Consider the following 61,198-nt stretch of genomic DNA (forward strand, 5'->3'; position numbering starts at 1 on the left):
ATAAATGGTAAAATAATCAAAACTGTAGGAATCAACAACTATATACACTTGCACACACACATAGACATAGTCATGCAAATATACAGAGATATAGTTTCACACATGGGGCTGGAAAAATAACTCAGTGATGCAATGTTTGCACCACTGGTGAGGTGGCTGGTGAGGCCCTGAGTTCAATCCCATGACAGACAGAGGGGGGATTTTAATGGTATTCACACACGCACACATACACACACACACACACACACACACACTGCCAACTCCAGGAAAAAGAATACTCTGGTGTACTGAGGAATACCAGAGTTTCAATAGCTCTTCGGAGTCCATTTACAGGGACAAAGTTACTTCCCTGGCAACTGGGTCCAAGATTGATTATATCAAGGAACAAGTTGATTATATATCCCTGCCTACTTTTTTTTTTTTTTTTGGATTTTTCTCCGGTACCAGGAACCGAACTCACGACCTTGCGCTTGCCAAGCAGGCGCTTTTGCCGCTGAGCTAAATCCCCAGCCCCTCCCTGCCTACTTTTGATTATATAACACCACCCCCAAAGAGCACTCTACCATGCTATTGTACCTACACTATATGGTGATTATGAGAATCAAGCAGCTTGAAGCTAACAGCATAGTTAGCACATAGTAAGGCCAAAATTAACTCAGATATTACTCTTTGGCTCACACTGAAGTAAGCACTCTTAAGCCTCCCACTTTCAAGAACTTCTTGAGTTAGTAAGAATGATCATGCCCATTGCACAGAAAAGAAATTGTAAGTGGTATAATACCTGTATCTCCAAGTATGCACAGCTTGTAATGGTAGAAGCCAAGTTATGAACCTAAGACTATCTTAAACCCTGCTTAAACTGTGTTTAACTAAATTACTACCAACAGAAGTAGAACTTCCAGGTTCAGTTAGAATGAGGATGATATGAGGACTTGACTGAAATTTTCTTCATACAAGCACATACATATTAAGCAAGTACAAACCTACTTAGCCTATCACAAAACCTCAGCAAAGCTTTATGCAGTGATGGTGACCCTCTGGCACAGACATCAAAGAGGCACAGCTAAAGTATTCCAGTTTAATTTTAAAGTTTCTTTTCCATACTTTTTTGACCCCTCCAAATTTTCTTAGTTGGCTGGAAGCAACACAACTCTCAGAATCACATATCTCTTTCACTCATCTTGAACACACTTGTTAGTGCAAATTAGAACTTGTTAAAGATTAATTCTTAAAGAATCCTCAAGCTTTCTTTTCCAACAAAGGAAACATCAATTATAGGCTCACACATAAACTTTGCCCCTCTCTTGAATACTTGCTGCCCTTTATAAATCTTAGATTTCTTCCCCTTGAGTATTCGTTCAAAGGAGAGATTTTATTGCCTCCAGGGGTTGTTAAACTGATTGCAATACTGCCTATTTAGAGCAGTTCAGTGGGAATTAAACTGGTTCAATGCTGTCAGACCTAGAATATAGCTGTCAAATAGCATTACAAGTAAAACACCCTTGATAAGAAATAATGACCAAATGTCAATCTGTTTTTCACTGCCCTTACTACAGACTTCTCCTGCCACAAAAAAAGCAATGTTTTACACTTTATAGTAACAGGACATTTCTGATACTTCTGTCAAAATTCTAGCAGTGTTTTCAATGATAAAAAATATATATAGTTCTACATGCAGACTGGGCTCAAAAACTGATGGAAGCAATTCTTGCTCTTTTATGAAGTAAGGCAGTAAGTTCAGGGTTGTCTTTAAAACAGTGTTAAATTTACCATTCATTCATTCAACTGACATTTGTTGAGCCTTCTGACTTTACTATTGTGCTAAATATTAGGGTACAAACATGGCTTCTCGTGAGCCATTCTAAAGTCAGGATTTAATCCTCTAAACAATCAGGAGTAAATGAAAGATTTAAGCATGATGAGGTGTGATCTTTAGAAAGATGCATTTGGCTATAATGTGGTCTTCTTATCCCTGTTATTATTTCTCATACCTCTCTATTTTTTGTCTTCATAGCAGCAATTACATTTCATAATCATGTATAGGTTTATACTCACCTTTCTAATTCAGTTATAAACCCATTAAATCAGGGATCCTTTCTACTTTATTCTTTATTGTATACCCAGAACCCAGTACAGTGCCTGGTATGGAGCTATTTGGTAATTATTTGCATGATTAAATTAACGAACAAATGAACACCAAAGGAGGTTTAGACTGTAGTTTTAAAAATCATTTAGAAGATTGTTCCAATTTAGAGACAGCTTGTATTGACCTAAAACAAATAAGTTTATATTGTGGCCAAACAGGACATGGTTATATATTTATTGTTGATAGTGTAGAAAAGTAAAGTGTTTAGAATAACCCAGAAGTTTCTAATTTAACTAAGTGCTGATACCCTCAAGTAGAAAAATAACTAATTACTGATGAAACATTGCTTCTAAATTATAGGCAAAACAATATAATATAAAATCCTTTTAAAGGTATTTTACATCATTTAAAAAGAATTTTTAAAGCATAAATTAGTGATTTAATTAGTATTTAATCAATTTATTTATATCCAATATCATAGTGATTATCACCAATTAATCATTATCACTTCCATTTTCTATCTATCAAGGGACAGTATTCTTAACCTAAAAGAACAGACTATTAGTTTGCTAATAAAGCACATCAGATCATTTTCTTTTCCTGAAAAGTTAGCATTTCTATGCCTTAGAAGGAAATTCATGTCTAAGAGCTCAAAAGGATATTAAATTTGGTTTCCCAAACATTAGTCACTTCCCCATGTCCAATTTTACTATATATGCCCATCCATTTTTCCATACTCTTTCTGAATTTCCCACAACATTTAAAAATACATTCAAAGATCTCAGTTTTGCAGTCCACACCTCTGTAATTTGAATTATACTTGCCTTTCTAATTTGCCTCACATACATAACCGGGGGTTAAACTTCATTGTGCCAACTTGATTGGCTTGGGAGCTGGTTAGGGAAGTGGTAGGAACGCTTCTGGGTGTGTCTTGGAGGGTCAAGGAAGCATGACCTTGGATACTATATCTGTTCCCCAGCCACTTCCTCTATGACCTGTTCCCCCCTCTACTTCCCAGCCACCAAGAGCTAAACAGCTTTGCTCAGCTCTGCACTTCCACCATCATGGTCTTCCCTTGGAGCAAGTTGACCATAGCCTGAATCCTCTCAAAGCATGAGCCAAATTTAAACCAGACCTCTTTTAAATTGTGAGTGCTGGTATTGTGTGTCGGTGACAGAAAAGCTGACTACAACCAACGTCACCCTCCAAGCCAATTTGGTGTTTTCTCAGCAGAGAAAACTTCTCTCATTATACTGTCATTAGGTTTCTTGTCTTTAGCCAAAAACGTCTTAGCTACTGTTCAACCAGACCTTTTTATGAGTAACTTTTAATATTTCTAAAAATCAAATTCATCCCACCTCCAAAAGTAAAAATTTTCCATTACCAAAACCATTGCCTACAACAACAAAAAAAGTGTAAGAGGATCTAGAGGCAATTCTAAACAATGTAAAGACAACATTATTAGAACAGATGTCGGTCTTTCCAAGGTGACCATTTGAAGGTGACTCCTAGGAAGTGAAGGATCTTTTAAGGCTGCTAAAACATTGTTCCCATCTCTTTAGAGTCTCCAGTTATATTGTAAAAAGTCTTCATTCTCTTTTGGACAAAAGTTTATGTTAATCAGATAAACAAATACAGGCATGTAAGATTGATCAAACAATTAAACCTTAACTGTTCCTTTCAATAAAGCAATAGAAATCAGTAGTACAACTATCTTAGCCATCCTGTGTATACATGTATACATATTTTTCCCTTCTTTCTTTTGTCTTTTCTCTCATTCCAGTTGTTCTTTCCTTTTGAGCAATTTCTTTCCCTCTCGCAATATCTATTGTGTCTTTTAGATTTTATTTACTCTTCCAGGTTCTTACACTAGTGAGACAATGTGGTGTTTACACATGCAGAATGTAATAAAACAACCATTGTTAACTTCTTATCACCCTGTCTGAAATTCTGTATTGCTTTGATTGCTTTTGTGTTGATTTGTTGTTTGTGTGTTTGTGAATATGTTTTCATTCTTTTATCTTTAAAGAAAAAGCTTATGTTAAAGAGATGGGTGGTTTTGATTTGAAGTATTCATTTTTCATTTTGATTAATTTTTAGACTATTTTGGGTACATCTTTATAATAAGTAATACCATCCACTAGCATGTTTCCTCATCGATTTATTCTGATCTTTTTGTTTTTTTTTTTTTTTTTTGTTTTTTTCGGTACCGGGAACCGAACTCACGACCTTGCGCTTGCCAGGCAGGCGCTTTTGCCGCTGAGCTAAATCCCCAGCCCCTATTCTGATCTTTTTGTATCCCTTAAAAGAATTTAAAATACTTCTCTTTAGAGGTCCTATGTATTCTTTAAAAATTAAAATAAAAAATAAAGGTTCTATGTATTCTACATTAGTTAATTCCTACATATATCAGAGTTTTTGTTGCTATTGTAAATAATACCTTCATTTCAATCATTTATAGTTGGTTACTGCTCATTTTTGCAAGCTGATCTTTTATCCACATTGTTGAACCCTCATGTCAGCTATAAATGACCGCTAAAACCCTCTGGATTTTCTTTGTTGATAATTATACCATCTATAAATGTTGTCCATGCATCTCCCCTTTCAACTTTTATACTTCATTTCTTTCTCTTATCTCATTACATAGGTTAGAACTCCAGGAAATTCACTATTAAAAGGCTTATATGGGGCCAGGGATATAGTTCAGGGGTATAAGCATTTGCCTGGCAAAAGCAAGGTCCTGAGTTTGATTCCCAGTACCAAAAAAAGAAAAGGCTTATATGATGAATCCTTGTATATTTCTCAATTTTAAAAGGAATAGTATATTTGTTGAAGATTTTTTTTTTGTCTTTTTTGAGACAAGGTCTTGCTATGTAGTTGAGCCTGTCTTTGAACTCACTCTGTAACTCTGGCTGGTCTCGAACTCACAGCAATCCTCCTGCCTCAGCCTCCCAAGTGCTGGGATTACAGGCATATACCACCATGCCCTGTTGAAGGTTAGCAAAGTATCATCTTTACTATGTCATATCTTTTCTATTGCCAATATTTTGGGATGTTTTATATACATGTTAAATTGCACCAAAAATTTTCTGCATGGAAATTATTGTGTTTCTTTTTTTTTTAGTCTCTTAATGTAATGTTATTCTGATAGTTTTTCACATACTGAACAATCTTTGCATTCCATAGATAAATCTTACTTGATTGAAATGTACCATTTCATAATATAATGTCGAGTTTTTGTTAACATATTTCATTTAGGATTTTCTTTATAGTTTTAAATCATATTATAAGTAAAATGGATCTGTACTTTTATTTTTCTTCTCCTATACTATCGTTATCCAGCTTTATCCAGCTTTGAAATTAATAGTAGCTGGCACACACTTGTAATCCCAGAAATTGGAAGGCTGAGGCAGGAAAATTGCCAGGAGTTTGTGGCCAGCCTGGGCCTCACATAGTGGGACCCTGTCTCAAAAAATAAAAAAAGAAAAAGAAATCAATGGTGTTTCTTTTTGGTTTGTTTTGGTTCGGTTTGCAGTACTAGTAGGGATTAAACTCAGGGTCATCACATTGAGCTATACCCCCAGATAGGGTCTCACTTAGTTGCCCAGGCTGATCTCAAACTTGCAATGCTCATGACTCAACCTCCCAGAATGATGGGATTACAGGAGTGTATGACCATGCCCAGCTACTTTTGAAATCAATGGTAATTTAATCTTTTTTTTTATTTTAAAGAGTAAAAGGAGGTTAACATAGTAATAGGGGGGCTTACCAAATTACAAAGTGATAGGAAATTATCAGTGGTTGTTGTTTTACATATTGTTATCTACAAGATAGTTTCTCAGGAAAACAAATAGACAAATAATAGTGAGCTACAGACAAAAGTGGTAGGTTATTATCAATGGTTGTACTATACTTTGGTTATCTTCAAAGTGGTTTCTAAAGAAAATAAATAGAGCTATACATGAGTGACAAACTGAATATTCATTGACTATTCTCAATGATTGTTGTAGGAAACACATAGTAATAAACATTCATCCCTTTACGAAATAGCATAGGAACAATATAAACATTACAGAGTTACGGACAGATTAGTAGGAAAATATCAATGGCTGCTATAATACATGGTGGTATCTTCAAAGTGGTTTCTCAGGAAGACAGAGATACACAAGAAAGATCTAACAAGTAGTTACAGCCTAATGGTTGTGAAAAATAGCATATTACCTCCTCACCAGTGACTCCTTTCATTGAGGTGGGATGGCTGGAAGGAAGGCCAGGATTGAAAAGAAGGACAAGAGACTTGCACCTGTATCTAGCAACAGGCTGTTTTCTTTTTCTTCTATAGTCATGATTACCCAGGGCTCCTCCATGGAGATAAGTCTGGCCAGAGGAAGAAGGCAGAGTATGCCCTGGGCCCCCTCATTCCTGTTAGACTAACTGGTAGGATGGGTCTGAGCTCTGGGGCCTCTGCTTCAGAGGGCAGACCAATCTCCAGTGACCACCTTTGCATTCAGGGCATGACCCAGGAACCATCTTAGGGCAGTTCCTCTTGAGGTGGCCTGGCTTCTAACAGCAGATGAATGTAGTTGTCAAGTTCTTTTTGGGGCCCTGAGAATCAGACTTAGGGTCTGTTTCCCTTAGTACTGCAGCAAAAGCAGCTGCTTTTTCTCGGTCTGTTTTCTTTCCTTGGCCTCTGCCTCATCACAGTTATAGAATACTAAGGAGACAATTCTTACTAACATCTCAAGTCAGCCATCTGGGGCAAAAGCCATTTTTTTGTAGCTTTTTCTCTCCAGCCTTCCAGCGCATTGGGACCCCACAACCACTTAGTGTCCTCTCCCCAACCATCAGCACAGGCAGCAGGAATCTCAGTGCAGACCTCTCCAGAGCTCCAAGTGCTCCTCCACCGCAGCCTGTACTGTCAGGGGAAGAATGGCTTCCAGGGCATCTCCTCAGGTATTGCATAAGGTCCTCCTGATTTCCAGCTTCCGGATGGCTCTCATGACCCCAGTCAACTAGACCTCTGAGTCTTCCGATATAGCCCATATTCTTGTGTTTTCTGAGTCCTGTTCAGCAGCTGCTCCTCCACTGACTCTGGACCTTTCTGGTTCCCAACGGCAGGGGCAAGAGTGACCCACTGTGTAGCATGTATTCCCAGAGGTTTCTCCATGTCAGGATGATTTACGCACATCCCCAGGCAGGTATCCATGGCTGGCGCATGGCAGGCTGATTGTGTCAGTGCTTCTCTGTGCCATGATAGCTCTCGACCATGTGGCAATGGCTGGCCTGAGGCAGGTGCGCACCAGCACGTGTCGCTGCGCGACTTCCCAGGCACCAACTGCCCACCTCCCGGATGCCTGCATAGCTAGGGGCCGGCCCAAAGGCCGGCGCTCCCCACCACGTGGCTTTGGTAATTTAATCTTAAATAATTTGGCAATTTAAAATGGTTAATTCTGTGTTATGTAAATTTCACCTCAATTTTTAAAAGTGATGAGGCAACTATCAGTCCTTTATCATTTTCTTCTTTAAAAACTTGATATATGTCATCTGTGAAATCACCCCACTTGGTGGGCTTTTTGTCTGTGGGTGCTATCTTTATAACCAGATTTTTTTTATTGGTCTTTGGGTTAGTCAAGTTTTCCATTTCTTCTTGAGACAAGTTAGATATTTTATATTATTCAAGAAATTTATTATTTTTTCATGTTATTCAACATTTTGATGACTATTTGTATATAGTGTTTTTTAAAATTTCTTTTCATTATTTCTTTCTGCAACTGTTTCTTCTATAGTCAGTAATCTGAAAAATTAGCCTCCTGTTTTATTTCCTCCTTTACACAATGGAGATAATACTACCTCATACGGTTACTGTGAGATTAAAATGCATTAATAGATATAAAGAATTTAGCACAATATATAATAATATGTAATTATAATATATAATTATGTAAGTACAATATGAAAAGTACTATATGAGTTATTATTATTGACTTTATTAATATTTTCACCAAATAAACTTTCTGATTTGCTAATTTGGAGGGATCTATAGTTTATTAATTTTGACCCTCGTTTTTAAATTTTCTTTCACCAGGCATGGTGGCACATGCCTGTAATCCCAGCACTCTGGAGGCAGAGGCAGGATGATCATTGTGAGTTTGAGATCAGCCTGGGCTACAAAGTGAGCTCAAGGCCAGCCTGAACTGCATAGAGAGAGTCTGTCTCAAAAAGACAACAAATAAATAAATAAAAAATAAATTTCCTGCCTTCTGGTTATTTTTATTAGTGTATCCAATTTATCTTTTTCCAAATTTGAGTCTAACTATTAGTTTATTTGGTTTTATTCTCTTACCTTCTATTGAGCTACAAATTTCTAAGTTCTATTTTGGCTATGTGAAAATACTTCACACTAATGTATTTTATAATTTCTGTCATGATTACCTCTTTCTCAGTAATCTTTTTGTTTAAAATGTGACTTCATAATTTATTATGCCATGGTCAGGGAACACAATCTGAAGGGTGTTATTTGACCTTCATTAAAATTTGTGCTGGTACATAGTAAAACCCAAGCCTTGAGCATATCAGGCAAGTGCTCTAACACTAAGCTGTACACCTAGTCCCTAACAAGATTTTTTGGTTTTGCCTTTGTTTTGAGAAAAGACCTTGCTATATTGCTAAGGAGGGCCTTGAACTAATGATATTCCTACTTCAGCCTCCCCTGTAGCTGGGATTACAGTCATGTGCCACCACCGCAACAGCTAGTAAAGTTTTTTAATATTCCAGATTTTCTAAAAAATAATTTGGACTCTCTACTGAGAATAAAGTTACCACCAACTAGGCATTAACTCTTCTACACATAAGTTTCTGGAAGACATTCCAGATCCAAACCATAAAAACCTTAGTTTTCACTAAGGTTTTTAATATGCCAGCTTAGTGTCTCCTCTCTCCTAGGGGGATGCTGACTGATACACTGATACAGAAATTTCTATGCCAATCTTCCATCTTTCTTAATATTTAATGTATGCTTTCTTTCTCTTTACCCTTTTTAATGCCTCTAAAAGAGTTCATTGCCCTAATCTTAAAATTCACTGTTTTATTCTTTGGATGTATTCATTCTGCTATTCAGCTTATTAAATTTTATTTTTCACAATTATAATTTTATACCCAGTACTTGTACCCTGTTCTCAACTACTTGTTACTGACTTCACATATACTCCCATACTCCCATCTATTGAAGGACATTTATTATGCATATTTTAAATTCATATTGTGGTTTTATTATTCCGCTTTTTTTAGTATAGATGGTTCAGTTTACTTTCTTTCTCTCACAGTGTAATCTTTTCCCTTCTCTGATATTTTCTGCTAGTATTTTATGGTCCCCTAAGGAACCGGCCACTGTAGGAGACTGATCAGTATTGTGCACTGGAAAAGAGGAGATAATCTTCCTCCCTAACTTACTCTCCTTCTTATGAGTTTAGGAAGTGTAAGCGGGGAAAGGTACCTTCTAGTGGAGTGTCTGGCATTAAGATCTAGGACTGACTCCGTCCCACTGGCCCCAGATACCATGCCTCACAGAGAACCCTACCCTAAGCTTATTATTTAGCCTTAGTAGTAGGTGTGGGGCAGTGTGCAGCCATGTAGCTTAGATCTGCTCCCACCTCCCTGGCCTGAATGAAGTCCAACCTGGATGTTACTCCCTACTCCCACTATTTGCTGGCCTGGTGTATAGTTTTTCTTTGATGACCATGTAGTTGTGACTAACTCAAGGCTCTGTAGGGAAAAAAATGGCACAACTAAAAAAGTTTTCCTCTGCCTATTCCTTATACTTGGTACACAGCCCTCTTCTACTCCAGGCCACCACCACCTTCCCAGATAGGGGCTCATCACCCTTCTGTGTCCCCAGGACTTTGTCACAATTTCTTCTCTTTCTCACAGATTGAATATCCTTCCTCCTCCACCCCTAGGGTACTGGGGCTCGAGCCTGCACAGGCTAATCAGGCAGTTCTGCTACTGAGCCCGGCCCTCAGTCATCTTCATGCTTCTGGGTCTAGAGAGCCACAGCTCATGCTACCTCGCCACTACTTTTCCTTCACTGTAAAGTGTATCTTAGCTGAAAAAAGGGGAACATCTACATAAAAGTGGCAGTCATCTGGATAACCTTAGCTGGCATGCTCAGAGGCAACCTGGGGTGAGAGTACAGCTGAACACCAGCCCAAGGAAACTTCTACTCAAGGCATTTCATGAGAAGTACCATGGCCAGGATGATCATTCTCTGATGTTCAAGGGAACTATTGGATCGATCTCAAATACCCAACAAATGTAGGCTGGAAAAATTAAGAACCATGTATCCATAGCACTTTCTGCCAAAATTTCTAGTTTCAAAATGTAACTCTATCATTTCATCATGCATAATTTACTAGATATCTTTAGGCTATGGGGTCTGCTTTTGTAAAATAAGATATAATAGTATCCACTTGTAGGGCCATGGGTGGGGAGGTATTTATTTTTTGAGACAGGGATCTCATTAAGTTATCCAGATTGCTCCTGAACTCCTGGGCTCAAGCAATCTTGCCGCAGCCTCCCAAGTAGCTGAAACCACACTATGCCTGGAAAACTCTTTTGCTTTGTTTTAGTTTGCTTTTGGTTTTGATTTTGGTGATAGTGGAGAGCAAACTCAGAGCTTTGTGCATGCTAGGTGAGTGGTCCGCCACTGAGCTGCATCCCATGTCCTGCTGCAAAGTTAGTACAAGAATAAAATGAATTAATAAATGTGAAGGTATTAATAACATCTGGAATAGAATGAGCACTCAGTAATGCTGGCTATTATTAATATATGCTCAAAAATAGCTAGAACAGCAAAAGAACACCAGGTTAAGGGTCAGAAGACAGGAGTTCTAAATCAAGCTCCTGAATTAACTCACTGTATGAGCTTGGAAAATCACTTCACCTGTCATGTATAAAGAGGGTTGGACCACAAATTCTCCAAGTTCCTTGCAACTGTGATTCCAGTTACATTATATTCATAACTCTGAAGTTAAAACAGACATATGTTAAGCAGGAATCAAGTCTTTGTTCCATCAGCATTTACCAAAACACTGTATAAAGACAAATTAAAAAAACATTTCACTACAGCATAACTCATGACACAGTAGTTAAGCATCTATAGTAAGTATGTCTGTTCATGGAGGTTGGTCACAAAAGAATAAAAGTTTGGAACATGTTCTGTGGGTTGGATTATTCCATAGGTTCTGTTTCCAAATATAACTGCAATGTATATGTTGAAATAAGATAAACTCAACAAAGTAAGATAAACTTAGACAATCTGCATATATTTTTTGTGAATAGAGATATAAATGACCATAAGTTTAAGGAGAATGGCACAATCAAAGAGCCAAAGGTAGCATGATACAGTCCGAATAGAGAGCAATCTTAAAGTGCAGGCAGGGTTGCAGTGCAGCTCAGTGGAAGAGCACTTGCCTAGCAGGTGTAAGGCCCTGGGTTTGTTTCCAGCACAGTCACAAAAGAAAAAAGGAAAAAGAAAGATGTGCATGCAGTCCCTGCCTCAGGCCTCTTCCCAACTCAACAATTTGCACCGGAGCACCCACTTATCTGCACACAGCTCCCATGACTTTCAGGAACCTGTGTGACACCTAGAAAGGAAAACTACAAGTAAGAGAATTAAAAGAAAAAAAAATTCTAAGCTTTATTTATAATTCCATTAGATACTGAGATAAAAGCTTTGATGCTTATTCAAAAACAAAAAAGATTACCAAACACCTATTGCACAGTAGGCACACAAATACGATAATAGAGAAGGCAGATACAGCCCTTGTCCGCCTAACAAAGCAAAACAGAAAAGGGAGAAGCAAACCTCTCCTCCTTGCCTGGGGGCCAGCAAACCCTAGGCACGATGAAGGGTGATGGTAGGACTCAAGGTTTAGGGCTCAGCAGCGACATCACCTGGTGCAAAACGACATAGCCACGCATTGCAAAGAATGCCACTTGCTCAACAAGCAGTCAAGACTGAGAGGGAAAATAGACAGCCCTGAAAGAACTAGAAGTCATATAATATTGAGTTCGATAAAAAGGAAACAAGAAAGAAATCTAGTAGTTGTGAACGTGGCTTCTTTTCCCACCCTTATCGCAGGTCAAACTGATTGGATGAAACTCAGCAGCAACAAGCAGCAACAAGGACTGTGGGCTGTATTCACCACCATTATAACTATAATATGTATCAAATGTATCTTAAAAGTGCTACTGGGATGGATCTAATTTTTTGTGTGTTCTGGGGATCAAAATGAGGCCTTGAATTCTACCACAGAACTACATGCCTTGCTCCGTAACGCTTGTGCCTAAAAAGATAGCAATGTGCCTAAAAAGATAGCAATTTGTAAAAGAGATTATTTTCTCTTAAAAATGGATATCCTTTCATTAACAAAAAGATACAGGGGATCTTTAAAGTTCCAGCCTGACTTCCTTTGAAAAGTGGAACTCTGCTGCCACCTGCTTTCCACTGTAAAAACTGCACTGGACAGAAAAAATTACTGCACTGTTGCCTCTTACACACACAGACACACACACACACACACACACACACACACACATCCCAAGCAAAAGCTACTGATGGTATTCTAGGGGCTCCCAAAACATCCTCTCCCATCTGAACTCCATGATTAGCTAACACAGTTACCTCATCAGTGCTAAGCATGGCTTCAGGCACCAGCGAGCACACCGTGGATCCGGCTCCAGAATGGGCCTCTACCTGTGAGCTCCTTACTGCCCCATCACTTCCCTGCTGACCCTCATCACCCAGGCTTTTCCTAACCCTGGATATCCAGCAAAGCCTTCCAACTCAACATGACCAAAATCAAACACAGCATTCTCCTTCACCAACCAGCCAAATCAACTGCCTTCAGCAAGTTTAATTTCCCTTAATGGTACTACTATTCTCCAGTCACTTCAGTTCAAAAATTTTATATCTTTGTTTTTTTTCCCTCACCTTGGCCTCCTACATCAAATGAATCATAGGTCTTGTCTTATAATATTAACATATTTTGTGCCTATTGTTTCCTCTACTGTTACTCAAGTCTGGGCCTTCTCTGGACCCTCGTCTTTTCTGTCTGCAATATACACCAGCCTTGTAACTGCAATCTTGTCTTCACTCCAATACATCTTAAACTTGCCGGCAGACTCACTCTCCTGAAGAATAGCTCTGTTTATGGCAATCTCTCTCTCTTGCTCAATGCAAAATCTAAACTCCTTAGTTTTTGGGGTTTTTTGTTGTTGTTACTGTTACCAAGAATCAAACTCAGGACCTTGCACTTTCCAGGCAGGCGCTTTTGCCGCTGAGCTATATCCCTGCCCTAAACTCCTTAGTTTGGTATCCAGGATCCTCAATGATTTGTCACCATACTACTGCATTCAAGTGCCCGTGGTGTACCACAGGAAAGACGTGCTGCTCCCTGTCCATGGTTTTCCTCTGTGCCTTGTTCTGCTACTTCCTCCTTGAATGTTTTCCAACACTATCCTTACTGTCCTCAGTTCTTTACGTTCAAATCACAGACATTTTTCAAGTCTTTGGATAAACATCATTCCTTCTAAGTCTTCTCAAACTCCTTCAATTGAAATAAATCTTTTATTAGTATTTAATCCCATTCTGCTTTTGCTTTCCTTAATTCAAATGAGCCACTACATACTGAAATTTAGCTGTATACAGTATGCTAGGTCTGAACATACTGAGACAAAGAAAAGCAGACGTGATCCCTATCTTTTTATGTCTGACACTCTTAATATTCATCAGTTTTCACCTTTAAGGCCAGGCCTCACTATCCTTGGGTTCTATAGCCACAGAGTAAACCTACCGGGGATCAAAACTTTTGGAGAATGACTGCATCTGTTTTAAACATGCAGACTTGTCTTCCTTCTAATTATGCCCTAAATAATATAGTATGATGACTATTTATATTGCATTAGGTATAATAAGTAATCCAGAGATTAGGAACTAAAGTGTATGGGAGGATGTGCATAGGTTGTGAGTACCATTTTATGACCATCCTGTGATTTGAGTGTCTCCTGGGAGTCCTGGAAACAGCCCCCACAGATACTAGGAGAAGACTATGGTCTTTTTCTGTGCAAACCACACTTTCCCTTTGAGACTAAAAATTTCATTTTAAATGTACTATAGAATTTTGCATTTGAGCATATTTTGCGTATTTTATATCTCCTCATGCATACGATCTATCCCAATGTATTGCGTGTGTTGTAAAAAGCATTTGAGTAAATTGATGAAAGTACTAAATGTTAATAGCTAGCTGAACTATAGGCTCATTACTCACTCCTCAAGCTCAAGTAACTGATAAGATCTTGAGAGTCTAACAAATTCCATGGATCACCTAATTTTAAAAATTCTTTATCAAACTGTACTCATCACAGTCATGGATGAAAGCTTTGGCACCAGACGGAACTATGCATGGATTCTAGCACTATAGCTCATCTATGGTATCACCTGGAGTATCAGATGTCTGGTTACCGAACCTCTTGGAGTCATTTCCTTATTTGAGACTGGGTGAGCACTAAATAGCACGATAAATGCAAGGCAACTCACACAATCTCTGGCATTTAGTGTTCAACAAACTGGGGTGATTATTATAGTTACTGACTTACACTGTTATTTTCCTTTCAATCATAGCACTTCTGTTCTCCCAGAACATGTTACTATTTCAGTGGTATGCTTGCTTCCCTAGATTCTGTGACAGATGCTGTTGGAAAACCAATTTAACACTCATTCCCAGCCCTCTGCTCCACTTGCATCTCCCACCTTAAGCAGTTAAAGAGCTGGCCATGCGACCCGGTTAGAAACATGGTGAGTACAGGTCTGCTGGCCAAGTGCCGGGAACATACAGGCTTTCCCACTGACAGAGACAGGTATGCCTGGGGACTGCCTTCCCCACTATCTCTTCTTCCTGCCTTCGATGTACATACATTACTTTGAGCTACAACAGGCCCCAAGAACTGAGTGCTCAGACAACCCTGTGTAGCTGAACTGATGGCATCTAACTCCAAGACTCTTCAATGAAAATAAAATATTTTATCAAAACTCTGTATAGAAGGGGGCCCTAGAACTCCAAGAGAAATTCAAACTCATCTAAGAACTATCCTAAAACAAACTAATCCTGGCCAAAGCTAAACTACACTAAAAACTTCTGTACTTATGCTGAACACCATTCTAGGTGTTTAGGAATCAGTGCTAATTTTAAAAAATTCCTCTTTTAATAAGGCTCGTTTCAGTGGAGACATGATAAATTAAGAGTGCTAAGTGGTAACAGTAATGGGACAGGGAATGACTACGTAAGTCGTCTCTGAGGGAGCTGAAGATTGATGAGAATTGCTGAATGATGAAAGAGAAGCAGTCACGCAAAGGTTAGGGAGAAGAGCATTCTCGGCAGAGAGAACATTAAGCACAATGGCTGAGACAGAGGAGCAGAAAGGCCAATGTAACCGTGGCATAACAGGTAGGAGAGCACGGCAGGCGATGTGATCAGAGAGGCAGTGGCAGGGTCACACCTGGTACTGCTGCCATGATACCAAATCTAGACTCACGGAAGTTTTTCAAGATGTCATGCCAGGGAGACCTCGGTGTCTGTCAGTGACTGCACTCAGTATGAGCAAATACTTAGGAGCAGATGCAGGGCAGTTCCTGTGTCTGTGGAAAGCAGGGAATGAGGAGGTGGGACTTCCCCCAGAACTGGAGAGTAACTCCATGAGCACTCAGAGGTGAGAATGAAAATCTGACCTATTTTTATTGCTGTACTCACACAGTACTCACAAACAGGCTGATCCTAATAAAACAGAGATACATTTTTACCTGGAAGAGAAAGAAAATATGTACTTCCTTTTTCTCACTCAAGATCTGCTTTCCTGAAATACTGCTTCCCTGGATTCCTGGAGGCCCTTTTCAGGAAGAGACCAGTTGGAGAATAGAGTACTGCCTCCACCATACTTCCTAATGATTCTACTAGCATCACTAACTCCGGATTTCTCTGCGATTTTTTGAGCAGGCAAATAGCTGGAAGTAGTAACTGCGGACCTCTGAAGCAGAAGGGAATCCATGAAGTCTACAGGGCATGTTTTCCATGTGCTGTGCATCCAGAGGCAGTTTCTGGTTTAGAAACAGTACCGTCAAACACTGGGTACTAGGTAAGCTATTCCTAGATCCAAATCGCTGCTTAATCATATTTAAGATTCTAAAGGACAAGGACTATATGCTTTGTTCATAACTGTATGCTTGATTTCTAGCATTAGCCTTTGGTACACAGTGACCAACATAAATTAGGTGAATAAATAATGCTTCCAGAAACAAATTCTCATAGGCTTATAAAAATTAAAGACAGCAAAGGCAAAATACAAACACTACACATATTTATTTATTAAAGACTCTATTTATATATACACACCTAAGAGAAAATTAACTGTAAAATTCACTAATCCAACATTCATTTTTGGAGCATCTACCATGTGGCATGTATTGTGCTAGAAACTGTAGACCAGCAAAAAAAAAAAAAAAAAAAAAGAGGCCTCTCTGGGGAGTGGAGGCCTACAGTGTAGAAAAGAAACTTCTATAGCATCTCTGTGCATGTTCTGGTAAAGTAACCAATGAAAGGAAGGGCTCAGGTAGCTATTAGTGAGTAGAGGGAAAGAAAACCAAGGAAACCCAAGAACGTTTTCAGGAATAGGTGAATTCCTAAAATTTTTATGAGCAACTAGAGTTCAAATTCCATGTCTAACTTCTTTTGGTATATCTAAACCAGCTATTCTCAACTAGGAGTGATTGTGCTTCTGAGGGAGTATTTGGCAGTGTCTGAAAACATTTCTGATTATCACAACTAGCTACATGGTACTGGACTCTGTAAGATACAGATCAGAGATGTTGCCAGAAACCCCACAAGGCACAGAACAGCCTCCCAAAACAAAGAACTATCCAGTGTCATAGTGGCAAGACTAAGGGTCCCTGATCCAGAATGAGACAATAAGCCTCACAAAATAAAAACACCCTTATATTGTTTAGCCAACACTTTTCTAATGCCATTAATGTGCTCATAGTAATAACTGAGTTAGCTACCTCAACTATAAGTCAATAAAGTATAAACAAAATTTTGTGATGACTATGCACAAAGTGCTTGTTTCATGATATATATAATGTAAATATATTAATCAGCCATATTCCTAATTTTATATATTAAGCCCAGTCTCAGGAAAACATTAGAATTCCAAAGTTAAGAATATATTTAAACAGAAATTAGTGAGTTTATGGCTTTCAGCTTGTAGCATGGAAAAGGCTTAGCCCATTCTTCTGAGTGTAAAATTACATTACACAGTCATATGTTCAGCATCCTTAGTTGGATATGCTTGTTCCCTATAGGAAGTTTATAATTTGTAAAAGGAGTTTTATGCAGAATACAAATTGGGCATATTACAGGACTACCTCTTGAGGACACTGAGTTGTGCAAATAACATCGCTTTATATGACGTACTGGTTATCAATTGGTCTGTCTGTTCACCCTAGGGCTGTCTGGAATTATAGATCAGGGACAACACTGTCGTATCCCAGCTGCTGCAGCAAGCTACTGGAAGAAAAGGAGATTTATGAGTATTTTGGTTACACTGAACCAAGGATACAGGAGCTATACAACAGGGAGCCTGGTGGATCTAAATTGTAGGCATTATGCAAAAAGAAAATGCAGAGTTGGGTGTCAAGGGAGTCTTCTAGAAGCAATAGGACATCTTTGGAAAATCTCTGAAGAGTAAATTTAACAGTTATTAAAGAACACCACCCTGTTGTTGCAGACACTGAACTTTATATCACCAGAAGAGATGCCAGGGATTTTCAGAAAAACATCTGTCATTTAACAGTGACAGTGACCTCAGCACTGACAAGCAATTCAAATCCCAGTTGAGGAAGGTGATTTAACCCTTTGGAGGTGGCTGAATTTAGAGTGCTAACACTGCTAACACTACAGGTTATTAATATTCTTGGCAGCTGAGGAATTCTGATGCCAAAGGAAAAAATCATTATAAACTGATTAATTCTATTTTGAAACATTCATGAATTACTACTTCTCAATTGTATAAAATCATCAAGTCTTGATTATGTTAATTTGGGCCAAATGCCTATGCAAATATTAAAGAGAAACGAGAAGATATAATCCAATCTTCAAAATCAGTTACGAAATATCAAAACTAAGCAAAATTAATTTTTAAAAACCTAAATGTATTAACTTTATATAAGGATTTACCAAGCTGATACTTTCTTTTAAATCTAATTAAAAATAAATAAGCTCTGATTTTTAGGCCACAATACAAAAACTAAATCTAATATATTGAAAGCCAGCTAATACTCCACACAGTGCTACATGTTTTCTTACTTCCTTCAAATCTTTGAAAAGTCTCAAGGCAAAAACCATTACCTTTCTTTTATAGATGAGAAAACTGGGCCTTTTCTTTATTTAAATGTTTTTCCTGGAAAGAACAGAAGTAGAAACAGTAATGCTGAAGAACTGCAGGAAAGAAAGATGTATTGAATCCCAAAGTTAATAAACTGCTACACTATGCTGCCATGAGAAATTACATTTTTATTTGTTAGATACATGAATATTAAAATTTAGCATTTGAAAGAGAAAGCATTGATACTGTAAGTTGATCATGGGCTTCCCTAACCACTATACCCATTAACATTCAATTGTTTACTTGATGACACCATTCCACAGTCCCACAGGCAATGCCAACTTCACATGCCCAAAATTGACTTATCATTGTCCCCACCCACCCTTGTTTTTCTTCCTGTTTCTCTCAAGGAACATTTATCTCATTGCAAAGAATAAAGAAGTATACAAAGTATGACAAGGACATATACAAAAACTCTTAATAGTGCTGCTATCTGGGTGGTTGAAGTTTAGGATTTTATTCTTTATACTTCTCTGTATTTTCAAGACTTTAAAAAACATTAACACTATAACATATGATTATATTATTTTTAAAATAAAACAGAAATATGTACAGTTGAAAAAAAAAAACAATTTTCCCAATGCAATTTCCCTCCTCATAAGTAAACACTATTTGTGGGTTGTACATTTTTTCTATATATTATCTTTATGCGTTGCTGTGCAAATGGCTTGGAATTTTATATTTACATATATATCATTTTTCCTGAATGGAATTCTAACATAAGCATTATATTGTAACTTGATTTTTCCTCCTAATGACATATCTTAGATATTATTCCAAGTCAAAACATAACAAGTGTTTCATTCTTTCTAGTGGTACAGAATGTTCAACTGTGATGCCTGTACCATAACTTAATCACTTCCCTTCCCAATAAGTGTTTAGGTTATTCTCAATTATTCATTACTACAATGATGCAAAGACAATTCTTAAAGATACACATCAGCAATGCTTATACAAAAACAAGTAAAAAACAAATCGCCCTCCTTCACATTTTATCATTTCTGATGCTTGAAGGGATCTTACCACTGATGGTGTATCACCATCATTGTTACCCAGGTGGTTATCTGTAGTCTTTAAAAAAAAAAATCTTCCTATAAAAACAAAAACATTAACCTCAATACATCTTAAAGTTATCCTTCATTCATACGTACTTCAACCATGATTTGAGACAAATGCAAAGCTATTTATAGATAGAGCTGCTGGGTTAAAGGGTATGTGCATTTTAAATTTTACTAGATGCATTAGAATTGCCCTCCAAATAAGGAAGCAATCTATACACATCAGTCATTTTGGAAATGGCTTTTTTCCTCCAACAGTGGCTTTTAAAGATCTCTGAATTTTTATCAATGTAAGGACTAACATTGAAGCTCTGTACTATCTTAACATTATATATATATAAAATGTTATATTATATATAACATTATATAGTATATATAAATTATATATATTATACAATATGTATATATTATATATTATATATAAAACATATAATTATATAATATATATAAAATATTATGTTATATATAAAACATAATTATATTATAATATATATAAAATATTATGTTATATATAAAACATAATTATATTATAATATATATAAAATATTATGTTATATATAAAACATAATTATATTATAATATATATAAAATATATATGAGATATATATATATAAAACAATCTCCCTGGTACCCTTTGTTATACATTGTATCTAGATGTGCCCACCTCCAAACCCTCATGCACTCATATGCAGGTCTTTTGGGAGGGGTCATGGGCTTTTGGGGAGGTGACTGGACCATGGGTGTGTGATACTCATCACTGGATTAGTCCACTGGAAGCAATTTTGGAAGGTGAAGCATGGGGGGGAGGGTAGTCACTTGGCATGGCCTGGAAAGGTGAATATATCCCTCTTCCTCCCTTGATGCCTCACTCCTTCCCACCTGAGTTGCCATGGACTGTTTCTACTCAGCCATGCCCCTTTGCCATGCTGCTCTGCCTTGGAGCCAGCTGCCTATGGACTGAAACCTCTACATACTGTGAGCCAAAACAGACCTTTCCTAATTTAACCTGTGTCAGTTATTTTGTCCCAGCAATGAGAAAGTAACTAAGACAGCCTTATGAATTGTTCACGCTATCTTTCAACCTGAAGTATTCTGTTTCTTCTTTTATGTACCAAATTCATACTTTTTTCTTAGTATTTCTGATTTATATCTTGTTGAATAAGACTTCCATTCCTAAATTTATGATTTTCTTACATTTTGATATTACATAGTATTTCAGTAGTATCTGCAGTTGTTTTTAAGCTTTCTTTAATCCATGTGAAATGTATTTCTGCATATAGTGGTATCTTCCCTCAACATAGCTTCTGCTGTCTCCAAATCACTCAGACTACTTTTACTCATGATTTTAACATATACTATTTATTACATGAGTATATAGCATATACTCTATACTACAGGAGTCTGCTTCTTTAATGTTGCATTGGTCTATTACCTTTATAACTTAATACTCTTAATTTTGTGGTATGACCCTATTAAAAAAATAGCTAATTTTTCATTGCTTTTGTTGCTGTTGCACATGCATTTCTGAATCAGCTTAAATGGCATATGCTGCTAGTAGTACCCTAATATCCATTCTTCCCCTTTCCCTAAAGTAGAATTATGGTTTTTATAGCTGGGAAAATACTCAATACAGCCTTTCTGGCAGTTAGATGTGTTCCTGTAGCTCTTTTCAGCAATGGGATTAATGTAGACAATTTTGTAGGAACTATTCTTTCAGTGGTGTGTTCTTCTTTTTCTCCCATTCCTACGGATAGAACATAGACCGAAAGAGATAGTCTTAAGATGGCCGAGTAAGACAGAGGGAGTCTGAGGTGCCCCATCGATGTTCCACATGAGCTTTACCATCCTTCAAACTTCCTTAAGCTACTGGGTTGTTTTGTTACCTTTTTGGGGGGCGGGGCTAGGGAGCACTTGGCTCAAGGTCTCACTATGTGGTCCAGACCAGCCTTAAACTTTCTATGTAGTCCAGGCTGGCTTCCAACTCAGCCTCAGCCTCCTAAGTGCTGGGATTACAGACAAGCAACATACCCAAATAAACCACTGTTGTTTTTAAACTTCACAGCAATACTAATCCTAAATAATGGAACAATAATTTATTGATTCATCAGAAGGTAATTAATGCAGATAGGGGACAAAGACAGTGCTTTTTACAAGCAGGAATATAGACTGCTTCTCTTATTCAGGAATTTATAGCATTCATTAAAATGTAATTTTTCTCATGTAGATCTTGCTTTTTTCCCATTTTCCCTACTAAATAGTACACAGTTCAGATTTTTGTTGCAAATGGAATTTTTAAATACATTTCCAATTACATTTTTAAATTACAATTCTATTAATTACACTGGCCAATGCTATTCTATAAAAAGCTACAGATCTTATGTTGAACTGTTAAACAAAGCTACCTTTAATTATTTCTAACACTTGCTCAACTGCTCTTCTCACATGTTCTGTCCACAACCATAGTGTCTGAAGTTACTGTGTTGTCTCTTCATAACATTTCTAAGGATTAAGTAACTGTAGTACGGTTAACAGGCATCGTTGCCTTGATCCAGACTGGAACATGTTTACTGAAGCTTCCTGTTAGACGTCCTCAGCCACATTAAAAAGGTTTCCTTCTATTCCCAGTTTGACAAAATTTAAATCTGAAATAAACATTCATTTTAGGAAATGCTTTTTCAGCATCTATCAAGATTATCTTGTGACTTTTCCCTCATTTAGTGGTTTTGTTTCTGTAGTTACAGTAGTCTGAGAAGCTAAGGTAGGGGACAAGTTTGAGCCTAGTATTACTGAAAGCAATAATATACTGGTACCTCAGTTTACCCACTTTTTTGTTTTATGATTTGGAGGAAGACGGCTGCATGTTTGTGCAGGGGAGATGCCCGTGGCCATGTTTGTCACCTGATGTAGTTTGTGAACACAAGTAGTATTCCGCCAAACACTTCTGTGAACTGCACTGTTTGCACATGGAGGCATTCATGAACTGAGGTATTACTGTACTACATTTTGTTTGTGGTACTGAAGACTGAATCAGGAGCCTTCACAGAGCTGCATCTCAAGGCCTTTTCAACCTTTTTACTGTGAAACATCTCTCAGAGTTGTTAAATTTCACAGGCTGGGCTCATACTTGCAATCGTGCCTCAGCCTTCAGATGTTCTACTAGACCGTTAAATTAATTATGTGCAGTATTTGTGTGAACCCTACTTTCTCATGGTACATCATTTTTCTAGGATTTAATTGGTAACTATGTATTTTTCAATGACTGTATCTGTTCCTAAGAAAGACTATCTTTTGTAAACAGTTTTCTGAAGTGTCATGCTAGCTTCAGAGATTAAACATTTCAACATTTTGTGTGATCTACAACAGTTTAACTAAAATGATCTCTTACCTAAGATTCAGTTATTTCCTTCTAAATGAGAGCATTACAAAAGCAATGTTTTGAATCTGACTAGATTTATTATTAATGGACATACTGCTATCCTCTTGTTAATATCTAGTTTTAGTGTATTAGAATGACAGTATGACACCTGTGTGGTCTCTACCTAACAAAAATAATTTTTCTAGGGTTAGCTTCATGGTCATTTGTCTTTCACAGTATTTGAAAACACACTACATTAAAATTTGAATTTTATGATTCAAATCATGAATTTCATGATTCAAAATATTTCAATTTTGAACTCAGTATCTGAGAACTTCTGAAAGCTATGCTCACATACTTAGCTATGACTGCAAATTCGTCAGTATCTCCATGTTTACACGCACTTTACATACTATAATTTGCTTAGTGAACAATTTCATGAGTTAATTTCTGAATGCCTACATGACCTAAGTCTGTTAAAATATCCTTGTGTCATCACTCTTAATTGAGTTTTTAAGGTACAAATCTGAATTCAAAATAATTTGCCCTTGTAACTTTAAAAATAGTTGTAACTTCTAACATGTGAATAGACAGATGAAAAGTCTGAGATAATGTGGTTTTTCCCCCTTATAGGTCAACTATTTTTTTTCAGATGTTTTAATCATGAGATTACAAGGTTTATCCTACATTACCTTCATTATTTTTGCTCACCATTTCAACCTTTTATTATGAACCTTTCATTGGAAAATCTTTGTCTTTGTTCTTTTTTTCTGTTTTATCTTCTGCAACTACTACATACATACATCCAATCATTTGGTCAAAAACTTTAAGACACAGGTCTATGTCTTTTTTTTGTACAATTCTCTCAGCTCAAAATTCTAGCTCAATAATCTGATTCTCAGCCATATTTATTCAACTGAGCAACCTAAGTATTATTTTACCTGTTCTTTTTTATTTCCAAGACTTATTTCCTTAAGTTTCTGCAGCTTAAATTGCTGCAATAACTTCTAGAACAGTGGTGGTAAACCTACAGCACATGTGCCACAGTGGACAGACAGAGGCCACATGAGCCAGGTCACCTCAGCATCACCCAGCAGCTGAGCATCAGGTAACAGTGCCAAGAGGGGTAGTGTTGGCACTCAGTGATAAGGGGGTTTGGGGTTACAGTTTGAGCACTCAGTCCCTAAAAGGTCTGCCATCACTATTCTGGAATGTCCTTGAAGATTATGGTAATAGCATGTAATATACGTTTTACACATAAATCTGTACTTAGTACTATTATTTCATATAATATTAATTACATTTACTCTACCCCTATTTTTCTCTGCATTGTTTCTCCAAGAATTCTTTAAATTTGGTTCTTCTTTCATGCTGCTTTTTTACTGAACTATTGTTGTTTCTTAGTTGTGTACTTCTCTTTGTAAACAAGAACCCATGGGTCAGCACACCTTTTCTGCAAAGGTTTGGCTTTGGGGACAAACACAGGATCTTTCATGTACTTTTTTCCACAGCCCCTGAAAAATGTACAATTTACACAAAAATACTAGTGAAAAGCCTACAGGTGATAGCTTTCTAACCGCTAGGTTTCTAATGCCTAGGGCACTGTCACACTTTGATATTAACTACACACACACACACACACACACACACACACACACATTCCATAAATGCTGAGTCCCACTTTATTTGGCAGGCAGCAGGGTGTTTATTATGGCTTTAGTTTGGAGGAATTCTATGCCCCTAGAGATTGGACTAACTAGCCCTTTTTTAAAAACCTGGCTTACCACACACTATAGCCACCAACTCCTTAATTATTATCTATATGTGCTTGTTAGCTCCTTGGCTCTCTTCGTTTCACTATGATCTGATTCTTTTCTGTCTTCTAGAAATAAATCACAGCATCCTTGTTTTCTAGTGTAGTCACTGATTTATTACTGTGATTTTTTATCATTGTATTTTTTCTGTAATTTAATAGAATTTTGGCAAATAGCAACTGAAAGATCTGGAACTCTCCTAAACTCAAACTTTGTAACTAGGCTGCTCATACTTCCCTTTAATAGATGTCAAACCCAGGTGTGACAACACACACCTGTAATCCCAGCACTCTGGGAGGCTGAGGCAAGAAGATTCCAAGTTGAAGTCCCAGCTGTACAACTTAGCAAAACCCTGTCTCTTAAAAAAAAAAAAAAAAAGGGGCCGGGGATTTAGCTCAGTGGCAAAAGCGCCTGCCTGGCAAGTGCAAGGTCGTGAGTTCGGTTCCCAGTACCGGAGAAAAACCAAAAAAAAAAAAAAAAAGAAGTACAGATGTCAATGTACTTATAATTGATACACTCAATTCTGTACATTCAAAACTGGTTAAAATAGTAAATTAAATGCTACATGTATTTTATCACCAAAAAAAAAAGTTTGCTTATATTCAAAACAAGGACAATGTTATAGGCAAAACAAATGTTAAATAATACAATATGTAAGATAACCTGACAATAATGTATTTCCCTTGCAAATAAAAACAAATCTCAAATATGTTTCAACATACACTGTCAATATTTGCCTTAGTTTTTTTTTCTGTGCCTATGTGTAAAAGAGTTTGTTATATGAAAAAACTACTAGTCCTATTACTAAATTCACAACAAATTTTTTAAAATGTTTTTTAAAAAGCTAATTTTGGACCACCACAGGTCTGTTATAGATCATTCCAATGCTTTCATGAAATAGTACAGAAAACCCTCCAAACTTAGGTTTACTTACAGAAGGGCAGACAGCTCCTATTTTCATGCAAGAATCATAAGCATCAAGTATTTGTTTGAGAGCCCTATTAACATTGCAATCACTACTACCTACAGAATCACCTGGAACATTCATTAAAAATGTACCACTTACAAAGAATAAGCTTTAGCCAATCTGGAGTGGAGCCCTCAAATCCTCACTTTTACAAAAATTTCAGCATATCGCAAATTTCTTTGGTTATTAAACTACATTTCTCATTTTTAAATAAAGAAACAAGTAATCACTGGAAAACAGAAGTTGAAAGGTTATTAAAGACCTTCTATGTATCCTTATTATAAAAGCAATGAAGATATAATATAAACACTAAGGATCACAAAAATTTGCTTGTAAACTGGACTAAAAATCTACAAAGTATTCAATGGAATACACATAAATCTGAATGTCTGAACTAAGCACAATAACCAAATATACTTTATTGATATCTTACAAATAAACTAACCTTTACAAAGAATTATGTTTCCCCTAAAAATCACTTAGTTGATCTTTCCTATCTCTTATTCTAAAACATTTACCTAGAAGCTGTTACACAGGATCCTTGTTATCCAGGACTCTCCAAGTTTCATGTCTTAATCAGGTTACCAGAGATTTTCTACTTAAAAAACCACAATGTAGTGTGCCAGAAGAACCAAATACTAATAAAATCCAGAGAAATCTTTTTTTTTTTAACCTTAGCCTTTCCATAAGAATTTTAAAACATAAGTGAAAAAAGGTTGATCAAGTTCTATTATTTTTAAAATTTAAACTCTTGAGCAAAAAAAGCTTTCTGCTAACCAAATAGACGCCTACATAGGAACCAAATTTTATAATCTTCAACTAACCTTCTCTTATTTGGGTCCAAATCACTCAATTGGATCTAAGTGCCTATTGTATTTTTCCAGCTTAAAGGTAATCAAACCTAGTTCACTACTGAAAAAAAAAAAAATAATGGTCCGCAAAAATCTCACTTAAGCCTTATTTTATACCACAAAAAATGAAAAACCCAAACTGATAATCTACAAATACCCATACTTTCATTCATTTCATGCCTTTTATTACTTAATATGCCCACACATTTATACATCTAATGCCTTAAATTTGTGAAGAACTAATTTTATGGAAATAGAGTCCTTCCTTAAAACAGGACAGAGTAAAGATTCAAAAAGCACTGACCTTTGAATTCATACTCTGAAAAGACTCAAGATTCATAAAAGCACTGCTTTGTAGTCATACAGAAAGATGGTCATTTGAAAATAATGACAAAAATAGATCATCTATCAGTCTTATGTTCTCTTGAGGTACAGAAGCCATGAAAAGTTAGAAAAAAAAATTTCAAAAGAAAGTAATACTTCTTTAAAAAAGAAAAAGACTTGCTACTTGGTTATTCAGGCAAAGACATTAACAAAAGAACTAACACAACCATGGAAAACTTATTTATATTCAAATGTATTTTCAGGAAGATTCCAAGATTTGACACAGGCACAAGGAAAAAGAACAAACTAAGACAGGTATAAACAAGGTCAATTATAGACTGACCTCTATTTGAAATGTGCTTAAAAATATAGTTCAGTTACACTTTTTAAAAATAATGATTGAGAAAAATTTTTTAATTCAAGTCTTCTCAATCATTTTGAAATACCTGTGAGCTGAATTCATACATTAAGGCAAATAATGATTTTAAGTATTCATTTAATCAACTGTTTAATTTGAATTGCTAATCCGAGGAGAAAGTTGGTTAAAAAAAAAATTTATTGCTACAAAGGGAAATGTACACAAAAAGCCTTTAAGCTATCGTAACACAAATTACTAATCAATGTCCAAAATGGTAAAAAAATACACGGTGCACAAAATACTTGCCCAATTTATCTCATCTAGGGTAAGTATTCCAAAAAATCAATGCATACTTGAAAATTCACTCAAGAGCAGCATTTAAATTCAAATGATTAGAATAGATATACTAACAATATACATCTATTATCCTTAACACCAATAAAGTAATAAAAATTAAGCTTAAAAATTATACAAACAATTTTTTGGATCTTCTAAGTTTGGTAGCTATAAAAACTAAACTAAAAATAGTATTACCTCCATTTTATTAAACAAATGCCAAACATTTAGAAATTATATAAAACAATTTCAATGTGTGAAATGCATGCAACATGGGTGTTAATTCATTACCTTAAGCTATTAAAACTCTTACCCCTTTCCACAATAGGACAGAAACTTAAAGCTCCTTTTCAATCTAATACCTCATACTTAATTTTCTTCAGGTTGCTCAATAGGGAAATCAACAGGCTCTTCCTTTGCTGCTTCCTCCTCCCCTTCTTCTGTAGCTCCCTCCACCTCCCCCTCTGTTCTCTCCTCCCCCACTGTCCCTCCTTCCTCCCCCTCCCCTCCCTCTGTATCCCCCTCTCCCTCCACTCCTCCACCTTCTCCCACTTCCTCCACTTCCTCTACTTCTTCCACTTCCTCTGGTTCCCCTCCTTCCTCTACTTCTTCTTCCTCTTCATCTTCCTCTTCTTCAATAGGTTCATCAATCTTTTCTTCATCCTCTTCATCTCCTTCTATTTGCTGATCCTGAGAATGATCTTGATTTTCAAAAGGGTTCTCACCCTAAAAACATGAAAAATAGCTTTTTAAATCAGTACACTCATTTTTCATCAGTGAAATTTTTATTTGTTCTGTCATGAAAAGTACATACTATCTGAGGTTTTTTCACTTATGACATATCCAGTACACATTTACTGAGTACCTACTTTATACCATTTGGATATATAATTTCCTGAAGTCATTATGTTATACTCAATAAACTGGAATACTTAAAAACTAGAGTATTTAAAAGCCGTATTTTCTTCTGAACTGAATTTCTAAAATCATACATAAAAATCAAGTATGTGCATTTTGGTAGAAATAAAACAGATGAGACAAAAGTTTGCACTCTACTTAATTCCAAAACTATTCAATATTTTATTGTTATAGTATCTCTTTAAATCTTAAGTATCAGGTATCATTTTACCTACTAGATACTATACTTTCACTTTTAAAAAACTGTGACTTTCATTTGGAAAACATCACAGGTAAAATTTTATTTTAGTAACTATGTATCTGGATCCAATCTCGTATAAATTGGATCACATCAGATTACATTAGTGTAGTAAGAACTGAAGAAGCAGCACAAATTAATGAACGGGTAAGTATGAAGGCTGATGCTATATTTTAAAATGAACAGCTATCAATGTGCAAGGTAAAAGGGAATAGTAAGAGAAACCATACTGCAGCTAGAGGTGTAGCTCACAGGTACAGTGTGTGCTTAAGAAGCTCAGTGTTCAATCCCCTGTACAAAAAAAAAAAAACAAAAAACAGAAGAAAAAGATAGTAAAATATCTGCCATAACAGAGTTTTGAGAATAAGTGAAGCTGGGAGTGGAGGTGCATGCCTGTAATTCCAGCACTTAGGAAGCTGATGCAAGAGGATCACAAGTTCAAGGCCAGCCTGGGCTACAACGGTGAGTTCAAAGTTCAGTCTGAAATACACAGCTGGGAGACCCTGCCCCCGCAAAAAAGGATAAGTGATAGATACATCAGTAATATCAAATAACTGATGAAAGAGATGAAAGTAGAAAATGACTGAAAAATGTCATTACAGTCATTATTAAAGCTGAATCAAAGTTCTTAAGGATTTTACATATATAAGCAACAGTATGTTAAAAATGATAAAGGCCTCTAGATATGATAGTTGGATCATGAGTAAAAGAAGTTTCAAAAGTAGAATGTACGTGGGAGTCAGCAGAAGCTATCCCAAGGATATACTGTCATGTGAAGCTCGCGAGAAACACAAGCCTGATTCCCCATTCTAAAATTTCAATTTAGTCAAGTACTAGAGCTCTTGTTAAAAACACTAATTCCTGAATCAATCTCAGATCTCCTAAATCAAAATTCCCAGGGCAAAAGCCTGGTAACCTCTATATTTAAAAAGCATTTCAGGCAATATTAATCTCAAAAGTTTGAGAAACCTATCAGATGGTCTGAAAAAGGGCCTTGGCAATTTTCTTTTCTTCTTTTTAATAAACCCTTGTGTTGAGGTCTGACTTTCAATAAACTGCTGCAAGGGAGTTGCTCTGCTATGTTCAAAACCCCAACCTCCATGATATTTCAGTTAGCAAGGAAGAATGAAACAGCCAACTACAGGTGGAATAGTGCTAGGAACTATTAAGAATTTTTGAAAAGCAACACTACATGTTCAAAGGGATGACCATGAATATCCAGGACAGGAATGATGGCAGAATAAGATGACACAACTGAAAAATTACAAGAAACTGATGATATGATTATTTTAATGGGGACAAGTTTAAAAGGGTATTTTTGCCAGACTAAGAACACCTGAAAGTAGTTTCAAACCATGACAGCTCTACCAGCAAAGAATGTTCTGGGGAATGATAACAGGGAACAGAGCAAACAGAAAAGTTGAAGAAAGGTAAATCACTGAATAATGTGACACCTGGGCTTCTGGAATGCTAACTGGCAGGTAAATCACCAGGATCTTGTTATAATGAAGATTCTCATACATGATGCCTGCATATGACCCGGAATTCTACATTGTAATGAACACCAGCTCCAGGGACTGTATTCAGATTTATGGGGTTCAAGAGGCACTCTCCTCCTGAAGTTAGGTGTTTCTTCTACTCACATGAGCGAGACATCCCTCAACCAATGGTCTCCCATGCATAAAGAGAATCAATTATGTACCTGAAAACACGACACAAAAACTGTAATTTGCAAGCCTGGCAGCACATGCCTGTACTCCCAGCACTCTGGGAGGCTGATGCAGAAGGACTGCAAATTCATGCCCAGCTAAGCAACTTAGCTACTTAGTAAGACACTGTCCCAAAATTTAAAATAGAAAGGATTGGGTGTGTAGCTCAGCACAAATGCTTTGGGTTCAATACCCAGTTCTGCCTCCCCCTCTCAAATACCAACTTGTTCCTTAAAACTTACAGAAACCATGATCTTCTTGAGACTCTAACCCTAAATTTTTCCTAATTTAGCTATTGTCTGTTTAGTTACTGCCTTTTTCATGCCATATCTGCCATACGTTGCATCTCAATTCAGGGCTGTGCTAATTTTTTAAAAACTACGTCAATGCAGTAAACAGTGACAAACACAATTAATGAAACAAATAAATTCATAAGGAACAACCCAAAAAAACTGAAATTATTCAGCTTGGAAGTTACTTGACTGAGGGTATATTTAATGATCACTAAATATATATCAGGTTCTTCAGAGTTTTGTATTAAGCAGCACAAAAGCCAACATAAACTTTTACCTATACAATAAACATTTATTGATGTAAGTAACAGACTTTTGTGAATCTTCAAGATAACAGTTCTCTTTTAAACTAGGTATTATGAAAGCTAAAAATCTCTACAATATATTTCTATTAGCTTCCTGAAAAATACTACACAATCAACTTTATGTAAAGGAATCAGGAAAGCCCAGCATAATAGCACACGATGGTAATCCCTGCACTCTGAGAAGATGAAGGAGGATAACAAGTTCAAGCCCAGTCTGATCAACTTAACAAGACTCTCTCTCAGAATAAAAAATAAAACAAACACAAACTCAAAAAGGCTAGGGATGTAGCTCAGTGCAAAGGCCCTGTGTCCAATGGTGAGGGGAATTGTCCATCAATAATATATGACAAAATCCCTGAATAACAATGAGGGCCAGAACTGTTTACATCTGAGTTTCCTAGTATGAAGAGGCAAACCTCCTAGCCTCTCGATTACACGAGGGAGCATCCTCTGCAGAAACTTACCTGACCTTCTGCTTCCCCTCTAACTTTTATCCACAGTATAGAAGGAAGAGCTATCTAACTAGTGTGCTAGAAAAAAAACAGTGGACATGCAGGACTCAATCCCTTCCGGATCCCCTCTGGGTCTTCCTACCAACACAAAGGGTACTCTAGTCTATGCTATGCCACATCAACTATGGGAAGCCTACAGCTGGGTCGGTAACAGAAGCTGGGGGAAGACAAGTCTAACTTAAAAGTGGAACATTACAGATCTTAGTAACTATATATGTAAGACAAGGTATGATCCAAAAGTATGGTGAATGTTCAACTTTTTAAAAAATTTATTACAGCAAAAGATATATTGTCTCTCTCAAACCAGTCCTCCTTGCCTTGAACATACTTACCCCATCATTCTTGCCACTTTCTGAAGCACTTGTGGAAGTCCTTTGTCATGTCTTTAATTATGGGGTGCTCTACCCATCAATGGATTCATCCACTAGTGAGTTCAGCCAGTGAAAGTGCTGCTGGGAGGTATAGCCTGGGGCGGGCTGTGACCTGGAATGGTGAACCTTATCTCCCTCCCCAGCTCTTCCCTTCTGTTTCCTAGGAAAGCAGCTTCCTCCTCAGCACTCTTCCACCATGCATATCTGTCTCAGAGCCAGCTAACCAGGAACTGAAATTGTGAACCAAAATAAATCTGTCTTTCTTTAGGTTGGGGATATCAGGTATTTTGTCCCAGCACAAGTGAAAGTGACTAAGTTGCACTATCACAGCTGTCTTGGTGTCCTGAGTCAATTCAGAATATTTACCTTTCACAGTCATTTTAACTTTGGGGAAGAGCCAGAAGTCTCCTGGTGCAAGATTCAGTGAATAAGATGGATCAGGAGACACCCTAAAGTTTTTATGAGACTGCTTTTCCACTGGATGGCACTTGACAATAGCATTCACCACCTATCATAAAGATACTCAAAAAAGAGAACTTCTAGAACCACTTCAAGAAAGTGGCAAGTGGGCTGGGGATTTAGCTCAGTGGCACAGCGCCTGCCTGGCAAGCACAAGGTCGTGAGTTCGATTCCCGGTACCGGAAAAAAACAAAAACAAGAAAGTAGCAAGAACAACGTGATGTGTCTGAAACATACAGGAGTATTTTGAGGGGCTTTTACTGCAATAGCTTTGTTTACTTTAAACATTCACTGTATACTTTACTTTGATTGCCCTTATATTCTCCAAGTCACATTTTTTTAAACCAAGGATAAAACTGACATTTTTAACTTCTGTCCAACTCTGTATAAAGGACAAATCATTTTCCACTCTACCACAACCTCAACAATGCAAAAAACATATTTGAACTATACACACCACATGAAGCAAAATTCTTCCCAATACGTTACACTATATTTAAATATCACAAGAAGTTATCATGATGTCATTATTTTTTTCAATATTATAGTATTTTTTAAAAACTTTTTGCCCCCCAAAGCTTACCTTAACAAAACGTTCATACCGAGCCTTCACTATTGGATTATTTAAAATGCTTGTAGCAGTCAAGACGCTTTCTCTTTTTATTTGTTCCTTATAAGCCTATAAAAAACAGAGCATAATGAGGGCACAAGGAAGCCATGCCATTAAAAATGTTTACATAATTCAAATATTTTATGCTCAAATTAAGCTATCAGGACCAGAATCTAAATCATGTATGATTAAAACAATGAAGATCCACAAGCTAATAAATTTAAATAAAAAACACAGGCCCCAAATATCATAATTCTAGATCTACTACAGATATGTAGTTGTTTTCTGTCTCTTCTATTCTATATATACCTCCTCAGCCCCAAACATTAATGTTCATGCTATCAAAAAAGTAATTTTTCTTACTTCAAGAACAAGTAGTCTTTCTCTAGGTTATAGTTACCATCAGACTGTATTATACAGAGAAAAGATAGTAATATAGAACATCTACCTGTTAAAAAGGTGTCTAGGAAATATTAAGAGAAAAGACAAAAATTAAGAAAAGACTATATTCTCAAAGCACCTAAAGAAATCTGATTTAAATGAAGTTCACTTCAATACAAAATAAGAAACTAAGAGTCAGGTATCTTCCACTTAAAACTTAATGCTTTATTACCAATTAAAATTTGTGGGTTTTTTTGGGAAGGGAGGCTTGGTGGTACTAAGGACTGAACTCAGGGACTTTGTACTGAGCTACAGCCCTGAACCAACCAACCTACCTTGCTATTCTCCTTCCTCCCTCCCTTCCTTTTTTTCTTTCTATTTATTTATTTATTTAGAGAAAATGCCTTGCTAAGTTGTGAAACTGCCCAGGCTGACCTCAAACTTGCAATCCTCCTACCTCAGTCACCCAGAGTGGGTATTACAGGTAATGCACCACCACCCCCAGCTACTATTTGAATCTTTAAATCTGCTTTTCTAATCAGATAACTTCCCACAACATAAACATGTATTACTTGAAATAAGTATGACTAAATAAAGTTAGCCAATATAACAGAAATATAATAAAAAGTTTATTTTTTCAAGGATATTCTCAAAAAATGCAATAGATGGCAGTAGTACTCACTTTCTAAATTCATTTATTCCAGCCATTAGAAAAATGTATCAAATCTTTTTTGTTCTAAAACACATGTTTACAAAACTGTTACCAATTTTAAAAATAATAAAAGATGCAGATTGGCAACAACTATGATTTCCTGAATGATTACTATTACCAGGTAACAGTAACTAGATTCGTTTCCTTCTCTAACACATTATTTATGGAATTAAGATTCAAACCCAGAAAGTTTGCTCCAGAGCCCACAACTTAACCACAACATGACATGGCCTCTCTGAGCACACCTACAGTTAGGCAGATTTGAGATTAACAGGACTGTGTGCTGGCTGGTAGATATGAATAATGATCAAAGGATGATAAAGGACTGAAGGATATTTCAAGAATTTTATTAAGAAAAATCAAAACTTACCTGCTTCCCTTTGATATGATCAGGAGATTTTAAGTGCTGCTGAACTGAACTATGCAAAGCAGGGATATACACACTACAAGCACTGCAGTGAACAGTCTCTACTTTCATCATGTGATCATCAGCAGTGACACCTATTGAAGAAATAATCCATATACTCTTACTTCTGACCATACTTTTGTTCTTGTAACATAATGGACAGAATTTTACTTAATGTGTTGCGTATAGATTTTACTCCTTTTCATGTTTATACCCCTTCTCAAACAAAGAATCAGAGTATGTAGGTTTATGTTGAATTTACCTACCAGACTCATAAATAGGTAAGTGGTTAAAATTGTAAGGTGTAATTACACTGTATTTCTTAATCATGTTAAACACTCATGCTATGAGGTTCAGTCTACCTTCCAAAAAACTAATAGAAAAGAAAATAAATATGATTTTGTAGTAAAATAAGAATATCTATGACTATGAATTTAGGTGTGTGGGTCAGGGATATATCTCAGTGGCACAAGTGCCTGCCTGGCAAGCACAAGGTTCTGAGTTCAAGTCCTGGTAACAAAAAAAAAAAATTAAGTGTGCAAAGAAAGGGGAAAAGATATCAAAATTTTATGTAAAGGAAGCAAAATTTATGTTGGATCTTGAAAATGATTAATGGAGTTTATTAAACACGAGAGTACAAATACATTATAAGGCATGGAAGCATGTAAGAGAAAATAATCCTTTCTGGGAACTGAAAGTAATTCAGTATAGCAGGGCAAAGCATAAGGGGCAAGGATGAGAACATAAAAAAAGAGGAGGACCTAAGTTATAAAGTTTTATGTGCCATACCTACGAATCTGAACTTTATACTGTAGATGATAGAGAGCCACTGAAATTTCCTGAAGTTATGAGACCATGTGGTAGAATTAGAAATGAGGCTAGAAGAAAACTAGTTAGAAAAGTATTACAACTGTCAAGAAAACAGATAAAGATTTGAACAAATACAATACTTAAAAGATGTAAAAAAGCAGATTTATAAATATTTTATAAATGAAAACTGACAGGACAAAATGCTACAAATATAGTCAGAGAAAAGTACCTTGGATACCTTCCATATTTCTGGACTTGGTATGTGTGGGCTACTTATGTATCTGTACTTCAAGATCAATGAAAGAGATATTTGGGAATTTTTGTCTTGTTTTCTTCGCAGGGTGCAGCATGCCAAAGGACATTAATAGTTACACTGATTTGTGTGACTGATGAACAGATGTCAATAGGCAGTTGAAATCAATGAAACTACAGTTCAAAAGACAGATCTGTGCTAGAAATACAGATGCAAAAGTAATCAACATATAGGTATTAATTTAAATGATGAGTAAATGAGTTCATCAGGAAGAAGCACGAAGGAGATTAACAATACAGTTAATGACAGAGTACTAGGGAAATAACCAAATTCTAAATGGCTGATTTAGAGAAAAAAAAAAAAACCACAAAGATTTAAAAAGAAAAAAAAAAGAAATGGCAAAAGAATAGAGACCATTAGGCCAATGAGATGCCAAGAAAGTAACCAAGGAAAAAAGGAGGAATGTAGTGAAAAACACTAACCAAGATGATTCAAACAAATCTACAGACGTTTACGTTCCTAACCTCCGTTTGAACAGCTTCAGTAGACTACTGATGGCAGGAAGTTTACTTACTGTAGACTAATGACAGCATAAAGTAATAAACGGGAGGTGAAGATGCCAAAACCAGTGTGGACTATGTTTAGACACAATTGTTGGGCTAGGGGTGTGGCTGTGTTAGTGCTTCCCTAGAAACCTGGTTGTTTAAAAAGAAAAGATTGGTTGTAGGACAACTGCGCATTTTGTTATTTTTATTTTTTAAAATGTTTATAGGCTTCGGAGACAGAATCAAAAGAAGGCTGAAATATAGTAAAGTTCAAATTTAAATTTGAGAAGGGGTAAGAGAGACAACAAATGAAAGAAGTATTTTCCATGAAATCTCCTCTAAATTGAAGTAAAGAAGATAACTGTAGGTAGTAGTAATAAATGTGTAACCACGGAAATAGGGCATCAAAGGAGTTCATTTCTTATGACCCACTTGGAGCTACATTATACACAACTGGATACTTTATTACTCTGGGAGGTATCATCTATATTGAAACAGATCATGACATATAAAACACGCATGTAAATTTAAAAATCTATTTACCTTCCATAACATCTTTTTCAATTATTTTTATTTCTGTTTGATTATTTGTCTGTTGCTTACGAATGGATGTTTTCTTAAATTTATTCACCATACATTCCTAGAAAATACAAAGAAACCAAATAGTTTTCAATGAACAGTTATTTGCTTAGCACCATGTTCATCCTATGGAAGACAACATTATCTACTATACAAGAACTATAATCTGTTCTCCAGGAGCTTAAAATTTAGTTAAAAACATCATAAAACACAAGGAAATTACAAAAAGTTCTAACTTTTCAAAATGTATTTTAGGCTAATAGAGAAAAACTAAACAGAGCTGGAATAGTGAAAAGGTCTTCTCAGGTAGATGAATATTTGCAAATGGTAGAAAACCATTAAGGTAAGTAATTATGAAAAAACTTTTAATTAGGGAACACAATTTTGCAAGGATATAGAGTTCCAAACGATAACTGTATTTCTAATCTTCTAGTAATGTCATCTCCCCTGCCAAAATTACTTTTATGTACAATTAGTGGTCCAATTCAAGTCTCTTTTAGCATTCATGGTCCTAACATCCTTCCCTTCTCCAAGCCCCTGGAGTACATCTGCATTCTTGGCATTTCCATTCAAATGTACCGTTTGTGTATCTGTGAATGTGTTCTATTTCCAATTATTTTTGGCTCATTAAGCGTAGTGTCTGTGGTCTTCAGTGTATGACACAACACATTCCACAGACATTAAAGAAAAACTCCTTAAATTGATGACCACATACTGACAATACAAAGGACACTAAAAACAGACCAGGTTCCCTTGGTTGGAATACAGACTGCCACTTACTAACAGGGTCAATTAGCTGAGCTGATCTTTCAATCATGATAAAATGAGTTACAATGAAGCTCAAGTGAAATAATGAATTAAAGTTGTCAACACGATGCAAGGTATGCAGTAGACAGATGATGGATGATAGGTATGAATCTGTATCAACAAATGGTTCTTAAGAAATTCTTTTTCCTAACACCTTTGCCAGAAACTACTGTGGGAAATGTGAAATAATTTCTCAAATAACAAATCCAAACTTTATTACAGAAGAATTCAGATTTAATTCTGGGTTAATTTTAAAATAACTTTCTTTAAAAGAGTAATTATTCAATTTTTAGAAACACAGTAAGAGAGGCAGGAAACTTACATAAAGTAAATTCAGATCACAAAATGCTTCTCACATCTAAAACAGCTACTTACATGCAAGAATTCCATAACTACTTTATCAAATTTGGTTTGTTTTTGAATATGATCTAATGTTTCCTGGTGTGACGAACTTTCCAGGTGCAGTTCGATATCTTTTTCTTCAAACGTTCGAAATTTACAAAATGAACATGTGAATGCCATTCTATAAGGAAAAAATTTTTTCTTTAAATATGACTTTATTCACCCCTTTAGAGTTCATAAGAACATAACATTGAAACTAATTTTACCAGCATGAATAATTTCCTTTCTTTCATCTTGTGACTGATTTCAGTTTAACTTAAGTCATAAAAAATGGTACTTCTTTAAGTACCCACTTGGACAGCATAGTCATTACACCACTTTGCATTTCTGGTCCATCTTGGTGCTTCTAGGTATGAAAAAATGGAATCTGCAGATCTAGAAGGTATCTATTTCAAGTACAGACGAATTAAAGAGCCAAAGTAAACCTCAAAAAAGTACTATGTCCAAACTTCCACAACTTATTTTACTCTGTTCCATCTTCAAGCATCTATACCATTAAAGTTTTATTATCAACAACATCAGGCAGCACACCACACAACTATAATTCACCACTATGGAGCTCTTGAGTGAACAAAAATCCTTTCCACTAACATCCACTTCAGTCCTGAACTAGACAAGAGCACTGATTTAGAAGCCAAAACACCACACCAGAATGAATTCCCTTTTAATTATTTATACTTCATGCATGCTGGTATTTCTTTTTTTTCCTTGAATTATGACAACCTTTTTCATACTAGTTTCTGATCCAGTCTCCAGTTTCGAATTAATTCTTTACACTGCTGTACTAGATTTATTTTCCTGGTTGAGAGTACAGGCTCTGGAGATAATTTGTGGGTTTATATCCTAGCTCTTTTTTGTGACCTTGGGCAAGGCACTTAATTTGTCTCACCTTAGTTTTCTTAATGAAATGAGAATGCTCACAGAGGGGTCATGAGGATTAAAAGCAAATATTAATACACATGGAGCCCTGGCACATAGTAATTATTTAATTATTACTTCCTAAAGGAGGTAATACCATTACTACTGGCCAAATGCTTCATTAGCCCCTCAAGGCTCAAAAACAAAGTTAAATAGTTTCCAGCTGCCTGTGCTGCCTGTATCACTGAGCTACATGCCCAGTGTTTTTTTTTATTTTTAGACAAGGTCTTCCTAAATTAGCCAGGCTGGCCTTGAACTTGTGATCCTCCTGCTTCCACTTCCTGAGTAGCTAGGATTGCAAACCTGGTTGTTGCCCAGCTAGAATTTCTTTTATGAATTACTTTTATTCTTAGTCAAATTAATTCTCTTTTCTCAAGTCACAGTCAATTAGGAACAACAAACCAGAAAGAACAATTTACTTAATCTAGATACACAGAGCACACAAGTATACCTAAAAGACCAGAATCACCAAACAAAAATTACCTGGCAAATGAGATGCAAATGCATTTTTAAACTACAATTTACAAAAACAAAACGTATGTATATTATCAAGACCAAGTAATGACAAAGGGTTCCTGTTTACTATGGTTGGGAACCTACACTTTAGAAAAATCTCCATCCGAAAGTTTCCATGTTCTACATTTTATCTTTTAAAGATTAGATTTTAGCTACCTAGTGGATTCACTTATATGACACAATTCATTCTTTTCATGCCACACAAATGAGTCAACTTTTAAAGAACAAAGCTATATTTTCAGTGAGAAATATAATGAACTTACTTTTAAATTTTGTATTTCTTTTCCTAGGATAAATAGTTCTAGGAAAACTTCAGAGATAGTAATAAGTATCAATTATAGTCTTCGAAAAAAAATTTCCTAGTTTTATTTCTATGTATAATTTGTATTTTATATATATTTTTTCTATTTAGCCTGCATTCACTGCACATCAGTGACCTAAAAGCCCTTAAAGGGATATGTCAAACTCTACATCTACTTAATCATCCTATAGCTGGCATCTGGATCATATCTGGAGCGATTATAAATAATGGACATCTTTGTAGATTAAATAAACTCATACTTTTAGGTTTTCTTGGGAAGATTAAGGGGTACAAAGAAATTTAAGACATTTTTAAAACTCTTGTTTTCCAGTAGTTATAACATTATATAGTCACAAGCAAAACATCATTGTCCTATGACTGCACCTTACCAAATCAGTATTTCTTTTCTCCTCCCTAATAAAACAGCACACTATTGTTTACATTTTCAGTTTATCTAAATTATTGTAAGTTCCCACATTCTCCTAATATTAACTAGCTGTTGTCTTCACCAAATTATGTATTAGACATCTTAGTTATTTTTCAAAAAAAATTGGAAAAAAACTTTTAATTTGGGTGTGTTACCTAACTTGGACATTAGTCATTTTTCAAGATTGTATTTTCCAATACTGCTTTCAAATTTTATTTAACCAAATATATTCATCATTTCTTTGGTAATTTATTAAATAACTTTTAAATGAAATAATCAATCTCTGGGGGGAGTAAAATATTTCATTTTATCTTCCTAATTCTTTTTTTTTTATGGCTTTTAATCTATCTGGATTCATTGCAAATGGTAGGTCTAAATTGAGTCTCAGTTTTTACCTCTCCAATCAAATCTTTTGTTTGTAGTATCTCCTTTATTATGTATTACAAATGTACTCTGTTCATAAGCTATTAATTCTTTTCTGTGACCACTGCTTTGTGTGTATGCACACATGCACATGTGGACAATGCTAGATTCAACTTAGGGCCATGTGCATGTTAGGCAAGCACTCTACCATGCAGCAACATCCCTAGTCCCTACCATGTATTTTTAACTATTAGTCTCTTAGGGATTCAGTGTCTAGAAAAAGGTAGCACCTATTCATTACTCTTCTCTTTCACAATTTTCTTTGAAGTTTGGATTGGAAAGAATTTAAACATCTGTAATATTTAGATTCCCTATTCAAAAACATCACTATCGGGGCTGGGGATTTAGCTCAGCGGCAAAGCGCCTGCTTGGCAAGCGCAAGGTCATGAGTTCGGTTCCCGGTACCGGAGAAAAACCAAAAAAAAAAAAAAAACATCACTATCTCCACATGGTCAGTTCTCAAGATTGTATGGTTTTCTTCATGTTATAACATGTGTTTCTTAATAATACTGTTATTTCTGTATATTTTAAAATTTTGAATTGTCATTATAAATAGGACCTTTTTTTCTCATACTAAGTACTGATTAATATAGAAATATTAAAAGTCATCTACAGCCAGGTGTGGTGGTGCACGCCTGTAATCCCAGCACTTTGGGCTGAGGCAAGAGGATTACCACAAGTACAAAGCTACCTGGGCAACACAGTGAATTCAAGGCCAGCCTAAACAACACCATGAGACAGTGTCTCAAAAATAAATAAATATCACCTACGTATCTTTGACCAATTCTCATTCAACTATAGGAAATTTTTCATATCCCAATTCATGTATTTACCTTTTCTAGAAAACTATTTAGTAAGCCCAATTTCTGACTTACTAAACACAAACCTGTATCCATCTCCGTATTTCTCGCTGTTTTTTTCTCTTCGGCGCCTTTGCTTTTCTCGTCGAGCCTCAATTCGTCGCTTTTCTTCTTCTTCGTTTTTCGGATCAGTTTTTGCTAGAATATCAGACAAAACGTAACAACTACAACTCATGTTTCCATTTATTTTTTCCAGTCACCAATTTACAAAGTACAGATATACAGGTTTAACTCAGTAATCATAATCTAAAGTTTGAGACCACCTAGCATTTCTGAAACTTGATTCATTTTAATAATCATGCATCTTGTCACATTTGCTTACATGACCATCTATTACACATTTTTCTCTAAATGTCTTCTTCATTTTTTCCCTTAGTCTTACTCTAAGCAATCCTTTTAGCTAAATAAGGTCATATTGACTACTATGCACACTCAGAGAAACATTGAAGTAACCTGACCTAGTGTGAAAATGTAAGTCCAATGAACACAAGAGAGCCCTGCATCCAAGAATTCATACTTATATTTTAGGAGCTGTCCAAGAGTTCCTGAAAATGTGTAAAACTTCAAAATAAAAGCAGGTTCATACCTTTTAATTATCACTGTAACAAAACTCACCATTTTAACCATTTTAAAGTCTGTAATTCAGTGGCATCAAGCACATTCACATGTTGTGCAGCCATTAACACTAACTATAAGGCGGGCGTGGTGGTGCACTCCTGTAATCCCAGCACTCAGGAGGCTGAGGCAGGAGGATCGTTGGAAGTTTGAGACCAGCCTGGGCTACAAAGTGAGCTCAAAGCCAGCCTGAACTGCATAGCAAGACCCTATCTTAAAAAGACAAAAAAAAAAAAAAACCAAAACACTAACTACATAGCTCCTGAACGATTCATCACTCCACACTCCAGTAGCCATTAAACACTCATTCCTCATTTTCAACTCTACTCTAAGGTTCTAGTAACTACTAATATCTGCTTTCAGCATTCTGGATACTGCACTTAAACAGAATCATAATCTCTTGCCTTTTTTTTTTGTTGGGCTGGTTTCTTTTGTTTAACATGTGTTCAAAGTTCATCCATGTTGTACCACACATTTCCTTTTTATGGCTTACTAATATTCCACTGTATGAACGAACGTACCATTTATCTGCTGATAACATCTGGATTGTTTTCACCTTTTTTGCTATTATGAATAATAACGCTACAAACACTGGTAAATGAGTCTGTGAATACCTCTTTCTAATTCCTTCAGATAGATGGCCCTTGTAGAATGGCTGGGTCAGACACAGTCTGTTTGAGGAAGCAACAGTCTCCCAGAACCACAGCTTTACATTCCCACCACAGCATGTGAGGTGTCAGTCTCTCCACACCCTTGTCCACACCTAAGTCTTTCTCACATACTACAACTATCTCTCCTGAATGTATGGAATGACATCTCACTGTAAACAGACTCTAACAATACATTAAACTATATCTATTTTTAAAAGTATCTTACAGATTTGCCATTAAACTTTAAACCTGATAGTGAAGAAATACTTGTTAAGCACTTGCTAAGTATACAATGGAATGTTTCAAATTATATAAAATCAGTATCTTAGAATTTAACATCTAGATTATTTTATAAGAATTTAAATATACATACTTATTAACCATTTTCAATACCCTTGTTCATAGATTTCCCTAAAACACTGACTCCACAAAAAAACCCACTTACCTGCTACTTCAAACAAGAATGATTCCTTTCCTACTAATTTTCTATAAAACAGTCTATATTTGTATAATTTACCAAGACCTCATAGTTTAGAAAATTCAGTAGTTATCTTTTAAAATGCCCATTTTCTGTATCAAACTTCACAATATTCCTTTAGCTATACCTGTAAAGTATATCTTTGAAATCTATCCCAACGACCAACTGAATTAACTTATTCTAGTAATACCACGTAAAAATTCGTATTTTTCAAGTAACAGTCAATGAATGCATCCCCACAACATATGTTCCACTTCATGTCAGGTTTTTAGAATATTGTTATTTCTTATTGAATAGTAAGTACCAATTATAAAACATCACAGAAAAGTAGATGTAAGCATACTACTTAATCTGTTCTTGAGTTTTATGTTAGACCTCATTTATTTTAAGGAAAGAATGTAACACTGTAATTTCCATTTTTATACACAATAAATTAAAATGTCTACAATGTTATAATTAGGAAAAATCTGCTTAAAAATGAAAGGAAAAATAATACAAAAGAAATTCATTAAATCATATGGAGGTTTAACAATAGAGGTTTTCTACAGCAAGACTTGCCCTGGAATAAATGTTTGTTTGCCATTTCTTGGTTGTCTGACCTACGCAACAAAGTATTTATCTGCTCTGTGCCTATTCTGTCAGGTGTAGGGGATCTGACACACATACCTACACCTGAGCAGGCTGTTTTAAAAATTAATGCAGGTCATACATACAATGCTCTTTAACACAGAGCCTAATGTGCAGTAAGCATTCAGGAAGAGCTAGCTTACTATTACTACTACAATGCTACTTCTATAAAATTGGATACATTTATCCATCTTTAAGCAATTTAAATGGGGATAAAATTTTTTTAAATGAAACAAAAACACTACTGGTATTTAAAAAAATATGTATAGTTTTGAAGAAAAGTTTTGGTTTTGTTTTTGCTGTTTTGGTTTCTTGACACAGGGTCTTGCTATGTAACTCAGGCGGGTCTTGTACTTACTTTGTAACCCAGGATGGCCTCAAACTTGTGGTAATCCTCCTGCCTCTACCTCCCCAGTGCTAGGATTACAGGCGTGTGCCACCATGCCCAGTGAAAAAACCAGTTTTGAACTAGGACTTACTGGGCCGGGGATATAACTCAATGGCACAGTGCCTGCCTCGCAAGCATGAGGTTGTGAGTTCACTCCCTGCTACCAAAAAAAAAAAGAATGACAAGCATGAATTAGGACTTATTTTGGTCTCTATGCTCTTCTCTCCTTTTGAGGGGGGACTTATTTGAAGGCTATCACCACTTTTTTAGCAACTACACCAGCAAGGAGCATACTATAATAAATTCACTATTAACACTCACTGGTTCTTATTCTTAAAATGATTAAACTGAATAATTTCACCAGAATAACTTTAAAACATTCATTTTATTACAATTATCCAAACCTCCTTCAGCTCCAACTGAACCAGGTAATTATTAATTCTAAAGAAGAATTTTTGCACCTTCACAATATCATCTCCTTAGCAAAGCAACTATAGTAATCAAGTAAAAATCAATATAAAGAATAAAAAATAATTCAGTACATAGCCAAAAATAGGTGAAATATTATGTACTATTTAACTATTACACATGTTCACATAAAATGCTGATACTTCCCTAGCTTTTTTTATTAATATGCTTGGTTTAATCCAAGTTGTTGAACTACACTTGATTCTATCTATAAAGAAAGAATGTACAGTTGAGAAACGAAGATGACAGTAATTTGGCTTAAATTTCTTTTTTTTAAAAAGCCTTACTAAGGTCAGGGATATAGCTCAGTGGCACAAGCACCTGCCTGGCAAGTGCAAGGTCCTGAGTTTGACTCCTGGTACAAAAAAAAAGCCTTACTAAAAATGAATAAATAATTATTCTACACTAAAACTAAAAATGAATAAATAATTTTAAAACCTTACTAATGACAATTCATTTCAAATATACAATCCAATGGTTTTCAGTATATTCACAGGTATGTGCCAATTATTATCACAATCAATTTTAGAATCTACTTATCACCTAAAAAGAAAGACTATCTTTAGGTATCACCCCTCATTCACCCAGTCCCTACCCTACAGCCCGAAACAACTACTGAACTATTTTCTATCTGTATAGATTCCCCTGCTTTAGACAGCTGTACAAAATGAATCATGTAATTTGTGGACTTTTCTGACTAGCTTCTTTCACTTCCATAACCTTTGCAAGCTTTATTCAGGGTATAGCATGCACTGTAACAGCACTTCTTTCTACTCTATAGCTGAATAATACTCCATTATATGGCACGTCATATCCTGTTTATCTAATATCCCTTGATGGATATCCGGGGTTTTTTTCCACTTTTGGGCCACTCTGAATAACTGTGCTATCAATCAGTCACAGGTTGCCTCACAATAGTGGTATGTGCTGAGAAACGCATAATGAAGCTACTGTATTGTGTGATCATACAGTGTATTTATAGAATCCCAAGTAGTACAGTCTCTATACACCTAGGATATATGGTATATACCACTGTATATGCAATCCATCATTGATCAAAACACTGTCATGCACCACATAATATGTGGACTCATATTTTCACTTATCTTGAGGAGCTACCTGGGAGCAGAACTGCTAAGTAATATAACTCTTTCTAATCATTTAAGCCATTTCCAGACTGTCTTCCAAAGTGGCTGCCTCAGTTTATATTCCTACCAGCAGTGTAGGAGGGTTCTAAATTTCTCTATATCCTTCCTAAGGCTTGTTACTGGTGTTTATTCTAGCCAGCTGAAGAGGAGTAAAGTTGTACCTCATTGTGGTCTTTCATTTGTATTTACCTATTAACTAACTGTTGAAACTTTTCATGTGCTTTTTGGCAATTTACATGTCTTTCTGGGAAGAAATGATTATTCAGAGCGCCTTTGTTAACTTTTTAATTGAGTTATTTGTTGTTTTACTGAGTTGTAAACATTCTTTATATATTCTAGATACACATCTTTTATGAGATACATGATCTGCAAAATATTTCCCCTCACTGTATGGGTTGTTTTCATTTTCTCCTGACGGTGTCCTTTAAAACACTGAAGTTATTTTGATGAAGTTCAGTTTACCTACTTTCTTACCTATTGCTCAGGCTTTCAGTGTCCTACTTAAGAATTCCTTGTGAAATCCAAAATCATGTCTATTTACTCCTATGTCTTCTAAGAATTTTGTAGTTTTAGCTCTTGTAAGGTCTTCCATTTTAGTTTTACACATAGCTAGCCAGTTATGCTAGTACCATATGTTAAAAAGACTATTCTTTTCCATAGGACAATCTTCACACCTCGTTAAAAACCAGTTGACCATAGCTGTATAGGTTTACTTTTGGAATATCCCACTGATTATATGCCTGTGTGCCAATACCACAGTGTCTTGATTATTGTTGCTCTGTAGTAAGTTCTGAAATAGTGAGGGTGTCTATGATTATACCACCCTGAACACATACAATCCCATCTGAAATAGTGAAGTATGAGTCTTTATAGCTGAAATTCTGGTAAGAATTGCACTGTATCTCTATCAGTTTAGGAAGCAATGCCATTTTGACAACATTATCTTCACCTAGTTTCATTTTTCCATTTTTTAAGACCTTTAATTTCTTTCAAGAATGTTTTACAATTTTCACAGTATATTTTGAACTTCTTTTGTTAAATGTATTCCCAGGGGGCTGGGGATTTAGCTCAGTGGCAAAGAGCCTGCCTGGTAAGCACAAAGTCATGAGTTCAATTCCTGGTACCAGAAGAAAAACAAAAAAACAAAAAAAAAAAAAAAAAATTTATTCCCAAGTATTTCTTCTTGATGCTATAATAAATGAAATTTTCTCAATTCCATTTTCAGACTGACTCAAAATTTGTAAGTCAATGTAAAAACAGAAATAGGATTACTTCTAAGTTCTATCACATCCAGAAGATTAAAAGTAAATTAATTTTCTAGAAAAAAATACAGCTTGACCTGGTACCAACAACTTTAAAATTTTCTTCCCTTTGTCCTCATACAGTCATGTGATACACCATGCCACTTCTTTAACACTACCCTCAATAGTAAGTGTAACAAGCCAGAACAGGGTCTGAATCAAATTCATGCAAAAGGCCATTCTAAAAATACCCATGTTCTGGCCCCATCACAGACAATTCAGAGAAAAAGGTTATCAGACAAGGGCTATGAATTTTAAGCAATATGTTTGGTTGTAATTGTACTAGGGGAATCACAGATCTAATTGCTATAGTTAAAATTACATAGTTTCTCTATATAATACTGAGAAATTATCTTAAAACAACAAATTTTTAAGACTAAGATGGATCCTGAACCATAGCAGTATGTTTTCTTACTTACTAGGTGATTTGCTGAGGCTCATCTTCTCCACAGGTTTTGCTAGCTTAGGTTTCTTGACAAAGGTTCCACCAGGCTTATTAAATGGCTGCACCATTTTTCTCTTTATTCCTCTTGCAACAGCAACGGTCACATTGGTGGATTTGTTTTGATAGTCAATAACAATTCCAGGTCTATGAATGCTTCCAAAGTCACCCATATGCTGTAAATTTGTGAAATCAAGAAATATTAGTATACGATCCAAAGATAAAATACAAACTCATAAAAAATTGTCACTGTCATCTATTTACTAGTCTTCACCTGAAAATTCCCTGGAATGTAACTAAATTTTACATGTCCACTCTGAAAAAACACATTAAAAACTTTGTAAATAGTACATGAACTCAAATCCAATAAGTTAGTAATTTCATTTCCGGTAGAACAAATGTGGATATTTCCTACCAGTTTTTGATTTTCACAATTCAAAATTATTTGAGATCATAAACACGTATGTGCCTGTCAGGAGGTTACCACTTGTACAACTCTCTGACAACTCCTCTTCAGAGTTCCTAATTGATGTTTTCCCATGAAAAGACCTTAAAAGAAATCTTTATTTTTACTAAAACCTGCCTTAAAACTAAGATACACAAAGAAGATCATATTTGTAGTGTGATGTTAAAAAGATCCAGAAATCATTTAGAATTTCTCCCTGTTGAAGAAGGGATGAGAAGGCGAGATGGAACATTAGTATGAAATAGGAGAGTTAAAGCATAACCATGCATCAACTTCCAAGACACACTTCAGATAAAGAACTGCATCTGACGTTCCATTCACATTCTTACCTAGAGAAACATTCTGACCCAGAAGCCCAAGAAGCAAACATTTGCAGATGAAGAGTCATCCATCAAACAACTCTTTGTGTCCCTTCCTCTTCTCTTGCCATTAACAAGATCCACTATAAGAGGCCACATGTCCACAGAAATTTATCCTGCTAATCTTATTTTAGAAGGTAAAGATTAAGGAGTAATCTGAAGAGAAGGACCCAATGGGAATTGTACAAGTGAAGATTAAAAATGAAGATCCTATTTGTTATCTACTTCATAAACAGGAAGAAAGACAGACAAGTCCATTCAGACTAGAATGGTAAATGCAAACTACAGAATTATTTCTTTTACTAACATAAATACAAAATTGGCATTTGAGGTCTCATTAAGAAAAAATCCTTTGCCTAAAATAATATACAGCAGGGAAATGTTAACTGTTTTCTAAATTTTCAAACTGCAGTGGATTTTCAATTTCAAAACCAAAAGCCTACTGCTCAATTTTCAGTTAACCTACAACACCAAGTATGATGGAACAGCAACACAGTTGCTTACATTTGCATATTACTCTTAGGAATACCTATCTAACCTAGTAGATCTGAATAAATGTTTTCAGTTAATTTACACAGTCACATTAATTATCTATTAAAGGTGCAATGCATTTTACATAAGACTAACAGTTAAAAAGCAAAATTTCTACACAAGTATGACAACCTATACTCATGTACCAAAGGCTATTGAAGTAAACAATGTGTGCCTTACTATATATTTTATCAGAAATACCTTCTTCTATAAAGAGAATGTTAAGAACTGATTCTCAAAAAACTTAACATTATTCCAAAAATACAGTAGCCTTTTTATGATCAAACTACATAATAACCCCACACTCAACAATACACTGTAAAATTTCCTAACAATCAAGCTACCTAAAAACATAAAGCATAATCTTTACACTATATATCCTGAAATTAAACACCTGCAGACTAGTATATTTACTTACTTAAGCAATAATTCACAAAATATTACTTCCTAAGAAGGAGCCACAGATATGTATGATCAGCTATGGAAATGCTTCTGATAGTCAAACTAGTGAGACAAGGGGAACTAAAACCACCACCAACTGGACATACTGCCAAGAAAGTGAGTTGACAAAATTATACTGGCCACAAATCATTCTACAACCTATTATACACATCAACTTCTTCACCTTGTAAATGTGGCTAAGCTATACTGAACTGTCACCAACTTTTAGTTTCTTTTGTTTAATGTGAAACATAAAGCTTTGAGGAAATTCTATTTGCTAGAATTTGGTAACAAAGTATAAACATTTTATCATACATTGCACCTTTAACCTACACAAAAACTCAAGACGGATGCAGTTATCTTTTACAATAATCCAAGAACTGTCCCACCAGCAAAACTGCTAGTGTTTACAAGGAAAATGCAACTCCTTTTAACCCCTTTTAGACCAAACCTAATATCCTCACCTTTTTACAAAGGGAGATTTGGCATAACTTTACAATTATCTTAAACTGCCACTTGTTTTCTAAGGTGCTAGAAAAACTGTTACAGTCAACCTAGAACTTATGTTTATGACTCAGCTTTTCCTTAAAATACACTGGGACAAACAGTGTTTATTCTAATTGAAAACCATGGTCTTGAAAGGGTTTAAAAGAGTGACTAGTGAAAAGAATCTGAAAAGATTCTGTTGTACTTACTCCTCGGCCTCGGCCTCTGCCTGTTGATGGTCCTCCAAAAGCATCATAGTTTCTGCTTCCAAACGTACTTTCAGGATAAGCAGGCGTTCCTCTCCCCCGAGAGCCTACAGGTGCAGGCTTCATATGGGGTGAAGAAAAACTGCTGTAGGAAGAGTAATTCTCTCTTCCTCTGTCCTCCATAAACCCAGGCCTCAATTTTGAACGGGAGTAAGGTGCTTCCCAGCTAGACCCGCCCTGGTTTCTACCTCCGAAAGAGTCAAGGCTATTCCGGTAGGAGCTCTCAAATCGACCACCATAACTACCTCCGAAGCGGCTTTGTTCGGGTTCATTAAAACCATAGCCAGATCTGTACAGATCTCGCCCACCCAGAGAAGACCTGGAGTCGTAAGACTCATAAGGTCCAAACCTGGAAAAGTTGCACAGTGAGGGAAAAAACAAAAGTAAGCTTACTAATGTTAGACAATTCAAAAGACAAATTATCAGATGACATTTATCAACTAAAATTCATATATACCATACTGGTTTGCACAGTTCTATTTTTGTTCACACTTGATTAGGGCTGGGCAGTTCAACATGAGATCAGATAGAAAGCTATCTGAATCAGTTTATAAATATGAATTGAGTTTAATAAACCTTAGCTTAAGAATCTTTTTAGCAGCTTTTCTACTTTATTATGAAGACAAGATTTGTCTGTTGTTATTTAAGCCCAGCCCTAGTCTTAGAAAAGATCATTTGCTAAAGTTCACAAGCTATTCAAACATTCTTTGAATCCACCCCTAATACTGAAAATTACAAAGCATGTACAACATTTTGTCTTTCCATAGGAACACAAATTGAAGACTGAATACATGTAGGCTATTTGTGACACGGAGCAATCCTTTTGTACCCCTAGTAATCTTTAACACAAAACTGCCTCCTTGTGTCTATAATAATCAAACTTTAAGGAATTATCTCAGGTTGTAAAATCTGACATTCTACCAAACTTCAACCAAGATCAATAATCAATCCCTAATCATTTTTTACTTGCAGACTAATAAATCTAACAAATCTAAAAGGATAAGCACATAAAATAGAATATAAAAGTAAAAGATCGATAACATATAACCTCTGCATTTGAATTTTCAAGGCAGATGAGAAAGAATGTATTTTATAATGTCTTCAGTTACTTGAAAAATTATTTACTGTCAGAAAATTATCACATAAAACTACTCTTAAAAAAGGGAGCACACAGTCTCCTCAAGGTTTTAAAAGTCAACAGAAAAAACAAATCTAATTATTTCTCCCAAATCCTAAACATGGATTACAAAAGCTGCTTGTTATCTTACAACAGTTTTATAAAGGCCTACAATTACACATGAGATAAATGATAACATCTACAGAAGCAGATTATGCACATTACACTTACAATGTAATAGGACAATAACTGACATACTGAAACATTTAAATATATTACATTTCTTCAATTATTTACAGATCACTAAACAGAAAATATTATTTACTTCTGAATCCTAGTCATCACTTAAAAAATTCCTTTTCTAGCTACAAATCTCAAACTTGCTATCACATAATAAAAAATTATAAACTCTTCATTTTCTTGGTTTTTCTCTATTATAATCCATAGTGACACACTTGAAGCAGAAAGAAGAAAAGTAAGCATTACTCGGTCCATCATTAAGGAATTGGAATCCTTCAATTTGTGAGAAAGGACAATGGTTTAAAATACCCCCTAACTAGTTTTGCTTAATATTTAGCAGGAAGTTTTATGCCTCAAAAAGTAAACCAACCCCCTTCTCTTGAAATACATCAACTCTACAACCTGTGAGTTTTACACAGTATCAACAGTAAAATATAAATACAATATAGATTGTATTGAAGGTATTGCTATCAATGGCTTTAACACAATGCTCCTAATCTTGAGCATAAGTGTTTTTGGTGTTAAGTAGTAACTGCCGATATATAACTTGAGAATATTTTTTACTACAACCTGCTCTTGCAACTTAACCTTAAAATTAAAAGAAAATTTATCTTAAATGTTTCTTAGAAATTGAATGTTGCTAGACTGGTTCAGTGAAGACCACTCCAGTCAGACTCTTTTGGTGCTTTATACAGCAACCCCCAAAGGTTTTTTAAAAATCATTAAAAGTTTCACAAATAGTATTTCTAACAACAAATTTTATCTCATTTGCTTAAGACACTTTGAATGATAAACAGTTGAAAATGAAGCAATTTTAAGATGTTCACTGTTAAAAATAGAATATCTTACTCTATTATACCAAAATGATAACAGTTATCTGGGGTCTTCCTAAAATGCCTGCCAGTGATCCTATGACAATTTTTATACCCAGTAACACCTTTAAACATTTAAGGTGATTATTCAACACCTAACAGTGAAATTTAAGCATTACAACATGCCTAAGGAATACTTAAAATATATATATCTAGAATCTTATCGTTGTCTATTTGGCCAAGTGATTAATCAATTTACCTGCTACCCCCACCACCACCACTGTGATTGTCCATGCCATATGACTGGTTTAGGTAGGAATCCATGGATCTCTGACCCCCATAGGATCCATGGCCATAGTCACGATCCATCCCTATAAGAGTTTAAAAAGAAAAAAATTAAACGCTGCTCACCTTTACTGGCACTCAAAAGAAGAAATTTTAGATAAATATCCTTGAATGTCAGACCTCCATAGGATCCATGGCCATAATCACGATCCATTCCTAAAAGAGAGTCAGTAAGATATATGTCAGTAAAATATACTATTCTCTTCAAAACCTGCAAAAACACATTTTCACATCAATAGCTTGAGATAACAATTTATAATTAACACTTAAATTATGTAAGACATTGAAGGAAAAAGCACCAAGATAATCTACTGAAAAATCATATCTGCTAATAAAGCTTGGTATTTCAAAGAAAAACGCACTAACTACAAAATTCCATATTATAATTAAATTCAATTTAATCAATATTTTACTAGAAGACTATAAGACTTTATATTTGGTACTACAATGTATATAAGATAATAATAAGTAATTCCTATTCTCAAAAAAGTCAGCATTTAGTATCAAGAATTTTTGATCTAAGTATACTATGATATAAATACACTGCACTTGTCTTCTGCATCTAATTTTCTCAAGCTGTCTAAAAACTCAAAAGCAGCCACAAATTTGAACTAGCCATGTGCACAGTAACTGAAACAGGTATTTTTAATTGGGACCAATCTTCGGCACCGTGTCAGTAAACAATAAGGAGTCAAAACATACTTAAATTCTGAAATTCTCCTGAATAAAGAAAAAGAATATGAATTCTAGCAACACAACAGGGTACTAGGAATATTTTATTACACTACAATTCCACCTATAACCCAACTTCTGATATAAAAGAATGAGGTTACTAGTTTTGTGGTAGAATTCATTTTCTTTCTTTTTTTCTTTTTTTAGTATCAGGAATCAAACTCAGGACATTGTACTTGTCAGGCAGGCACTGTGCCATTGAGCTTGCAATTCATTTTATATAAAATCCTTTAAAATATTTCATTACTGTCTTTCCCATATCTTATATATAAATAAAATAGTATACAGAGTAAATACTTTATGTTTTAACATTAAATTTTATTTACAACCATTTCACATTCCTAGTCCTAAGAATAACACGTTTACAAAAATACTACCCAGAATCATGCAATTCTAAACCTGTAAGCAACTGAAACAATCAGCCTGAACAACAGAACTTAGCAAGACCCTGCCCCAAAATAAGAAAGGGCTGGGAAGGTAGTGCACTGCAAAGACACTGGGTAAGACACTGGGTTCAATCCCCAATATACCACCCACCCCCCCACACACACACACACACACATACTATAAGAACATAACATTATCTCTTTATTCTTAGCATTAAACAAGAAAGTAATTCACTCTGAAAAAAATAAATCTGGTCTAATAATTTGAATCAAATCTATTCTATTGCCTGGATCACTATCATATATGTAATAAGCTCAAAAAGTAAAAACTCACAATTAAAAGGAAGGAGCTGTGGAGCAGTGAAGAAAAAACTGACTTACTGGCTATCTGTGTGACACTAAGTCCTAGAGGAAAACACTTTTTCTCCACCTCTGCACTACTAGCACCATAGCATGGGCTACTGTGATCTGTCTACTAGATTATTGCAACAGCCTCTTCACTGGTTTTCTCGCTTCTACTTTTACTCCCTGTTTATTCCAAAGACAAAAATCAGTATTAATTCTGGTAAAATGTAAGTTAAATTGATGTCCAAGGCTCAGTACCCTCCAATGGTTTCCAATCTAAGTAAAAGCAAAAGCCTTAAATGTAAGGTCCTTTACCAATAAGTTCTTAATCACGGGTAACCTGCCCATAACCCTGTCCAGGACACTGATGGAATCGGAAAACATTTCTGATAGTCCTCACTAGGGGAAAGGCGCTGCTGACATCAAACGCATAGAGGCCAAGGATGTTGCTGAACAGTCTACAGTACTCCACAACAAAAATTAATTCAGTGTCAACAGTGCCGAAGTTGAGAAACTCTGCCCTACATGATCTGCACCATCACCCCTTAACCTTGCTTACTATACACCCTTCTTTATTCACTATATTCCTAGAACACAAAGTGTATATACCCATTTTTGCACTTACTGCTCTCTCTGCCTACTAGAATGCATATTCTTCCCCTGAACTGTCACTGTTCACTACTTCACCTCTTTCAGGTTTTCACTTAGCTGGTGTGTGTGCGTGCATGTGTGCAGTAGTAGGGACTAAACCTTACAGTGAGCAACATTCCCAGCACTTTTTTCATTTTTATTGTGATAAAGTCTCACTAAGATGCCCCGAATGGGCTCAACTCAAGATCCTCCTTCCTCAGTCTCCAAGAGTGCTGGCATTACAGACCTATACCACCACACCTGGATCCTATTTTTATACATAAGGAAATTACCTTAGATTTCCAATGCTTCCTGGCTACGCCTCACCTCTCTAGATTTGTCTGCAGGCTGTTCAGTAAAAATCTATTGTGGTCAAACCAGTCTTAAGTCTTTCTGAAGCAGTATACTCAGCCCTGTGTTTATGCTGTTACCTCTACCTAGAATGTTCTCCTTTTCTATGCCCTATTTACATAGGAAGAGGTATTATGAAGAAAGAAGGAAAATGTGGAGACAATAAAAATACAACTTCCTTCCAAACAATGCTGTGGAGGAAATCCGTATCTTATATTTTCTCCAATGCCCTCTACTTCCTTTCAGTAAAAAGCTAGAAAATACAACGCTCAGAACGAAGTGTACTGTTTGCTTCATTTGGTACCTACACATTTAAAGCCTATGATATTCTCTCTCTAGATACTCTCAAGATTTGCATCCTCATCTCTAAATCTGTGCTCAAATGTCACCTTTTATGTGAGTCCTTCTCCAGCCACCACCTTTAAAAATTACAGCATGCACAAATACACACATCCTCTTTTCCTGCATTATTTTTCTCCTTAGTAATTACTACCTTCTAATGTACAAGATTTACTTTTTTAATCTTATTTTCTGTATACTTTGTGCCAGTCCACAGCTGAGGAATATTTGCCAATTTTGCTCACTGCTATAGCCCCAGCTCCTCAGACAATACCTGATATACAGCACACTAAATATTTAAACATTTGTCAAAATGAAGTCAAATCAAATCCCTGAAATTAAGTTTCTCATTTGTACAATGTAGATAACTAAGACCTCAAAGTACGAATTTTCAAGTAGTGGTTTTTAGTCAGAGGTAAAGTGCTTTTAGCATTACATGCCCTAAAATTAAGATTCAAGAGGTCTAGGGTATAACCTGAACAGATAACTTTAAAAAAGCTCCCTAGGGTATTGTAATAATGACCCTTGAATGAGAATCACTATTACAACTGCAACTAAGAGGAAAAAAATAGAAGCCGTAACATGAGTTTTTTTGTAACACTGTACATTAATAAGGACAAGATATTTCATTTCAAGCCCTATCTCTAGACATCAAAGCCAATTCTCCAGTAAAGCCCTCTAGCATTCCAAATGTCTGATAAAAGCACCAGTCCTCCTCACTCCAGTTTAAAATCCTGGACTCATATTTATTCAGTCCTCTCAATTTTCTACCCACCACTAACCAGCCTGCAAGTTGTTAATTTTCTCTAATTTGTTTGTTTGTTTATTTGTTTGAGACAGGGCCTCGCTATGTGGTTCTGGCTGGCCTTGAACTCACTATGTAGCCCAGGCTGACCTCAAACTTGTGAGGATCCTCTGCCTCAGTCCTGAGTGCTGAGACTATAGGTGTGCTTCATCACACCCAGTTAAAAAAAATAGTATTTTTAAAATTACTCTTATGATTTATATCTAGATGCCTCCCCTAAAGCCTCATGTGTTCATACATGGGGTTTTGGGGAGACTACTGGATCATGGGGTCACGATATTTAACAATGGATTAGTCTACTGACAAATTTATAGCTAAATGTGACTTGGGAGGTGAAGCATGGTTGGAGGTGGGTCACTGGGCATGTGGCCTGAAAGGGTCTCTCTTGTTGTCCTCACTTGATCTATCTCTGTTACCTGCCTGTCATGCCCCTCTACCATGATGCCTTGCCTTGGAGCAGGCCAACTATAGCTTGAAATTTCTATAAATTGTGAGCTAATATAAACTTTGCCTCCTTTAACTTGTAAGTGATGAGTGTTACATCCCAGGGATGAAAAAGTAACTAAGACAACTGCTATCATCACCTCCTAAATAAAAGGTCTTAATATCCCTATATCTAAATTTATGAATTAGCTAACTCTCCATATTATAATCTAACCTGCAAGTTAAAAGTCCTTTGTAAATTTATGTCACTCTTCTCAAAAATATATTCTTCAGCTGGGTGTGGTGGTGCAATGCCTGTAATCCCAGCATTTAGAGGCTGAGGCAGGAGGATTGCCATGAATTCAAGGCCAGCCTGCACTACACAGTAAGACCTTGCTTTTAAAAGATATATATATAGATAGATAGATAGATAGATGTATTTATTTATTGCAATATTCACTTAATACATACTAACCACATGCTACACTGAGCCTTTTTAGCCTACATAAAATTCAGTTTCTCTTCACCCTTAGATAAAATAAAAACTATCACATAATTTTTTCTTTAAATACTTTTAAAGATGTGGAAATAGGTCTAGAAAGTTTAAAGAAGACAAATATTTAAGGATTTAATCTCCGATTTATATCACTTCTAAATCTGTGACCCTATCTTTCTCTATTGTCAGTTTCAAAATTCCTTACAATATAATTAAAACTTACAAAGGAAAAAATAATCCTTTGTTTTTTTAACCTTTTTAAATTGTTCTATGCAATTTATTGTGTTATCCTATCTAACAAAGAACTCTGGTAACTATCAAAATACCATCCAACTGTACTCTGCATCTCTCTCATGATTTTTATCTGCAATTAGAAGTCTAACATCATGTTTATGTCAATAATTAGGCTTCTTCATGTGCTCTTCCAGATCACTCTGGAAGAGTGTTGGAATATATCAACACATTTGAATGAGAAAAATGGCCTCAAAAACAACATCAAAATGCATTGCAATTAAAGCGATATAGAACTAAGCCAATAATCCACTCTAAGTTACTAAACACCGAAGTCTCATTGAACACAAGAATTCAGCCAGTGTCCTGTAATTCGTCACTTAGAATTTGGTTAGTCATTGTAATAAATTAAAAGGTAACTGAAATAACAAGGATGAAAAGTAAAACTAATCTAATTCCTAGCTTTTGGGGCTGGGGATTTAGCTCAGTGGCACAGCGCCTGCCTGGCAAGCGCGAGGTCGTGAGTTCGATTCTGGTACCAGGGGAAAAAAAAAAAAAAACTCCTAGCTTTTTCTAATCCCAAACACCCAGCTCAAACATTATAGGTAGTAAAACAACATTAACACTGAAGAGTGACACATTCAAAGCCAAAACAATTTCTGAAAAGATGCGTTATTTTGTGAATTTAAAAAGCTGAAATGCAATCCCTCAACAAATTTAAGAGAAAATCTAAGAGGACACTTACCGTTAAAGCCCTGATAAGCATTCCTGCAAGCAGAGTGTGTATAATCTATGAAGACACAGTCAACAGAAAGGAATTAGTGCAATATTAGCAAAAAATCCAAAATTATATCCCCATATATTAAAACAAACACAATTTTTATATGCCATTAACTCAATTACCTGCAAAATTAGGACAAAAATAATTACCAATATCCATTTGGGAAAACACCTCTACCTCCCCAAATAGCAGGTTCATCATCCAAATCATGGCAATATAGTAATCAGTCTGTAACACCTGGTATGTAACAGCTAAAAAAAGGGATTCAGTACTAATTTATACTAAGTAACAAAGGAGATAGGTGAAATTATGTATCAAATAAGACAAAAAACAAATACATCTGAGAGTTTAGTCTATGTAATACAAATTCTTTTCAAAACTAGTATTTCTTTTTGCACTTAATTTGTTCTCCAGATTTCAAAATTTTATCTAAGAAATGCAAACGTGAATCTGTATATAGGTGTGTCCTTTATCTACCTAGGATGTGGTATCACAGAAAAAGATACCCCAATTTCCTTCTTCAAAACTTAACTATGTTAAATCCTTCGATTACTACTCAAAGAATGGAATTAAATACAACAGTCATGCCAGGCCTGGTGGCACACGCCTGCAATCCTAGCACTGGGGAGGCTGAGGCAAGAGGATTGACCTGAGTTGAAGGCCAGCCTATGCTATCCCTAACATAGTTTATAAGTGCAGGCATATGGTGATAATAAAAAGCACACATACTAAGTTTTATTATTCTTTTTCAATATGTCACAGAAAATGGATTGCTCTATTGCTCCCATTGTTCCCTTATCACCACCTTGGTAGCCTTTTCTGTACCTTGTGTACTGGTAACATCGTCAAACTTGGGCGTGATTACAATAATGTATTTTTTTATTTCCACTCTCACTGTGACCAACTTCAAATACTCATACTTTAAAGGTATCTATATCAAAATGAATCAAAGTCCAGTTAAAACAAAAACACCGCCCTAGTATGCTACCCTGAGAGCTAATTTCCTATTTCCAAGTAACTAAAAAGTTGTCACAAAAGGATTACTGTCCCCTTTCATATATTTACACATGGAAGTTTTAACTCTCTGTAGTATGAAGTCAAATCAAAAATCAAAACCTCACTCAGTAAGACTCATGCTAAGATCATTCGGTAAGACTCACGCTAGCATTTTATGTTAGGAGTGCCTTTTTTTGTTGCGGCTGGAGGCTTACAACTCCTTTATGAGGTGGTTTTATTTAGAAACGTCCAGTTAGTGAGGATTAAACCCAGTTTCGTCATACAAGCTCTTTCCCATGCCTCCCTAAGGCTGTCACTACGTACTACTTTTATCTGGATGTTAATTCCCATGAAAGCTGGGCAAGAATTGAAGGCAACCAAAGTAACTCTACATTGTGACCCTGTAAATGCGGCGTAAAGAAATGGTGTCACAGACGATTCTAAGGTATTGTTAAAATTCCATTTAATCAGTAAGCCCAACACAGGCCACCGTGTACGTGAAGGGCACCTGATGTTTGCTGTGCCAGAATTCTAAGTCCTAGTCACACAAGCCAAAAAAAAAAAAAAAAAAGTGCTTTGGTTCACAGAATACTCGCAAGTCAGACATTTAGAACTAGATACTTTTGACGGATAAAACAGCCCCATTTGCTAACCAAGATAAACCCTGCTTTTGATTCCGTACATACAGCTACCTACACACAGCACTTCACTAGGCAGGACTCCCTTTAAACGCGTCTTTGCGCTGAAACAACCAGAAACATCACCAGCGTGAGTGACTAAGCCTCTGCAAATTCTGTTTAGCCAGAAGTCCCCCGGGGGTGAGGACGAACAGAACGCACCTTCCGGGCCCTAGCCCGTGGGAAGAACGCGCGACGAGCGCGCACCCCGCGGCCCGGCCCGAGCCGGGAAGCCGGAGGCGTCGGGGAACAGGCTCGCCCGGAGGCCAGGGCGAGTCCGGGGCCGAGCTCGCGGGCCCTCGCGCTCTGGGCGCGCCCTTCCCGGAACCCGACCCGCACGGACCTCCCCGGTGCCCGCCGGACCGAAGCCGACGCGCCGGTCCGCCGGGAAGCCGGCTCCGGGCGCTGGGCCCGCGGCGGCCGGGCGGCCTCGGGGCCCACAGAACAAAGCCCACACGGCCATTTTGAGACGGCACACAGACCCCTGGTGCAGGCCACCCGTCTCCCGCCCACCGCGGCGGCCGGCCACAGGCGGCGCTTACCGTCCTCGAAGTCCATGGTGGAGGCTCGGAGCTGACGGCCGCGGAGGCGCTGGGCTGTGTCGTCGCTAGAGAAAAACACCCGAGACCCGCGGTCACACCAGCAGTCCGCGCAACCAAGTGCCGCGCCGCCGGCCGGGAACCCGCAGGCCACAGCGAGGCTGGGGGCGGGGCCGGCCAGGCGCCACAGCGCGGCCTGGGATTGGCTGACGCGAGGCGATGGGCGGGCCCATGCCTGGGGGCGGGAAACAGGTTCGCTGTCACTCTCGCGGGTGCTGACCCACTGGAGCCGCCCAGGAGACAAAGGTTAAAAGAGAACGCCGAAGACCGGCAGGGACCGTAGGAAAGAGAGCAGAACGCTCTGAGAGGGCTGGCTGCGGCCCGGCCCGCCATGTTTGAACCTGGCAACGGCGGACAGCATCTGCTTAGAATACCTTCCTCCTGCCCGAAGTAACGACCACGTGCCGACTTCTTGTTTTCTATTGGCTACTGATGACTGCTCAGAAAAATTCTGAGTACTTACGGAGTTGCTCCCTGGGAGACCCAGAAGTCTGGGACGTGCAGAAAACAGACTGCAAAACAGGAAACAATTATGGGAATGATCCAACCCAGACTTTTTGCCAATTCTTCATTTTAAGGTGCAGGTAGAAGAACTGTAAAAGCTTCCATTCAGGAAAGATCTATGGCAGGCGTCTTCCAGAACTTGAGAGATGACCCTGTTCGCCACACAAGCACACTCACATTGTATTATTGCCAGTTTGAAAATAGTTGGGGACGGAAACAAAATTACTCATCCACGGAGCAGGATAGAAAAAGACAATTGCTTTGGTCATTCCGATTCTGGAGTAGCTTGAACTAGAGTTCAAAACCAGAGCAAATAGTGGCAATGGTG

General features: G+C 36.3%; 1 protein-coding gene across 1 annotated transcript; it reads right to left on the reverse strand.

Moving 5' to 3' along the window:
- Positions 1-27,173: 27,173 nt before the first annotated feature.
- On the reverse strand, positions 27,174-60,414 carry Znf326 (zinc finger protein 326). The gene is made up of 12 exons (XM_005385083.2): positions 60,310-60,414; positions 58,059-58,103; positions 52,696-52,731; positions 52,490-52,601; positions 50,005-50,410; positions 47,490-47,688; positions 41,422-41,533; positions 37,924-38,071; positions 36,706-36,802; positions 34,519-34,649; positions 33,029-33,124; positions 27,174-28,366 (listed from the first exon to the last, which is right to left on the reverse strand). Exons 1-12 carry the CDS (start codon positions 60,323-60,325, stop codon positions 28,010-28,012), a joined length of 1,755 nt encoding a protein of 584 aa, XP_005385140.1. The 5' UTR covers positions 60,326-60,414; the 3' UTR covers positions 27,174-28,009.
- Between the last annotated feature and the right edge of the window lie 784 nt (positions 60,415-61,198).

This window comes from Chinchilla lanigera, unplaced genomic scaffold (genome assembly GCF_000276665.1).
Source record: "Chinchilla lanigera isolate Chin_1 unplaced genomic scaffold, ChiLan1.0 scaffold00022, whole genome shotgun sequence".
Taxonomy (NCBI): domain Eukaryota; kingdom Metazoa; phylum Chordata; class Mammalia; order Rodentia; family Chinchillidae; genus Chinchilla; species Chinchilla lanigera.

Coding starts and splice junctions, on each gene's coding strand:
- Znf326 (XM_005385083.2), bottom strand. Junction 50,411..52,489: donor GGTGGTGGTGGGGGTAGCAG/GTAAATTGATTA, acceptor CAACTTTTCCAG/GTTTGGACCTTATGAGTCTT. Junction 34,650..36,705: donor TGAAAAAGATGTTATGGAAG/GTAAATAGATTT, acceptor TTTCTTCAATAG/GTGTCACTGCTGATGATCAC.